The 70,356-nt window shown below is 42.7% G+C and overlaps 8 protein-coding genes across 9 annotated transcripts; 4 read left to right on the top strand and 4 right to left on the bottom strand.

Annotated features, from left to right (window-relative positions):
* Positions 1-929: 929 nt before the first annotated feature.
* Positions 930-2,160, bottom strand: LOC137890077 (trace amine-associated receptor 13c-like). Its single transcript, XM_068734173.1, has 2 exons — positions 1,949-2,160; positions 930-1,746 (listed from the first exon to the last, which is right to left on the bottom strand). Exons 1-2 carry the CDS (start codon positions 2,158-2,160, stop codon positions 930-932), a joined length of 1,029 nt encoding a protein of 342 aa, XP_068590274.1.
* A 2,528-nt stretch (positions 2,161-4,688) lies between these two features.
* On the top strand, positions 4,689-5,913 carry LOC137890092 (trace amine-associated receptor 13c-like). Its single transcript, XM_068734191.1, has 2 exons — positions 4,689-4,894; positions 5,097-5,913. The coding sequence occupies exons 1-2, from the start codon at positions 4,722-4,724 to the stop codon at positions 5,911-5,913; spliced, it is 990 nt and encodes a 329-aa protein (XP_068590292.1). The 5' UTR covers positions 4,689-4,721.
* Positions 5,914-17,018: 11,105 nt separating this feature from the next.
* On the top strand, positions 17,019-18,243 carry LOC137890087 (trace amine-associated receptor 13c-like). Its single transcript, XM_068734187.1, has 2 exons — positions 17,019-17,224; positions 17,427-18,243. The coding sequence occupies exons 1-2, from the start codon at positions 17,052-17,054 to the stop codon at positions 18,241-18,243; spliced, it is 990 nt and encodes a 329-aa protein (XP_068590288.1). The 5' UTR covers positions 17,019-17,051.
* Positions 18,244-28,185: 9,942 nt separating this feature from the next.
* Positions 28,186-29,408, top strand: LOC137890080 (trace amine-associated receptor 13c-like). The gene is made up of 2 exons (XM_068734176.1): positions 28,186-28,397; positions 28,592-29,408. The coding sequence occupies exons 1-2, from the start codon at positions 28,186-28,188 to the stop codon at positions 29,406-29,408; spliced, it is 1,029 nt and encodes a 342-aa protein (XP_068590277.1).
* Positions 29,409-35,273: 5,865 nt separating this feature from the next.
* Positions 35,274-36,506, bottom strand: LOC137890062 (trace amine-associated receptor 13c-like). The gene is made up of 2 exons (XM_068734158.1): positions 36,295-36,506; positions 35,274-36,090 (listed from the first exon to the last, which is right to left on the bottom strand). The coding sequence occupies exons 1-2, from the start codon at positions 36,504-36,506 to the stop codon at positions 35,274-35,276; spliced, it is 1,029 nt and encodes a 342-aa protein (XP_068590259.1).
* A 5,102-nt stretch (positions 36,507-41,608) lies between these two features.
* LOC137890059 (trace amine-associated receptor 13c-like) lies at positions 41,609-42,835 on the top strand. Its single transcript, XM_068734155.1, has 2 exons — positions 41,609-41,820; positions 42,019-42,835. The coding sequence occupies exons 1-2, from the start codon at positions 41,609-41,611 to the stop codon at positions 42,833-42,835; spliced, it is 1,029 nt and encodes a 342-aa protein (XP_068590256.1).
* An 11,990-nt stretch (positions 42,836-54,825) lies between these two features.
* Positions 54,826-57,659, bottom strand: si:ch211-67e16.3 (uncharacterized). 2 transcript variants are annotated; one of them, XM_068734144.1, is made up of 5 exons: positions 57,421-57,659; positions 56,868-56,988; positions 56,314-56,519; positions 55,796-55,947; positions 54,826-55,092 (listed from the first exon to the last, which is right to left on the bottom strand). In XM_068734144.1, the coding sequence occupies exons 1-5, from the start codon at positions 57,482-57,484 to the stop codon at positions 55,015-55,017; spliced, it is 621 nt and encodes a 206-aa protein (XP_068590245.1). In that variant the 5' UTR covers positions 57,485-57,659; the 3' UTR covers positions 54,826-55,014. The 2 variants fall into 2 exon arrangements, with proteins under 2 accessions (XP_068590245.1, XP_068590246.1); XM_068734145.1 differs by having other exon boundaries at positions 56,314-56,514.
* Positions 57,660-63,281: 5,622 nt separating this feature from the next.
* On the bottom strand, positions 63,282-67,587 carry cd28 (CD28 molecule). Its single transcript, XM_068734169.1, has 5 exons — positions 67,453-67,587; positions 65,740-65,990; positions 64,883-65,039; positions 64,545-64,708; positions 63,282-63,830 (listed from the first exon to the last, which is right to left on the bottom strand). The coding sequence occupies exons 1-5, from the start codon at positions 67,523-67,525 to the stop codon at positions 63,741-63,743; spliced, it is 735 nt and encodes a 244-aa protein (XP_068590270.1). The 5' UTR covers positions 67,526-67,587; the 3' UTR covers positions 63,282-63,740.
* Positions 67,588-70,356: the final 2,769 nt, after the last annotated feature.

Raw genomic sequence — 70,356 nt, 5'->3', positions numbered from 1 at the left:
AACACTGCAGACCACCATTTGACTGTATGTGACATCTTCTTGTGGCTAAAACTTGATACATTATTTTCATCCAGATTAATTGTTGTCCCTCTCTTGAAAAATGTGTCTTTCAAGGAGTAAAGCAGATTTCTCTACCTACCAATTGTACACTAACATTAAGACCTGTCATACCTGTCATACCAATTAACAGATTAACCAAACATATTACACTCATCCTTTTACACAACATATCTGCAAGTCATCCTGATAAAGGTAATCAATAATACATTTTTTTATAGGTCATTCCATGTGGTAATATCATCCTTCTGCACAGCGTTGACAAGTAGTCTCTGGTGGTGGCAGCACTTGAGATAATTTAATATACACTTTAGATTAGTAAAATCTGTGAAAGGCCCCTTGAAAAGATGCTGACAGGCTTCCTAAACAGGAAAAAGAGAGTTGCATTACCCCTTCAGGTCTTTAGCTACAGAGTCACACAGTGTAACTAAAGACCTGTTAGGATCCAAAAATGCCAACATCCATGTATTATCCGGACAACTCCACAGAGACAATTCATTTTCCATACAGAAATTTTGGACGGCCCGAGACTTAGACCTGGTCCCATCTTGCTGTGAGGAGATATGTTTGCCACCACAGCACCGTGCAGATATACGTCAACAGCATTTCTATATGTGTCAATGATACTTCAATTGATGTTGGCCTCAAAGGAGTCAGGCAACAGATTTGCAAGAATAGCTAAAGTAGTTGTAGTTTTCTAAGTTGCTTCAGTGTTGCATTGAAACAGTACACAATGTAAATACACATATATGATCTGCATGTAACAGTGATAAAACTCACTGTACCAATACTTTTACATCTGTTATTCAATTTGTCACCACTGTGACCAAGTACATATTTCTGTCTTATTTCAACCACCATGCAGTGGTTCTCTACAGTATGTTGGTCGCACATGAGCCAGGCTGCAGTATCTTAAGAGTAACAATAAGCTTAATTGATTTTCTAAACCAGGGGTAGAAAAAGGCATAGATCACAGGGTTAAGACAGGAGTTGAAATAGACCAGACATATTACAAAGGTAGCAGTTGAGGCATTGAGCAAGGTGTCCTGGCCTGTGAGTGCAACACAATAATATGGGCAGAGGCACACTAGAAAGACAACAATAACAACACCAAGAGTCCTGGCTGCTTTCAATTCAGATTTTTTAGCAGTTACACGTACTGAAGACTTGAGAGGAAAAGCTGCAGTATGAGACCGCATGGCACGAGCCTGAGACACAGCCACCACAAATACTCTCATATACAGAACTATGATGACAGTGACAGGACCGATAAAGGACAAAAAAACATCTACAAGTCCAGCAATGTAGTCAATGACAATGACACACTCTCCAAAGCAGGAATTATACCTACCTGGTTGTTCCAGGTTATCTTTCAGCATTAGAGTCTGAAGGAAAGCAGAACATATCCAAGACAGACAAACACAGATCTTAACTCTTTTTTGTGTGACTTTGTTGGAATAATGTAGAGGATCACAAATAGCCACATATCGGTCAACTGATATGAGCACCATGGTTCCTACTGAGGCAGCGGTAATGATGTATCCTAGATACTGATAAAGCATACACATGATGTCACCGAAGAACCAGCAGCCGTCTATGAGCACAATTTGAAAGCACATGAGGAGGCCAACAAAGAAATCTGATACAGCCAGAGAGAGGAGGAGGAGGTTGGTGGGTGTGTGGAGCTGCCTGAAGAAATAAAAGAAAAACATGCTTATCATTATTGGTAGTCAATTTATGATATATAAATATTATACTAAGAGATAAAAGAATTGACTGAAACACAAAACATATTTCCTTTACAGATCTGATATTTTGTGTTGTTCTGTTCCATCAACCGTTTATGTCTGTACAGCTACCAGTTTTGCAAATTGATAAAACATATGAATACTTGAAATGGGAGATGGAGATGATGACGAGCAGGTTGAGAGTCACAGTGAGCAGAGAGATGGAGGACAGTAAAATGTAAGTGAGCATAGATACAGAGTGAGGACGCATGGCCTTCCTGCAGGAGGAGTTGAAGTGTTCTGGAAAGCAAAGTTCGACTTCTTCAAGGCTTTTCATTCTCAGAAAGAGGAGACAAGATGCTGCTGTGCTCGTCATACAACTGATTAATCTCTCTTCTTCCTCCACATCCCTCCTTGCTCTTTTACTCTGGTGACAACTTTCTCTTAGTGGGAGTGACTAAACTTATCCCCTACTGTTTCATCTACCTTCATTGGGCTTTTCCATGTATTTCACCTCCCCCTCCTCTTTTTAACTTTTTTCCGAAACAATTAAAAGTTCCATCATGCTCTGCAACGGGGAACAGCAACAACGTAGCCAAAGTTTCCTTTTTAGGACAGTTATGACCAGGACAAGAAGAAGAGAGAGTACAGCTATTAGTTTCTATTATGCCATGAATCTGTACAAGATACAGATTTTTGGATTTGTTTAAGTTGTATAACTTTTTTCGGTAACAAGGACCACACCCCGAACATATCTCATTTACTCTGCACAAATTAAACACATCTGACCCACTGACTCAGCTTCAACATGATGTGCGACAGACAAGCAAAACCTAAACCGCTTACTCTGTACAAAGGCTCTTTCTCTACCCTTCAAATAACAAACTGTTTGAAGATGACCAGCTATATCCTGAAGTCCCGGACATCCATCCACCGAAGTCATCAGCGCACACAAACAGTCTCGGGGGGAGATTCCAACTTCGGCGTCCTGATGCCGCTCTCCCAGATCCAGGTGCTCGAACTACGGGCGCATATCCCACATTTCCATGTGGACCGTCTCTTGTCCGAAGAATGCAATCATTCAGCGCAACATTCCTTTCCAATTAAAAAGCAAAATTTTCTAAACTGTTCACGGACGCAGAGCACAACACACTCTTGCTCCAGCCGCAACGCCGACAAAATCAGAACGCAGGCATCCACATCAGCCCTTTTAGAGGGCCAGGTCGTATCCCACCCTCTTCAAGCTTCTTCTGTAGTAAAGACATCTCACCTTGAAATTAATTTTACCCAGACTTCACTATAAAGCCATGCACATTCATCCCTCCATCCCAGCATCCTTTCCTGTTTTCTTGCTTCTGCATTTCATGTCCCACCCACCTCTGCCAACTTTCTCCCCTCACCTCGACACCGGCTACCTCAGCTGCACAGACCTCTCAAACAATAGGGATCCACAGTGGATCATTGGCCAGCATTAACCATTCCACCTTAAATGCTCCCTTATTTTCCACAGCTCCACCAGCAACCAGTTCCAGTGTCATTCCGACTTAATTTTCTCCACCTTAGCCACAGCACTACCTCCAGCAAGCCCAGTCACACTCACCCAACCATCACCTGTGGCACATGCTCAGGCAACAGATTCTTACCGGTAACTACATCGACCTTGCTCAATAAACAAATCCATCCACATGCAGTTCCAATTGCCAATGATCAGAGCACAGCCTCAGATCCACAGGCAAGGCTCTGCTGGCTGTACCTAAGTCCCTAAGTGAGTTTTTGCAATCATTGCCCCTCAGCTATGCAAATCCCTCCCTGAAGATCTGAGACTTTCAGAATCAGTGAAATGTTTTAAAATAAATCCCAAAACTTATTCTTGGCACAATGTCAAACATGTTTTCAGTGGGTGTTGGGCTTCACCCGGGTTTTCTCTTGTTACCAATTCTGTTTGTGATCTTCAAGGATAGGATCTCAAGGTGCAGCTTGGGTTGAGAGAGTGTCCAGTTTGTTGACCTTGCTTTTCTTCTCTTTGCAGATGATGTGGTTCTGTTGGCTCACATAGGTGAAGCATCTCGGGACATAGACCAAGAGGCCAGGATCACAGAAGGCATCCCACAAGAAGACTGATGGCAGGCTTTAAGGTTAAACAGAGCCTCCAGACTCGGCTTTGAGAGGAGAGTCATTGGCAAAAACAAGTTACAGGAGAATCACACAAACGGGCAATGAGGGAGCAAACCTGTTCTCACTCAAAAATGTATCAAATACAGATGGTTGGTCAGTGTTCCTCAGCATCTGATACCAATGCACCCTTTAGCTTCTGTTTGAGACGCACCAGGCTTTTAACTAGCTCACACCACACAGCTTTAGCCCTGATTTTCTACTCAAGGACAGTTTTCGCCAATTCCCGACAAAAGACAGATTACCGGAAGGAAGATTCACTTAAATGTCGGAGCAATTGGGGGCCTGTTGGTGCTGGCTGGAGACCACAGCATGTGGCCAACCGTAAATATGTAGGGGTGTCCTGACTAGTGATCAGAGACAACTATTGAGGTGGGCCATTAGGGAATCAGTGACAACTGGAGGGGTTTGAGTTCAACGACACATGACAGAAATCTAGTTGAACCTCTTTACTGCAAGAAGTTTGAACAATCCAAAATTCTATATTTTATACAGATTCATGGCATAATAGTAACCTTTCTGTTACCCAATACAGAGCATGATGGAAATTGTAATTGTTTTGAAGAAAGGAAAAAAGAGGAGGGGGAGGTGAACTACAGGGAAAAGCCCAATGAAGAGAGATGAAACAGTAAGGGAGAAGTTCAGTCACTCCCACTGAAAGGAAGTTGTCAGCAGAGTAAAAGAGCAAGGAGGGATGTGGAGGAAGAAGAGAGATTAATCAGTTGTGTGACGAGCACAGCAGCATCTTGTCTTCTCTTTCTGACAATGAAAAGCCTTGATGAAGCCGAACTTTGCTTTCCAGAACTCCTCAACTCCTCCTGCAGGAAGGCCATGCGTCCTCACTCTGTGTCTATGCTCACTTACATTTTACTGTCCTCCATCTCTCTGCTCACTGTGACTCTCAACCTGCTCGTCATCATCTCCATCTCCCATTTCAAGTATTCATATGTTTTATCAATTTGCAAAACTGGTAGCTGTACAGAAATAAATGGTTGATGGAACAGAACAACACAAAATATCAGATCTGTAAAGGAAATATGTTTTGTGTTTCAGTCAATTCTTTTATCTCTTAGTATAATATTTATATATCATAAATTGACTACCAATAATGATAAGCATGTTGTTCTCTTATTTCTTCAGGCAGCTTCACACACCCACCAACCTCCTCCTCCTCTCTCTGGCTGTCTCAGATTTCTTTGTGGGCCTCCTCATGTGCTTTCAAATTGTGCACATAGACGGCTGCTGGTTGCTCGGTGACCTCATGTGTATTTTGTATATTGTTCTGGACTATATCATTACCTCTGCCTCAGTAGGAACCATGGCGTTCATATCAGTTGACCGATATGTGGCTATTTGTGATCCTCTACATTATCCCAACAAAGTCACACAAAAAAGAGTTAAGATCTGTGTTTGTCTGTGTTGGATATGTTCTGCTTTCCTTTACAGTCTGCTGATGAAGGACAACCTGGAACAACCAGGCAGGTATAATTCCTGCTTTGGAGAGTGTGTCTTTGTCATTAACTACTTTGCTGGACTTGCAGATCTTTTTTTGTGCTTTATCTGTCCTGTCACTGTCATCATAGTTCTGTATATGAGAGTATTTGTGGTGGCTGTGTCTCAGGCTCGTGCCATGCGGTCTCATACTGCAGCTTTTCCTCTCAAGTCTTCAGTACGTGTAACTGCTAAAAAATCTGAATTGAAAGCAGCCAGGACTCTTGGTGTTGTTATTGTCGTCTTTCTAGTGTGCCTCTGCCCATTTTATTGTGTTTCACTCACAGGCCAGGACACCTTGTTCAATGCATCATCTGCTACCTTTATAATATGTCTGTTCTATTTCAACTCCTGTCTTAACCCTGTGATCTATGCCTTTTTCTACCCCTGGTTTAGAAAATCTATTAAGCTCATCGTTACTCTTAAGATACTGCAGCCTGGCTCATGTGAGATGAACATACTGTAGAAAAGCGCTGCATGGTGGCTGAAATTAGAAAAAAAAATGTACTTGGTCATGGTGGTGAGAAATTGAATAACAGATGTAAAAGTCTTGGTACAGTGACTTTTTATGTAAACACTGTTACATGGAGATCATAGATGTATCTTTACATTGTGTACTGTTTCAATGCAACACTGAAACAACTTAGAAAACTACAACTACTTTAGCTACTCCTGGAAATCTGTTACTTGACTCCTTTGAGGCCAACATATAACAAATCAATTGAACGATCATTGACACATATAGAAATGCTGTTGACGTATATCTGCACGGTGCTGTGGTGGCCAACATATCTCCTCACAGCAAGATGGGACCAGGTCTAAGTCTCGGGCTGGCCAAAATTTCTGTATGGAAAATGAATTGTCTCTGTGGAGTTGTCCGGATAATACATGGATGTTGGCATTTTTGGATCCTAACAGGTCTTTAGTTACACTGTGTGACTCTGTAGCTAAAGACCTGAAGGGGTAATGCAACTCTCTTTTTCCTGTTTAGGAAGCCTGTCAGCATCTTTTCAAGGGGCCTTTCACAGATTTTACAAATCTAAAGTGTATATTAAATTATCTCAAGTGCTGCCACCACCAGAGACTACTTGTCAACGCTGTGCAGAAGGATGATATTACCACATGGAATGACCTATAAAAAAATGTATTATTGATTACCTTTATCAGGATGACTTGCAGGTATGTTGTGTAAAAGGATGAGTGTAATATGTTTGGTTAATCTGTTAATTGGTATGACAGGTATGACAGGTCTTAATGTTAGTGTACAATTGGTAGGTAGAGAAATCTGCTTTACTCCTTGAAAGAAACATTTTTCAAAAGAGGGACAATTAATCTGGATGAAAATAATGTATCAAGTTTTAGCCACCAGAAGATGGCACATACAGTCAAATGGTGGTCTGCAGTGTTTTCATGTGAGCAAACATTACATTTACTTTCAATGCAAGTTTGTAAATCTTGACAACTCCTGAAATCGGGAAAAGAAAAAAATGCTGATTTCTTTAAGGTCCTATTTATTCTAAGAATAAAGACTAGCATCCTGATAATAAAATGTAAATTTCCAATATAAATAATGTTATGCAACACTCTTTCTCCCCCTCCCTCACAGAAACACACAGATACATTAGCTCTGCCTCTCTTTCCCTGTCTGCACATCTCTTTATTCTAAGGGCAGTTTTGATCACGTTTCCTCTCTCCTTTGTGCTGCAGACCAGAAGACTATCAACTTCACCTTAGCTAACACAACTACTTTTAACAGTCCTCACTCTCCACAAATATCAGTCGCATTTGCAATTGAGAGTGAGTGTCTTCAAAATCGCATACTAATGTTCTGCGTACTGTATGCTCAGTCAGTATGTGCTGCATACTGCAAACTAAATTAACAATTATGTATGACATTACCAGCTGACAATTCACACATAAAGCTATGGTTGCAAATGTATTTTAGAAACCTTTCTTTGTCACATTTGTTGAAATTATCTTGACACTCCATCCTGAAAGCAATAAATAAACGCTTTGGAAAAAAAATCAAAAGCGGTGACAACACAGCCTAAAAAGTAAAATAAGGTTGGATCATCGGTGGAGCTGAAGAGTGCCCGGGTGACGCAGCAGAGCAGACAGTTAGCAGCTCACAACCTGAGACGGCACCCACTTGTCACTCAAAGCGGCCATGTCCTTTATTATGCCTTTAAGCTTTGATGTCATTTAAACGGGTGAGTTATGTAAAAATATACAGTTCAGTCAGAAACACTCTCGTCATAGATTTTTAACCATTTATTACAACAAATGTAAATACAATAAAACTTTGCGCTGGTGGCTCTGCTCTTAAAATGCTCCCTGGATCACCATACATAACCCCCCCAGGTATACAGGAATGAGCCCGAAGTAAACTTTGAATACTATTGCAAAAAGAACTCTGAACTAAAAAAGGGTGGAGGCTGGGGTGGAGGAAGTAAGCTTTGCCAGCTGTATGGTCTGTAACAGCATTGGTGTAGAAAGGATCAGTGAGGAGGGAGTCATATTTAAATGAACCTCCTTGAGGTGAGAGTGGGCTGTGATTGCTGTGTGGCTGATTGGAAGCTATGATTCAATTGGCTGGCTGTCAGCTGGTTACAGCTGGGGTCGTATGACTTTCGTGTCCTGCATGAACTAACGCAATGCTTCATTTGAGTCAGGAACACTCTCGTCATAGATTTTTAACCATTTATTGCAACAAATGGAAATACAGTTAAACTTGGCGCTGGTGGTTCCGCTCTTAAAATGCTCCCTGGATTTAGCCAAGTAGCTACTAAGCCGAAGCAGGGAGCACCAAGCAACAACCCCCAAAACAACGGAACCCAAATGCCAAGTCTGATCTAAAACCCACAAAGCATCAGCCAGACTATGAAAAATCTATGTGTAAAAAGCAAGCTTGCTGCAGACCTCAGCAAACATTATGTTAAGAATAAGGGCGCAAGCATGCATCCCAAAAGAGGTCAACTTACTGTTATATGTGTCAGGATCCCTGTTTGACCCTTTGTGTGTTGACCTCTGTTTTCCCCCCGATCTCCTCTGTGTGTGTCTGTGTGTCTGTAGAAAATAAAATCTATTGGTACCGTATTCTGTGTCCTGTGGTTGCTATTGGGTCCTGATCCTGAACTCCCGTGACAGAATGGACTGACCATAATGGATCCAGCTACCACAGGAGCAGCTACGCTGGCTGACCATAGCACGCAGCTTGAGGAACACCGGCAGATGCTCAAGGTCATGAAGGAAACACAGAGATCCATCGCAGCGGAGGTTTCCCAGCCTCCACCGGCTCCAGCACCGGCGCCATCCTCTCTGCTCCTCATCTTGCCAGTTCGGGAATCCCCTGTGCCGTCTCCGGAGCCTTATGACGGTACGCTGGAGAGGTGTCGGGGTTTCCTGTTCCAATGCCAGCAGGTATTTGACCGTCAGCCTCTGACTTTTGCCTCGGACAGGTCCAAGGTTTCCTACGTGGTCGGATTACTGCGGGGAAGGGCTTTGGACTGGGCCACGAATACATTGAGCATTGACCGGCCTAATTCCGAGTATTGCATGGACTTTGTGGAGGATCTGCAGAGGGTTTTCGACCACCCGGTGGACTCCGAGGCAGACATCCTCTCCCAGCTTCCGCCCTCGTGCTCCTCCATCAGGCTATAGGGGCGCCGCACTCTTTCACCTCGGAGGTGGAGCCAATGCAGCTCTGCCGTGCTCATCTGTCGCCACAGGAGAGAGATAGGCGGATCAGAGCGGGCAAATGCCTGTACTGTGGCCGCCCGGGACATTCAGTTTCCTCCAGTCCAGCTCAGCCAAATGGGGGTGCTCGCCAGGAATGGTTGGGATACTGGCGAGCGGACCCAAGCACTCTCTCCAACCCCTACCAAGACTGTTGTTGCCTGCGTCTCTCTCTCTCTCTCTCTCTCTCTCTCTCTCTCAGCACTGGTAGATTCTGGAGCGGAACAAAATTTCAAGGACACAGAATTCATAGCCAGAGCTCAGTTTCCCTTAGAGACGCTAGTGGTCCATGCCCTAGATGGCAGCTTCCTGGCCAGAATCATTCACCGGACCCAGCCGCTCCAGCTCATCCTGTCCGGCAATCACAGAGAGAGACTCCAATTTTATGTTTTTCCTTCTCCTAAAACCCCTCTAGTGTTGGGCCACCCTTGGCTTGCGACTCATAACCCTCAGATTGACTGGGCGGCAGGGAGGATCGCCGCATGGCGCCCCTACTGTCATGCTAACTGCCTAAGGTCTGCGCTGCATCCTGGAGGTCACCCCCAGGGATTACCCGTTCCTTCACCAGATCTCGCCTCCATTCCCTACGCCTACCATGACATCGGGGAGGTGTTTAGCAAGGCTCGGGCTCTCTCCCTACCACCTCACTGCCCCTACGACTGCGCTATTGACCTCCACACTGGCGCTTCGTTCCCTTCCCGGCCTTATGACTCAGCTGGACACTCGGCATACTCATCCATTGTTGTCTAAGGGAAAAACAGGCACTTTTTCAGGCCACCCTAAATGGCACTTGCGGGGCCCCTAAAAATAGCAGACCCCCTCAATTTTATAGCCCAACTTGTCTCGTGTCAGGTGGGCAAGCGGCCCTCCGGTCTGCCCTACAGGGGAGGAGCTACGATTTTTAAGGTTAAAAAAATATATGTCCTTTTGGGCAGTTTACCGAAAGTGGCCACTAGGGGGTCACGGACTCTGGACGTCCAGGACATATTATGCCATTTGGGGATTGTCAGATGGGACTTTTCCTGACATTTGGGATTTACCAAAAAAAATGCTTCCCCAAAATGTCAGATTACATCCTTTCTCTCCCAGCAGTGGTAGAAATGGTCCCATATGTCCCGTGTCATACTGGATAATTTCTGACAAATGATAGTACAGGAGAGAAGCTTTCTGACAAACGGGGGGACAGGAGTCGTTTTTTGGTAACCGGGTGCTATGATTAATTAGGGCCAAACGGGATATTTTCTGTCATTTGGCCAAGGACATTTGGCACACATCGCCAGCCCATGAAAATAAGTTACAAATGTCAGTGTCCTTATGAATCAAAAACTGCCATTTCGAATTTATTTGTATGGGATGGTAATGCATTCCAAAAGTCCTAGGCCAAATGTCAGAATATGTCCCAAATGAGTGATTTCATTGGGGATGTATTCTGCCATTCGGGCCGGGGGACATGCAGTGACTGTCTCCCTTGGATTGAGGCTCGAAATTGGGTACAATACCAGCACGAGTTATGTTGCTAATTGGTTGTAGTAACGTTTTGGTACCGGGTGCTAATTGGTTTTAGTAACGTTTTGGTACCGGGTGTTATGATTAATTAGGGCCAAACGGGATATTTTCTGTCATTTGGCCTAGGACATTTGGCATACATCGCCAGCCCATACAGTTGAGGCGAAATGTCGGTACCCTTATAATGCAAAAATGGACATTTGGAATAAAATTATACGGGATGGTCATGCATTCCAAATGTCCCAGCCCATTTGTCAGAATAAATCTCAAATGACAAGGGGGTGTTCTGGAGGTCCTTTACCCTGGAAAGATGTCTCGTTTCTGTGCATGGATGAGTGGATAGTAGGGGGGTTTTCTGGAGGTCCTTTACCCAGTAAAAGTGTCTCGTTTGTGAGGTGGAGAGTGGGACATTTGGGACTTATCCTGCCATTTTGTATACATTCTGTTTAGGGTTAGCGTTTTCTGGAGGTTCTGTTCCCAGGAAAAGTGGCTTTTTTGTGGGGATGGATGAGTTGATAGTAGAGGGGTGTTCTGGAGGTCCTTTACCCAGGAAAGGTGGCTCGTTTGTGGGGATGGATGAGTTGATAGTAGGGGGTTGTTCTGGAGGTCCTTAACCGAGGAAAGAGGCCTCGTTCTTGGGTATAGGTGAGTTGGGATTAGGGGGGTTTAAGGTGATTAAGGTGCATCGTTTCTGGGGTTGAATGAATGAATTTTGGGACATTTGGGATGTATCCTGCCGTTACATATTTGGTTAGTAAGGTCATTTTCAAAATTGCCATATAATTTCAAATAGAGCGTGACTCCCTCCAGTGGATTTCCCTGTGTACTGCTGAATTCTTCCAAAATGGTTTCGGGATATAAACCACAAAATGGTTTATATCCCTAATGACATCCACAATGGCAGTTTAGGTCCCTCGGCATTGCATTGGCGTATGCCCAATGGTAAACTCATTTCAATTGAGGTTACTTTCTGCCAGTGTCCCGCACACCACCATTCAAAATCTGTCATAAACCCGACGTTCCCTTACAGTCGATTATATAACCTGTCCAGACCAGAGAAGGCGTCCATGGAGTACATCTCACAGTCTCTAAAAGCTGGAATCGTTTGGCCGCCCTCGTCACCACTCGGAGCCGGATTCTTCTTTGTCACCAAGATAAATAAGAGCTTCTGGCCCTGCATCGACTATCGGGGTCTGAACAACATCACCACCCAAAACAAGTACCCTCTGCCACTGATTAACTCTGCATTTGAACCTCTCTCTGGAGCCACGATCTTCACCAAGCTTGACCTTTGCAACGCATACCACCTGTTGCGGATTCAAGCAGGGGATGAATGGAAGACAGGTTTCAACACCCCGCTCGGTCTCTTTGAGTCCTTAGTCATGCCTTTTGGACTAACCAATGCCCCCACAGTATTCCAGGCATTGGTAAATAACGTACTCTGGGATTTCCTGAACCGTTTTGTATTTGTTTACTTAGGTGACATCCTCGAATATTCAGCAGACCCTCAGGAGCATCAGCGCCATGTCAGGCTGGTCCTCCAGCGCCTACTGGAGAATAAACTGTTCTGGAAGCGGAGAAATGCGAGTTCCATGTGACCTCAGTTCAGTTCCTGGGATTCATCATAGAGAGGGGTCAAGTGAGGATGGACCCGGAAAAGATTAAGGCTGTGACTGGATGGCCGACCCCCTCCTCTCGGAAACAGCTCCAACACTTTCTGGAGTTTGCCAACTTCTACCGCCAATTAGTCAGGAACTACAGTAAGGTAGCAGCCCCCCTCACTAGACTCACCTCCTCCAAGACCATGTTTGCATGGATGCCGGAGGCCGGTCAGGCGTTCCAACTCTTCAAGGAGCGGTTCTCCTCGGCCCCCATCCTGATTCAGCCCGACGACACCCGTCAGTTCTTTGTTGAGGTAGATGCCTCTGACACAGGCGTGGGGGCCATCCTGTCACAACGCTCGGACTCTGACTCTAAGCTCCGTCCCTGCACGTACTATTCCCGCCGGTTGAACCCGGCAGAGAGAAACTACGACATTGGAAATCGAGAATTCAAGAATCAAGCTGGCTCTCGAAGAATGGAGACACTGGCTAGAGGGGGCTGCCCATCCGATCATGGTCTGGACGGACCATAAGAACCTGTAGTGCATTCGGACCAGCAAGAGGTTAAACTCTCGCCAGGCTCGGTGGTCGCTGTTCTTCGGGCGTTTTGACTTTTCTATCTCCCACCGCCCAGGCCACAAGAATACCAAACCCAACGCTCTTTCTCGCCAGTTCTCTCCGGAGGGTCACTCCTCCAGTCCTGGAAACATCCTCCCTGCAACTTGTGTAGCAGCCTCTCTCACCTGGGAGATCGAATCAGTGGTGCAGGATGCTCTCCGGACCCAGCCAGATCCCAGAGGCGGGCCTCCCGGCCGCCTCTTTGTTCCCCTGTCCGCATGCTTCCAAGTACTCCAGTAGGCGCACACCTCCCAGTTCTCCTGTCACCCTGGCATCAGACACACCATTGACCTGCTTCGGAGAACCTTTTGGTGGACATCGCTGGAAGCGGACACAAGAGTGTTTGTCCTTGCCTGCTCAACCTGTGCCCGCAGTAAGACGTCACACCAACCTCCCGCCGGCTTGCTGCAACCCCTTCCGGTGCCATGTCGCCCCTGGTCCCATATCGCCCTGGACTTCGTCACAGGTCTGCCACCATCGCAAGGGAACACGGTCATCGTTACGGTGGTTGACCGCTTCTCCAAGGCAGCTCACTTCCTCGCTCTGCCCAAGCTTCCCTCAGCTCAGGAGACAGCTGACAATATGGTCAGCCAGGTGTTCCGACTATATTGGGATTCCAGTGGACATTGTTTCTGACCGCGGCCCGCAGTTCATATCCCAGGTCTGGAGAGCTTTCGGCCGGGCCCTCGGCGCGACCATCAGTCTGTCCTCCGGGCTCCACCCCCAATCTAATGGGCAGACAGAGACTAAATCAGGAGCTTGAGGCATCCCTCCACTGTGTGGCAGCATCAAACCCTTCCAGCTGGAGTACTCACCTGTCCTGGGTGGAATATGCCCACAACTCCCATACCTCATCGGCTACTGGTCACACTCCAGCCACCTCTGTTCCATGCCCAGGAGGTGGAGATAGCTGTTCCCTCAGTTCAGCTCCACCTCCGTTGCTGTAGGAGAGTGTGGAGGGAGACCCGGGCCGCTCTTCTCTGAACGGCAGAGTAAAACAAACACTTGGCGGATCTCTGCCGCATCCCTGCCCCACAATACAAAGTCGGTCAAAGGGTGTGGCTCTCAGCCAAGGACACACTGGATCATGATCCCACTAATCACCGCCTGGCAGTATATCAACCCTGGTCTTGCAGGCCTGGGTTGTCAGTCTGTACCGTCTTCTGCCTCGAGTAATGGACAATCTGCCAGCCTCCGGTGTCGAGCCACGGGACATCACACCGTGGATTTGCCAGCCCTCCGGTGTCGATCCACGGGAATCACACCGTCGATTTGCTTGCTCTCTGGTGTCGGACCACGGGTACCAAATCGTCGATCCGACCTGCATCCTGTGTCTGACCACGGGCTCCACACAGGCATTCCTGTCTTCGTCGGTAGAAAATAAAATCTATTGGTACCGTATTCTGTGTCTTGTGGTTGCTATTGAGTCCTGATCCTGAACTCCCGTAACAATATTAAATATTTGTGTGTAGCAGCAAGCATGCTGCATACCTCAGCAAACATTATGTTAAGAATAAAGGTGCAAGCATGCATCCCAAAAGAGGTCAACCTACCGTTATATGAAATATCTGTGTGTAGCACCAAGCATGCTGCAGACCTCAGCTGTTAGGTGCTGCTTTCTGGGAAAGATGCAAGCATGCATCCCAAGAGAGGTCACACGACTTAAATCAAGCAGTGAACCCCAGCCAACCGCTTGCAAATGCAGCATTTATAACTATCTATTTTTATTTATTTAATTCATTGATGCATGGAGGTACTAAAGCAATCTACAAGGTAATGCTCATAGCCTTTTGAGCTGTGATTATCTCGACAACTCCCGGGTTAACTTAACGTTCATTGGCTGCTGAGAACCAGCGGTCTATAGATTTCAGTGTAGATGCTGGGATCAATGCAGCTGCGGAGGTAGTTGTACAGAGTGCAAAGTCTATTGCTGAGGAAGGACTCCACATCATTTGCAGAGGAGATGGAGTCGGGTTGTGAACCAAGACCTTGACGTGGCTTTTCTTTGTCAGTTAGAAACAAGGGTTCGTCTCGCACCAGGACGTTGTTGCAGGTACCAGGTTATGGAAGATTTAGGACAGAATGTAGTGTTGGTTAGTGAGATAACAATGGTCAAACTTTTACCTTCCCCATAAGTTTTTAAATGTTTAAGGTAGATGGAGTACATGCGAGCATCTATGGTGATATCAGAAATTGTAAGATCATGCAAAGGATCGAAAGGGTCTGAGCTGGTTGTGTTTCACCACACCGGAGGAACCGATAAAAGCAGCGAAGAACACAGCCTCTAGTAAAGAATCCACATATGGCCCAAAACACCCAGGCCTTAAGTGAGGCACTAGAGTGTGCGCTATAACGGTAATGAGAAAGGAAGACACTTTCCTGGATTTTTTAGGCCGTTGAACAGTAAGCGAATGGAGGAGTTCCCGAGCAGGCTACATACTGAGGGGTCTGCACATCTTGAATAAAACTGAATACCTGCTACAAATGCTGTGATGGAAGACGGTGATTAATGCTCTAATTGTAAACTGTTTTAAATCAGTGCACATTTAGAGCATTAATCATGGAGGTGTTTACAAGCATGACAGGAACAGGAAAGCTGCAGAGAATGCAGTGAAATAGACCATGCAGAGTCATACATTTTTATTGCAGAGTTCTTCTAGGACTGGACAGTGCCTTCTAGTCTAGGACGTTTGGAAGAAGGCTGGGTAATGCAGGCTTTGAAGAGCAGAGGAGTATATTTGAAGGGAGAGGGATCGATTATTTTGGCCAGGTGTCCATGAACAATTGATTGTTGAAGATTCCCCCAAAACCAATAGAAGGATCCACATAAGTAAAGAATGTGAGAGCGACTCAAGTTTCTGTATTATTGCTGTAGAAAAACGATTGCCATTCCAATTATCACAAAGCAATGACCAAATCTTAGATCAGATCTACTTTATCTAACGCGACCTCATATCCTGCATAATTGTCTAATGTTCCCTCATACAGTACATCCCGAAGCCTTTCTCAAACCACTCCCTACACCCTCTCCCTACCCACTGCCACTCCGCTTGCATGTTCACATGGAAGGTCCGTCACATTAATTGTCATCCCAAACCAATTAGTGGGGAGAGGAAGTGTGTTAAATGACCCCCCCACCAGCGATATATATATATATATATATATATATATATATATATATATATATATATATATATATATGACTTTTTAGAACAAAGAATTGCTTTTCTTCTCCTTGCAGATGGTCCTGTTGGTTCAGATAGGTGGAACAGCTCAGGACAGATAACAATAGGCCAGAAGCACAGAAAGCACCACACAGGAAGACTGCCGGCAGGCTTTAAGGACAAACAGAACCTTCATACTCAGCTTGTTGGGCATAGTCATTGGCAAAACCGAGTTACAGGTGAGTCACAGAAGCAGGCAATGAGGGAGCAAACCTGTTCTCACTCAAAAATGTGTCAAATACAGATGGTTGGTCAGTGTTCCTCAGCATCTGATACCAATGCACCCTTTAGCTTCTGTTTGAAACGTACCAGGCTTTTAACTAGCTCACACCACACAGCTTTAGCCCTGATTTTCTACTCAAAGACAGTTTTCGCCAATTCCCGACAAAAGACAGATGACCGGAAGGAAGATTCACTTAAATGTCGAAGCAATTGGGGGCCTGTTGGTGCTGGCTGGAGACCACAGCATGTGGCCAACAATAAATATGTAGGGGTGTCCTGACTAGTGATCAGAGACAACTATTGAGATGGGCCATTAGGGAATCAGTGACAACTGGAGGGGCTTGAGTTCAACGACACATGACAGAAATCTAGTTGAACCTCTTTACTGCAAGAAGTTTGAACAATCCAAAATTCTATATTTTATACAGATTCATGGCATAATAGTAACCTTTCTGTTACCCAATACAGAGCATGATGGAAATTGTAATTGTTTTGAAGAAAGGAAAAAAGAGGAGGGGGAGGTGAACTACAGGGAAAAGCCCAATGAAGAGAGATGAAACAGTAAGGGAGAAGTTCAGTCACTCCCACTGAAAGGAAGTTGTCAGCAGAGTAAAAGAGCAAGGAGGGATGTGGAGGAAGAAGAGAGATTAATCAGTTGTGTGACGAGCACAGCAGCATCTTGTCTTCTCTTTCTGACAATGAAAAGCCTTGATGAAGCCGAACTTTGCTTTCCAGAACTCCTCAACTCCTCCTGCAGGAAGGCCATGCGTCCTCACTCTGTGTCTATGCTCACTTACATTTTACTGTCCTCCATCTCTCTGCTCACTGTGACTCTCAACCTGCTCGTCATCATCTCCATCTCCCATTTCAAGTATTCATATGTTTTATCAATTTGCAAAACTGGTAGCTGTACAGAAATAAATGGTTGATGGAACAGAACAACACAAAATATCAGATCTGTAAAGGAAATATGTTTTGTGTTTCAGTCAATTCTTTTATCTCTTAGTATAATATTTATATATCATAAATTGACTACCAATAATGATAAGCATGTTGTTCTCTTATTTCTTCAGGCAGCTTCACACACCCACCAACCTCCTCCTCCTCTCTCTGGCTGTCTCAGATTTCTTTGTGGGCCTCCTCATGTGCTTTCAAATTGTGCACATAGACGGCTGCTGGTTGCTCGGTGACCTCATGTGTATTTTGTATATTGTTCTGGACTATATCATTACCTCTGCCTCAGTAGGAACCATGGCGTTCATATCAGTTGACCGATATGTGGCTATTTGTGATCCTCTACATTATCCCAACAAAGTCACACAAAAAAGAGTTAAGATCTGTGTTTGTCTGTGTTGGATATGTTCTGCTTTCCTTTACAGTCTGCTGATGAAGGACAACCTGGAACAACCAGGCAGGTATAATTCCTGCTTTGGAGAGTGTGTCTTTGTCATTAACTACTTTGCTGGACTTGCAGATCTTTTTTTGTGCTTTATCTGTCCTGTCACTGTCATCATAGTTCTGTATATGAGAGTATTTGTGGTGGCTGTGTCTCAGGCTCGTGCCATGCGGTCTCATACTGCAGCTTTTCCTCTCAAGTCTTCAGTACGTGTAACTGCTAAAAAATCTGAATTGAAAGCAGCCAGGACTCTTGGTGTTGTTATTGTCGTCTTTCTAGTGTGCCTCTGCCCATTTTATTGTGTTTCACTCACAGGCCAGGACACCTTGTTCAATGCATCATCTGCTACCTTTATAATATGTCTGTTCTATTTCAACTCCTGTCTTAACCCTGTGATCTATGCCTTTTTCTACCCCTGGTTTAGAAAATCTATTAAGCTCATCGTTACTCTTAAGATACTGCAGCCTGGCTCATGTGAGATGAACATACTGTAGAAAAGCGCTGCATGGTGGCTGAAATTAGAAAAAAAAATGTACTTGGTCATGGTGGTGAGAAATTGAATAACAGATGTAAAAGTCTTGGTACAGTGACTTTTTATGTAAACACTGTTACATGGAGATCATAGATGTATCTTTAAATTGTGTACTGTTTCAATGCAACACTGAAACAACTTAGAAAACTACAACTACTTTAGCTACTCTTGGAAATCTGTTACTTGACTCCTTTGAGGCCAACATATAACAAATCAATTGAACGATCATTGACACATATAGAAATGCTGTTGACGTATATCTGCACGGTGCTGTGGTGGCCAACATATCTCCTCACAGCAAGATGGGACCAGGTCTAAGTCTCGTGCTGGCCAAAATTTCTGTATGGAAAATGAATTGTCTCTGTGGAGTTGTCCGGATAATACATGGATGTTGGCATTTTTGGATCCTAACAGGTCTTTAGTTACACTGTGTGACTCTGTAGCTAAAGACCTGAAGGGGTAATGCAACTCTCTTTTTCCTGTTTAGGAAGCCTGTCAGCATCTTTTCAAGGGGCCTTTCACAGATTTTACAAATCTAAAGTGTATATTAAATTATCTCAAGTGCTGCCACCACCAGAGACTACTTGTCAACGCTGTGCAGAAGGATGATATTACCACATGGAATGACCTATAAAAAAATGTATTATTGATTACCTTTATCAGGATGACTTGCAGGTATGTTGTGTAAAAGGATGAGTGTAATATGTTTGGTTAATCTGTTAATTGGTATGACAGGTATGACAGGTCTTAATGTTAGTGTACAATTGGTAGGTAGAGAAATCTGCTTTACTCCTTGAAAGAAACATTTTTCAAAAGAGGGACAATTAATCTGGATGAAAATAATGTATCAAGTTTTAGCCACCAGAAGATGGCACATACAGTCAAATGGTGGTCTGCAGTGTTTTCATGTGAGCAAACATTACATTTACTTTCAATGCAAGTTTGTAAATCTTGACAACTCCTGAAATCGGGAAAAGAAAAAAATGCTGATTTCTTTAAGGTCCTATTTATTCTAAGAATAAAGACTAGCATCCTGATAATAAAATGTAAATTTCCAATATAAATAATGTTATGCAACACTCTTTCTCCCCCTCCCTCACAGAAACACACAGATACATTAGCTCTGCCTCTCTTTCCCTGTCTGCACATCTCTTTATTCTAAGGGCAGTTTTGATCACGTTTCCTCTCTCCTTTGTGCTGCAGACCAGAAGGCTATCAACTTCACCTTAGCTAACACAACTACTTTCAACAGTCCTCACTCTCCACAAATAACAGTCGCATTTGCAATTGAGAGTGAGTGTCTTCAAAATCGCATACTAATGTTCTGCGTACTGTATGCTCAGTCAGTATGTGCTGCATACTGCAAACTAAATTAACAATTATGTATGACATTACCAGCTGACAATTCATACATAAAGCTATGGTTGCAAATGTATTTTAGAAACCTTTCTTTGTCACATTTGTTGAAATTATCTTGACACTCCATCCTGAAAGCAATAAATAAACGCTTTGGAAAAAAAATCAAAAGCGGTGACAACACAGCCTAAAAAGTAAAATAAGGTTGGATCATCGGTGGAGCTGAAGAGTGCCCGGGTGACGCAACAGAGCAGACAGTTAGCAGCTCACAACCTGAGACGGCACCCACTTGTCACTCAAAGCGGCCATGTCCTTTATTATGCCTTTAAGCTTTGATGTCATTTAAACGGGTGAGTTATGTAAAAATATACAGTTCAGTCAGAAACACTCTCGTCATAGATTTTTAACCATTTATTACAACAAATGTAAATACAATAAAACTTTGCGCTGGTGGCTCTGCTCTTAAAATGCTCCCTGGATCACCATACATAACCCCCCCAGGTATACAGGAATGAGCCCGAAGTAAACTTTGAATACTATTGCAAAAAGAACTCTGAACTAAAAAAGGGTGGAGGCTGGGGTGGAGGAAGTAAGCTTTGCCAGCTGTATGGTCTGTAACAGCATTGGTGTAGAAAGGATCAGTGAGGAGGGAGTCATATTTAAATGAACCTCCTTGAGGTGAAAGTGGGCTGTGATTGCTGTGTGGCTGATTGGAAGCTATGATTCAATTGGCTGGCTGTCAGCTGGTTACAGCTGGGGTCTTATGACTTCCGTGTCCTTCATGAACTAACGCTATGCTTCATTTGAGTCAGGAACACTCTCGTCATAGATTTTTAACCATTTATTGCAACAAATGGAAATACAGTTAAACTTGGCGCTGGTGGTTCCGCTCTTAAAATGCTCCCTGGATTTAGCCAAGTAGCTACTAAGCCGAAGCAGGGAGCACCAAGCAACAACCCCCAAAACAACGGAACCCAAATGCCAAGTCTGATCTAAAACCCGCAAAGCATCAGCCAGACTATGAAAAATCTATGTGTAAAAAGCAAGCTTGCTGCAGACCTCAGCAAACATTATGTTAAGAATAAGGATGCAAGCATGCATCCCTAAAGAGGTCAACTTACTGTTATATGTGTCAGGATCCCTGTTTGACCCTTTGTGTGTTGACCTCTGTTTTCCCCCCGATCTCCTCTCCGCATGTGTCTGTAGAAAATAAAATCTATTGGTACCGTATTCTGTGTCCTGTGGTTGCTATTGGGTCCTGATCCTGAACTCCCGTGACAGAATGGACTGACCATAATGGATCCAGCTACCACAGGAGCAGCTACGCTGGCTGACCATAGCACGCAGCTTGAGGAACACCGGCAGATGCTCAAGGTCATGAGGGAAACACAGAGATCCATCGCAGCGGAGGTTTCCCAGATTGGCTGCATCGTGCAAGAACCAACTCGGACATCCCAGCCTCCACCAGCTCCAGCACCGGCACCATCCTCTCTGCTCCTCATCCCGCCAGTTCGGGAATCCCCTGTGCCATCTCCGGAGCCTTATGACGGTACGCTGGAGAGATGTTGGGGTTTCCTGTTCCAATGCCAGCAGGTATTTGACCGTCAGCCTCTGACTTTTGCCTTGGACAGGTCCAAGGTTTCCTACGTGGTCGGATTACTGCGGGGAAGGGCTTTGGACTGGGCCACGAATACATTGAGTATTGACCGGCCTAATTCCGTGTTTTACATGGACTTTGTGGAGGATTTGCGGAGGGTTTTCGACCACCTGGTGGACTCCGAGGCAGACATTCTCTCCCAGCTTCCACCCTCGTGCTCCTGCATCAGCCTATCGGGGCGAGTGGACAAATCCTCGGGCTCCAAGTCCGCCACACTCTTTCACCTCGGAGGTGGAACCAATGCAGCTCTGCCGTGCTCATCTGTCCCCACAGGAGAGAGATAGGCGGATCAGAGCGGGCAAGTGCCTGTACTGTGGCCGCCCGGGACATTCAGTTTCCTCCAGTCCAGCTCGGCCAAATGGGGGTGCTCGCCAGGAATGGTTGGGATACTGGCGAGCGGACCCAAGCACTCTCTCCAACTCCTACCAAGACTGTTGTTACCTGTGTCTCTCTCTCTCTCTCTCTCTCTCTCTCTCTCTCTCTCTCTCTCTCTCTCTCTCTCTCTCTCTCTCTCTCTCTCTCTCTCAGCACTGGTAGACTCTGGAGTGGAACAAAATTCATGGACACAGAATTGATAGCCAGAGCTCAGTTTCCCTTAGAGACGCTAGAGTGTCCGCTAGTGGTCCATGCCCTAGATGGCAGCTTCCTGGCCAGAATCACTCACCGGACGCAGCCGCTCCGGCTCATCCTGTCCGGCAATCACAGAGAGTGACTCCAATTTTATGTTTTTCCTTCTCCTAAAACCCCTTTAGTGTTGGGCCACCCTTGGCTTGCCACTCATAACCCTCAGATTGACTGGGCGGCAGGGAGGATCGCCGCATGGAGCCCCTACTGTCATGCTCACTGCCTAAGGTCTGCGCTGCCCCCTGGAGGTCACCCCCAGGGATTACCCGTTCCTTCGCCAGATCTCGCCTCCATTCCTTACGCCTACCATGACATCAGGGAGGTGTTTAGCAAGGCTCGGGCTCTCTCCCTACCACCTCACCGCCCCTACGACTGCGCTATTGACCTCCACCCTGGCGCTTCTTCCCTTCCCGGCCTTATGACTCATATACCCATCCATTGTTGTCTAAGGGAAAAACAGGCACTTTTTCAGGCCACCCTAAATGGCACTTGCAGGGCCCCTAAAAATAGCAGACCCCCTCAGTTTTATAGCCCAACTTGACTAGTGTCAGGTGGGCAAGCGGCACTCCGGTCTGCCCTACAGGGGAGGAGCTATGATTTTTAAGGCTAAAAAAAATGTCCTTTTGGGCAGTTTACCGAAAGTGGCCACTAGGGGGTCACAGACTCTGGACGTCCAGGACATATTATGCCATTTGGGGAATGTCAGATGGGACTTTTCCTGACATTTGGGATTTACCAAAAAAAACGCTTCCCCGAAATTTCAGATTACATCCTTTCTCTCCCAGCAGTGGTAGAAATGGTCCCATATGTCTCGTGTCATACGGGATAATTTCTGACAAACGATAGTACAGGAGAGAAGCTTTCTGACAAACGGGGGGACAGGAGTCCTTTTTTGGTAACTGGGTGCTATGATTAATTAGGGCCAAACGGGATATTTTCTGTCATTTGGCCAAGGACATTTGGCACACGAGATGAAAATAAGTTACAATTGTCAGTGTCCTTATGAATCAAAAACTGCCATTTCGAATTTATTTGTATGGGATGGTAATGCATTCCAAAAGTCCTCGGCCAAATGTCAGAATATGTCCCAAATGAGTGAGTTCATTGGGGATGTATTCTGCCATTAGGGCTGGGGGACATGCAGTGACTGTCTCCCTTGGATCGAGGCTCGAAATTGGGTACAATACCAGCACGAGTTATGTTGCTAATTGGTTGTAGTAACTTTTTGGTACCAGGTGCTAATTGGTTTTAGTAACGTTTTGGTACCGGGTGCTATGATTAATTAGGGCCAAACGGGATATTTTCTGTCATTTGGCCTAGGACATTTGGCATACATCGCCAGCCCATACAGTTGAGGTGAAATGTCAGTACCCTTATAATGCAAAAATGGACATTTGGAATAAAATTATACGGGATGGTCATGCATTCCAAATGTCCCAGCCCATTTGTTAGAATAAATCCCAAATGACAAGGGGGTGTTCTGGAGGTCCTTTACCCTGGAAAGATGTCTTGTTTCTGTGCATGGATGAGTGGATAGTAGGGGGGTTTTCTGGAGGTCCTTTACACAGTAAAAGTGCCTCGTTTGTGAGGTGGAGAGTGGGACATTTGGGATGTATCCTGCCATTTTGTATACATTCCGTTTAGGGTTAGCGTTTTCTGGAGGTTCTGTTACCAAGAAAAGTGGCTTTTTTGTGGGGATGGATGAGTTGATAGTAGGGGGTTGTTCTGGAGGTCCTTAACCCAGGAAAGGGGCCTCGTTCTTGGGTATAGGTGAGTTGGGATTAGGGGGGTGTTCTGGAGGTCATGTGCCCAGGAAAGGTGCCTCATTTGTGGGGTTGAATGAGTGCATATGGGGACATTCGGGATGTATCCTGCCATTTTGTATACATTCCGGTTAGAGTTAGGGTTAGCGTTTTCTGGAGGTTCTGTACACAGGAAAGGTGGCTTTTTTGTGGGGATGGATGAGGTGATAGTAGGGGTGTGTTCTGGAGGTCCTGTACCCAGGAAAGGTGGCTTTTTTCTGGGGATGGTTGAGTTGGGATTAGGGGAGTGTTCTGGAGGTACCCAGAAAAGGTGCATCGTTTCTGGGGTTGAATGAATGAATTTTGGGACATTTGGGATGTATCCTGCCGTTACATATTCGGTTAGTAAGGTCATTTTCAAAATTGCCATATAATTTCAAATAGAGCGTGACTCCCTCCAGTGGATTTCCCTGTGTACTGCTGAATTCTTCCAAAATGGTTTCGGGATATAAACCACAAAATGGTTTATATCCCTAATGACATCCACAATGGCAGTTTAGGTCCCTTGGCATTGCATTGGCGTATGACCAATGGTAAACTCATTTCAATTGAGGTTACTTTCTGCCAGTGTCCCGCACACCACCATTCAAAATCTGTCATAAACCCGACGTTCCCTTACAGTCGGTTATATAACCTGTCCAGGCCAGAGAAGGCGTCCATGGAGGAGTACATCTCACAGTCTCTAAAAGCTGGAATCGTTCGGCCGTCCTCGTCACCACTCTGAGCCGGATTCTTCTTTGTCAGCAAGATAAATAAGAGCCTCCGGCCCTGCATCGACTATCGGGGTCTGAACAACATCACCACCCAAAACAAGTACCCTCTGCCACTGATTAACTCTGTATTTGACGAACTTCACCAAGCTTGACCTTTGAAACGCATACCACCTGGTGCGGATCCGAGCAGGGGATGAATGGAAGACAGGTTTCAACACCCCGCTCGGTCACTTTGAGTCCTTAGTCATGCCTTTTGGACTAACCAATGCCCCCACAGTATTCCAGGCATTGGTAAATAACGTACTCCGGGATTTCCTGAACCGTTTTGTATTTGTTTACTTAGGTGACATCCTCCACTATTCCGCAGACCCTCAGGAGCATCAGCGCCATGTCAGGATGGTCCTCCAGCGCCTACTGGAGAATAAACTGTTCTGGAAGCGGAGAAATGCGAGTTCCATGTGACCTCAGTTCAGTTCCTGGGATTTATCATAGAGAGGGGTCAAGTGAGGACGGACCCGGAAAAGATTAAGGCTGTGACTGGATGGCCAACCCCCTCCTCTCGGAAACAGCTCCAACAGTTTCTGGGGTTTGCCAACTTCTACTGCCAATTAGTCAGGAACTGCAGCAAGGTAGCAGCCCCCCTCACTAGACACACCTCCTCCAAGACCTCCTCCAAGACCATGTTCGCATGGACGCCGGAGGCCTAGATGGGGCTGCCCATCCGATCGTGGTCTGGACGGACCATAAGAACCTGGAGTGCATTCGGACCGCCAAGAGGTTAAACTCTCGCCAGGCTCGGTGGTCACTGTTCTTCGGGCGTTTTGACTTTTCTATCTCCTACCGCCCAGGCCACAACAATACCAAACCCGACGCTCTTTCTCGCCAGTTCTCTCCGGAGGGTCACTCCTCCAGTCCTGGAACCATCCTCCCTGCAACTTGTGTAGCAGCCTCTCTCACCTGGGAGATCGAATCAGTGGTGCAGGATGCTGTCCGGACCCAGCCAGACCCCGGAGGCGGGCCTCCCGGCCGCCTCTTTGTTCCCCTGTCCGCATGCTCCCAAGTACTCCAGTAGGCGCACACCTCCCAGTTCTCCTGTCACCCTGGCATCAGACACACCATTGACCTGCTTCGGAGGACCTTTTGGTGGAAGCGGACACAAGAGTGTTTGTCCTTGCCTGCTCAACCTGTGCCCGCAGTAAGACGTCACACCAACCTCCCGCCGGCTTGTTGCAACCCCTTCCGGTGCCACATCGCCCCTGGACCCATATTGCCCTGGACTTCGTCACAGGTCTGCCACCATCGCAAGGGAACACGGTCATCGTTACGGTGGTTGACCGCTTCTCCAAGGCGGCTCACTTCCTCGCTCTGCCCAAGCTTCCCTCAGCTCAGGAGACGGCTGACAATATGGTCAGCCAGGTGTTCCGACTACATGGGATTCCAGTGGACATTGTTTCTGACCGCGGCCTGCAGTTCATATCCCAGGTCTGGAGAGCTTTCGGCCGGGCCCTCGGCGCGACCATCAGTCTGTCCTCCGGGTTCCACCCCCAATTTAACGGGCAGACAGAGAGACTAAATCAGGAGCTTGAGGCCTCCCTCCGCTGTGTGGCAGCATCAAACCCTTCCAGCTGGAGTACTCACCTGTCCTGGGTGGAATATGCCCACAACTCCCATACCTCATCGGCTACTGGTCACACTCCAGCCACCTCTGTTCCCCGCCCAGGAGGTGGAGATAGCTGTTCCCTCAGTTCAGCTCCACCTCCGTCACTGTAGGAGGGTGTGGAGGGAGACCCGGGCTGCTCTTCTCTGAACGGCAGAGCAAAACAAACGCTTGGCAGATCTCTGCCGCATCCCTGCCCCACAGTACAAAGTCGGTCAAAGGGTGTGGCTCTCAGCCAAGGACACACTGGATCATGATCCCACACGTGTTTGTTTTCTCGGGCCTGCCTCCAGACACCTCCCATGGCCACACCCCCGGATCGGTGCACAGCTGCGGACAATCTGGCTTGTTACCACCTGCAGTTGGACACACTGGATCATGATCCCACTAATCACCGCCTGGCAGTATATCAACCCTGGTCTTGCAGTCCTGGGTTGTCAGTCTGTACCGTCTTCTGCCTCGAGTAATGGACAATCTGCCAGCCTCCGGTGTTGAGCCACGGGACATCACACCGTCGATTTGCCAGCCCTCCGGTGTCGATCCACGGGAATCACACCGTCGATTTGCTTGCTCTCCGGTGTCGGACCACGGGTACCAAATCGTCGATCCGAAGTGTATTGCTGAGGAAGGACTCCACATAATTTGCAGAGGAGATGGAGTCGGATTGTGAACCAAGGCCTTAAGTGAGGCACTGAAGTGTGCGCTAAAGGTAATGAGAAAAGAAGACACTTATAATTTTTCCTGAAGAAGGCTGTGCAATGCAGGCTTTGAAGAGCAGAGGAGTATATTTGAAGGGAGAGGGATCGATTATTTTGGCCAGGTGTCCACGAACAATTGATTGTTGAAGATTCCTCCAAAACCAATAGAAGGATCCACATCAGTAAAGGATTTGAGAGCGACTAAAGTTTCTGTATTATTGCTGTAGAAAAACGATTGTCGTCCTAGTTATCACAAAGCAATGACCAAATCTTAGATCAGATCTACTTCATCTAACGCGACCTCATATCCTGCATAATCGTCTAACGTTACCTCATACAGTACATCCCGAAGCCTTTCTCAAACCACCCCCTACACCCTCTCCCTACCCACTGCCACTCCACTTGCATGTTCACATGGAAGGTCCGTCACATTACCAACCAATTAGTGGGGAGAGGAAGTGTGTTACATGACCCCCCCACCAGCGACTTTTTAGAACAAAGAATTGCTTTTCTTCCCCTTGCAGATGGTCCTGTTGGTTCAGATAGGTGGAACAGCTCAGGACAGATAACAATAGGCCAGAAGCACAGAAAGCACCACACAGGAAGACTGCCGGCAGGCTTTAAGGACAAACAGAACCTTCATACTCAGCTTGTTGGGCATAGTCATTGGCAAAACCGAGTTACAGGTGAGTCACAGAAGTAGGCAATGAGGGAGCAAACCTGTTCTCACTCAAAAATGTGTCAAATACAGATGGTTGGTCAGTGTTCCTCAGCATCTGATACCAATGCACCCTTTAGCTTCTGTTTGAGACACACCAGGCTTTTAACTAGTTCACACCACACAGCTTTAGCCCTGATTTTCTACTCAAGGACAGTTTTCGCCAATTCCCGACAAAAGACAGATGACCGGAAGGAAGATTCACTTAAATGTTGGAGCAATTGGGGGCCTGTTGGTGCTGGCTGGAGACCACAGCATGTGGCCAACCGTAAATATGTAGGGGTTTCCTGACTAGTGATCAGAGACAACTATTGAGATGGGCCATTAGGGAATCAGTGACAACTGGAGGGGCTTGAGTTCAACGACACATGACAGCAATCTAGTTGAACCTCTTTACTGCAAGAAGTTTGAACAATCCAAAATTCTATATTTTATACAGATTCATGGCATAATAGTAACCAGAAGCTGCTTTCTGTTACCCAATACAGAGCATGATGGAAATTGTAATTGTCTTGAAGAGAGGAAAAAAGAGGAGGGTAAGGTGAACTACAGGGAAAAGCCCAATGAAGCGAGATGAAACAGTAAGGGAGAAGTTCAGTCACTCCCACTGAAAGAAAGTTGTCACCAGAGTAAAAGAGCAAGGAGGGATGTGGAGGAAGAAAAGAGATTAATCAGTTGTATGACGAGCACAGCAGCATCTTGTCTCCTCTTTCTGACAATGAAAAGCCTTGATGAAGCCGAACTTTGCTTTCCAGAACTCCTCAACTCCTCCTGCAGGAAGGCCATGCGTCCTCACTTTGTATCTATGCTCACTTACATTTTACTGTCCTCCATCTCTCTGCTTACTGTGACTCTCAACCTGCTCGTCATCATCTCCATCTCCCACTTCAAGTATTTATATGTGTTAAATCAGATATCAAATATCAGATCTCAGACTGCAAAGGAATTATGTTTTTGTCTTTCAGTAACTGCTTTTATCTCTTTGTATAATATATATATATATATATATATATATATATATATATCATATATCATATAAATTGACTACCAATAATGATAAGCATGTTGTTCTCTGATTTTTTCAGGCAGCTCCACACACCCACCAACCTCCTCCTCCTCTCTCTGGCTGTCTCAGATTTCTTTGTGGGCCTCCTCATGTGCTTTCAAATTTTGCTCATAGACGGCTGCTGGTTCTTCGGTGACATCATGTGTGTTCTGTATACTGTTCTGTCTTTTATTATTACCTCTGCCTCAGTAGGAACCATGGTGCTCATATCAGTTGACCGATATGTGGCTATTTGTGATCCTCTACATTATCCCAACAAAGTCACACAAAACATAGTTAAGATCTGTGTTTGTCTGTCTTGGATATGTTCTGCTTCCCTTCAGACTCTGCTGCTAAAGGATAACATGGAACAACCAGGCAGGTATAATTCCTGCTTTGGAGAGTGTGTCGTTGTCATTGACTATAGTGCTGGACGTGCAAATCTTTTTTGGACTTTTTTTGGTCCTGTCACTGTCATCATAGTTCTGTATATGAGAGTATTTGTGGTGGCTGTGTTTCAGGCTCGTGCCATGCGGTCTCATACTGCAGCTTTTCCTCTCAAGTCTTCAGTCAATGTAACTGCTAAAAAATCTGAATTGAAAGCAGCCAGGACTCTTGGTGTTGTTATTGTTGTGTTTCTAGTGTGCCTCTGCCCATATTATTGTATTTCACTCACAGGCCAGGACACCTTGATCAATCCATCATCTGCTACCTTTATAATATGTCTGTTCTATTTCAACTCCTGTCTTAACCCTGTGATCTATGCCTTTTTCTACCCCTGGTTTAGAAAATCGATTAAGCTCATTGTTACTCTTAAGATACTGCAGCCTGGCTCATGTGAGATGAACATACTGTAGAGAACCACTGCATGGTGGTTGAAATAACTTGGTCATGGTGGTGAGTATTTAGTAACAGATGTAAAAGTCTTGTTACAATGACCTTTGTATGAACACTATTACATGCAGATCATATATGTGTCTCTACATTGTGTACTGTTTCAATGCAACACTGAAATCTGCTACTACTCTACTCTAGAAAATGTGTTGCCTTATTTGTTATATGTTTCCTGTAAGTCACACATATAACAAATAAGTTGAAGGATCTTTGGACTAATATAATACACTAAATAGTGTTTTCTTTAGTTATACTGCGTAACTTTAATGCATCTGTCTCTTTCTTGTTTAGAAAAAGGAGCCTGCCAGCATCCTGTCAAGGGGCCTTTCACAGGTTTTACAAATGGTCTGCAAAAATGTTTTAATTAATTGACCTTTATATTGATTATCTCTTTCAGGTAGTTGTGAAACTGTTCAGCACCTGTACTTACTTTTCCTCAGTTTGGTTTGCCCATACAGTGAGAGGTGGAATAAAACTTGTTCTCTCTTACGCAAGTTTACAAAATCACTCCAATGTACCTTGACTCTGAAAATAACACACTAAATATTTATAATTTTTGATCTGCTGCTTTTAAAGGACAACCAAAATGTAGAAATTGAGCCATAACCACTCTGTATTCTTTTGTGGATCCCAATCACAGAAATGAACTATATATAGAACCCAGACATCTGAATGGACAGAGATAGTATAGTATAGTATAGTAGTACTAGTATAGTTTAATATTAAAGTTAGCAAGATGACTCAGCCAAACTTGTAAAGATTGAAGTGGCTGACTTGCAGGTATGTAATGTAAAGGAACAAGTGTAATTGTGTTTGTTTGGTTTCACTGTTAAGTATGACAGGTAGTAATGTGAATATATAATTGGCAGATAAAAAGAAAACTGCTTTAAAAGCTTGAAAGACACATTTTTCAATGAGGGACACCTCAACAGTTAATCCTGAAGAAAATAAGCTTAAGAAGTTTTGGCCACCGGATGATGGCACATGCAATCAAATGGTGGCCTGCAGTGTTTTCTTCTGAACAAACAATAGTAATGTTTACTTAGTCAGGAGAGAACAAAAAAATACTGATTGCTTGATTACTGACTCTGTCTCTCTTTCCCTGGCACACTTTTATCTGCACGTCTCTTTATTCTAAGTGTACTTTTGATCATGTTTCATCTCTCCTTTGTCCTGCAGACCAGAAGGCAACCAACATTACTCACTCTCCACAAATATCAGTTGCATTTGTAATTTTGTAGTTCTGGCAGAGAAGCTCTTCAACTATTTTATTGTATTGGTTACACAATAAACCCTAGCTCAAAGATCTTCAACACCATGTCTACACAGGCATATTGTTAGTGTGACGCCCACCAATGTTTTCACATGTATTAATGTATTTTGATTTATGTACAGCCAATATGGTTTGCAGTGAGCATTGTATATTCTAGAAATATAACTTTATAAAGGACTGACATGCTTTATTTTTGTATGAAATTCACATTCCACCCTGTGGCCAACAGGAGACAGGGTGGTGCTTTGGGGCAGGCTTTACAACAGTAGATTTACGGCCATAACATTGCGATGCTGTTTCCTCATTCTGCAGAGCAGGCGAGATGAACAGACGTGAAATTGTCCTGTGTCATTTCTGCATAGATTATCGTCTGTTAAACCAAAAGACTGTTCATGATCGACATCTACTACCCAGGATCCAAGACCTGACTGACACCCTTGGTGGTTATTCCTGGTTCTGTTTCGGAGTGTGGTGGAGGACTCAAATGGAGACATAAGGGGACGCAGTGAGAAAACAGGTTTTTAATGACAATTGAACACAATAGGAATCATTACCGGAATACAAACAGGGAATCCACAACAAGACAAGACACAAGGGGGGAAAATCCAGCAGGGCAGGCAGACGGGGAAACCGGGAACAAGACGAGCCAAACGGGCAGGTAGATATGACAATGACCTGGCAGAGAGCGACTGAGAGGCAGGGGTTTATATCGTAAGTGCAGCAGAGTGAGCAGGTAAGAGTGATAGAGCTGATGAGGTGGGTGCACTGAATGAGCTGATTAGGAGGAAGGTGAGGGGAGTTGTGCTGATGACTAGAGTGAGGAGAGTGTGGAGTGATGGTAGAGAATGGGCAGAGCTGTGACAGGTTCAAAATCTTGGACAAGGGAAAAGCCTACCATCAGGGTTTTATCGACCAGAAATCCAGATATCTCACAGCCTTTATCACCCCCTGGGGCCTCTACGAATGGGTGCATATTCCCTTTGGCCTTGCTAATGTTCCTGCAGCCTTTCAGAGGAGTATGGAGGAGATGCTTGGCTCCCTTAGGGACAAGTACTGCATTCCATATCTCAATGACGTCCTATGTTATGCAAGGTCTTTTGAAGAGCATGTTGAGTGCGCAAGGTCCTACAGGCCCTCCAGCGTCATGGAGTAAAACTAAGGCCCGAGAAATGTGAACTATTTCAGCGTGAGGTCCATTACGTGAGATGACTGGTATCTGCGGAAGGAGTGAAAATTTACCCAAAAGACCTGGAGGTGGTACTGTTGCTCAAAACCAAGACACCACAGACAGTAGGTGATATCAGAAGGATCCTTGGTTTCCTAAGCTACTACCGATCCTACATTCAGGATTTCTCGCGGATTGCAAAGCCTCTTTACGAGTTGCTGCAGGTGAAACATGGAATGTCAGTGACTCCAACACACAGAGGGAAATCCAAGGGACCCCAACTGTCCTCTAGGGGAATGGTCAAAAGAACATCAAGCAACACTAGAGCGACTCGTGGACATGCTCACAGGCCCACCTGTGTTGGCATACCCAGACTTTAACTTACCATTCATACTGCATACTGACGCATCAGAGCAGGGCCTCGGGGCCATCCTTTAACAGCAGCAGGAAGGGAAGTTGAGGGCCATTGGTTATGGATCGAGAACTTTGACACCTTCTGAGAAAAATTACAATCTACACAGTGGGAAGCTGGATTTTCTTGCCTTGAAATGGGCAGTGTGCGAGAAGTTCAGGGATTACCTGTACTATGCCGCACATTTCACGATCTATACAAACAGCAACCCCTTCACCTACATCATGAGCACAGCAAAGCTAAATGCTGTTGGACATCGTTGGGTAGGAGAACTCAGTGATTTCTGATTTGAGGTGAAGTACCAGCCTGGGAAGGTTAACATAGATGCAGATACATTGTCTCGCATCCCGCTGGATATTGAGAAATGCATCACAGCCTTTACGACAGTAGATTTACGGCCATAACGTCGCGATGACGTTTCCTCATTCTGCGGAGCAGGTGAGATGAACAGACGTGAAATTGCCCTGTGTCATTTCTGTGTCCTGTTTGCAGGTGGGTGAGAAGGTATTGAGTAATGAATGAGTCTGTTTAGATGGGCATGCTGTTTTGGTAAGCTAGGTAGCTAGAAGATCAATCTTCTTGATCTTGATCAGCTTCATTGACTTCATGGTAAAACTCAATACTGTCACAAATTCCCCTTCATATTAGTTGTTTTCATCCTCCATGCCTGTTTACTTAACTGTCATTTCAGATCCTTCCATTCATACCCGATCATCTCTCATTCCCCTCACCTGGTCCTTCACGCTCTTCTCACCTGCAGCTCATTCCCACATTAGTCCCTCACTATTTAGGTCCCCTCACTTGCACTTGTTCCCTGCCAGATTGTCTTGCGTGTCTCAGCCAAGGTCTCCAGTGTTAAATTGTATATGTTGTATTGTTCTGCCTGTTCCGACCCTGCCTGCCTGTTCTCTCAACCTTGGATTTTTACCTATCCCTTATTGGATTTGTTTGCCTTTTTGACTGACCCTGTCTTTACCAATTAAAGAAATCTATGCCTGATTTCTGTCTTTGAGTTGTGCTCTTGGGTTCCCGTAGCTGTAATCCTTACAAATATGGAACGGCTGTCTCAGTAACGGTTATCTATCTGACTCGTGGTGAGACACCACAGCATCTCCCTATTAGGAAATCAGTAACAAACACCCACAGAACACAAGAGAGATTGGATTTTCTTCAGTTCACGCTGATTTATTTGCATCACAAAGTATACAAAGAAACCGAGTTGTCCGGAGTCAACTAACATCACAACAGCATTGTACATTATTTTATACCTCCATTCTACCCTAAGTCAGGGTCACCATTTACTGTGTTTCCACCATCATATGATTTGCAAACAGATAGAAATTATTACCCGACAATCGATCATAAACAAGCAACGATGTTATACAACAAAGGGTTAAACTATTGCCGTATGTATATAGGCAACAGGTCCCTGTGGCGTAATGCTAATGCTTGCGCTGTATACGTGCTCATCTTCTCTGTTGCCCATTTGTCTTAGTATTTCCTAGTCAAGTGTTCCAGAGTTTTTTCTTGTCTATTTCACATTGGTATTAGACCTTACTTTTATATTTCTTGACTCTGCCTTAGCCTTGTGATTTTGGATTACTTTGCCTCAATTTGTACTGAATAAAAAACTTTTTGATTCAACCCATGTCTTTAATAATTTTTTGTGTTTCTGTGACAGAGGGAGGGGGAGAAGGAGGCAGGCTGTTTGTGAGAAATAGTGTTGTATAACATTCTCTCCAGTGGACATTTAAATCACACTATCAGGATGCTAGTCTTCATTCATAGAATATGCATAAGACTTCAAAGCAATCAGCATTTTTTTGTTCTCTCCTGATTTCTGAAGTTGTCAGGATTTAAAAACTTGCATTTTAAGTAAACATTACTATTGTTTGTTCACAAGAAAACACTGCAGGCCACCATCTGAATCCAAATCTTCTTCAGCTTATTTTCTTCAGGATTAACTGAGGTGTCCTTCATTGAAAAATGTGTCTTTAAAGCAGTTTTCTTATTACCTGCAGATTATATACTCACATTACGATCTGTCATAGTTAACAGTGAAACCAACCAAACACAATTACACTTGTACCTTTACATTACATGCCTGCAAGTCAGCCACTTCAATCTTTACATTGTTCTAAGTTTGGCTGAGTCATCTTGTTAACTTTAATATTGAACTGATGTGTCTGCTGCATACTGTCTCTGTCCATTCACATGTCCGGGTTCTATATTTAGTTAATTTCTGTGTTTGTGATGCCCAAAAGAATACAGAGTGGTTATGGCTCAATTTCTACATTTTGGTTGTCCTCAAAAAGCGGCGGATCAAAAATGATAAATTATTGTAAGTTATATTGTATAGAGTTATACAAGTTATTTTCAGAGTCAAGGTACATTGGAGTGATTTTGTAAACTTGCATAAGAGAGAACAGATTTTATTCCACCTCTCACTGTATGGGCTAACCAAACTGAGGGAAAGTAAGTACAGGTGCTGAACACAGTTTCACAACTACCTGAAAGAGATAATCAATATAAAAGTCGACCAATTAAAACATTTTTGCAGACCATTTGTAAAACCTGTGAAAGGACCCTTGACAGGACGCTGACAGGCTCCTTTTTCTAAACAGGAAAGAGAGAGACGCATTAAAGTTACGCAGTATAACTAAAGACCTGTTGGATCCAAGAAAAGAAAACAATATTTAGTATATTATATTAGTCCAAAGATCCTTCAACTTATTTGTTATTTGTGTGCCTTACAGGAAACATATAACAAATAAGGCAACACATTTTCTAGAGGAGAGTGTTAGTAGATTTGAGTGTTGCATTGAAACAGTACACAATGTAGAAACACATATATGATCTGCATGTAATAGTGTTCATACAAAGGTCATTGTAACAAGACTTTTACATCTGTTACTAAATACTCACCACCATGACCAAGTACATTTTTCTGTCTATTTCAGCCACCATGCAGTGTTTCTCTAGAGTATGTTTGTCGCATATGACCCAGGCTGCAGTATCTTAAGAGTAACAATGAGCCTGATGGATTTTCTAAACCAGGGGTAGAAAAAGGCATAGATCACAGGGTTAAGACAGGAGTTGAAATAAAACAGACATATTACAAAGGCAGCAGTTGAGGCATTGATCAAGGTGTCCTGGCCTGTGAGTGAAACACAATAAAATGGGCAGAGGCACATTAGAAAGACAACAATAACAACACCAAGAGTCCTGGCTGCTTTCATTTCAGATTTTTTAGCAGTTACACGTACTGAACACTTGACAGAGAAAGCTGCAGTATGAGACCGCATGACACGAGCCTGAGACACAGCCACCACAAATACTCTCATATACAGAACTATGATGACAGTGACAGGACCAATAAAAGTCAAAAAAAGATCTGCAAGTCCAGAAATGTAGTCAATGACAATGACACACTCTCCAAAGCAGGAATTATAGCTGCCTGGTTGTTCCAGGTTATCCTTCAGCAGCAGAGTCTGAAGGGAAGCAGAACATATCCAACATAGACAAACACAGATCTTAACTCTTTTTTGTGTGACTTTGTTGAGATAATGTAGAGGATCACAAATAGCCACATATCGGTCAACTGATATGAGCACCATGGTTCCTACTGAGGCAGAGGTAATAATAAAGTCCACAACAGAATACAGAATACACATGAGGTCACTGAGCAACCAGCAGCCTTCTATGAGCACAATTTGAAAGCACATGAGGAGACCAACGAAGAAATCTGAGACAGCCAGAGAGAGGAGGAGGAGGTTGGTGGGTGTGTGAAGCTGCCTGAAGAGATAAGAGAACAACATGCTTATCATTATTGGTAGCGTCAATTGTCTTATTGACAATTGACAATTGAGATAAAATCAATGACTGAAACACAAAAATATTTTTTTTTTCTTTCCAGATCTGATATTTTTTGTTAATTTCCATTAACCATTCATTTCTGTACAGCTACCAGTTTTATAAATTGATTAAACATATGAATACTTGAAGTGGGAGATGGAGATGATGACGAGCAGGTTGAGAGTCACAGTGAGCAGAGAGATGGAGGACAGTAAAATGTAAGTTAGCATAGATACAGAGTGAGGACGCATGGCCTTCCTGCAGGAGGAGTTGAGGAGTTCTGGAAAGCAAAGTTCGGCTTCTTCAAGGCTTTTCATTGTCAGAAAGAGGAGACAAGATGCTGCTGTGCTCGTCATACAACTGATTAATCTCTTTTCTTCCTTCACATCCCTCTTTGCTCATTTACTTTGGCGTGAACTTTCTCTTAGTGGGAGTGACTTATTGTTTCATCTATCTTCATTGGTCTTTTCCCTGTATTTCACCTCCCCCTTCTCTTGTGACCAGGACAAGATGAAGGGAGATTACAGCTTCTGGTTACTATTATGCCATGAACCTGGATAAGATAAAGAAGTTGTTGTAGTTTTCACACTACACAAATTAATAGAACAACGTGACATGGCCGTAGTCATGCTTGAACACATGTTTACTTATTAGCCTATTTTAAACAGATCTTGACATTGTGGATCAGTCAAGGTGTTATGTGTTATGTTTATTCACTAAGACATCCAACACCCGAGGTTCACGACAACTTTTGTTGTAGCTAACTGACAGGTCCAGATATTTAGAATGCTAGATATGTGGAATAAGCCTGCAATGCAAAAAAGCTGGAACTTCCAGAGCTGAGGGGAAATTAATGCAGAAGCCTGGTCACCTTTCATTTTCGGCCTACTTTGGGGAAGGAAGACATGAAACAAGGGCAACAAGATGAGGAGACTGAGAGAAAAAGAAAGAGAGAAGGTGATGGAGATGTAATGGGAAGAGCAGGTACTGCTTATTATAATTATGCTGTTCAACACAAATAAAAACCCATCTGATCACATTCAAAGTGTTATTACTACATAAATGTATGATGACGGGCACACCAAACAACGGCAGCAGACACCTTGAATACAGTTTAAACAAATGTTTTAAATGACAAATGACTGCGTTGCCTCGCCTCTACCCCTACCTCCCACGAGTTGTTGCCCCGCGGCCTGTTCCGAGAACTGACGGACCTGACGACGGGGTGCACTCGCGGCGGGGGTGGCTGGGGCCGCGCGTCCGCCGCCAACGGAAAGCAACCGCCATTCGGAACCTGAAAACCTAGTGCGGTGCGGCGGCCTCGTCCTGGCTGTCTCTCCCTTACTCTCCTATGACAATAAATATTCTCATTTTAAAATTGACATTAATGTAAGCGTTTTTGATTAAAAAAGAACAGCAACTAAAATATTTAGACGGAGCTCCATGGTGACTAGTGCTATTTTCAGAACATGCCTTGCGGGCGACTCATATGGTCCCTGCGGGCGACCAGGTGCCCATGGGCACCGTGTTGGCTACCTCTGGTATAGAAGAACACCCACAACATTTGTTTTTATATGCTAATTGAGCAAAATGCAAGTATGACACCAATTACATGAGATATGGATTTTCTTACATTGAGGACAAAAGAGGGCAAAAACATCAGTCTGTTTTGTGCAGCGAGGTTCTGGAACAAGAAAGCATGAAGCCGTCAAAACTGAAGCGGCATTTGGAAACAAAACACCCTTCTGTCAAAGATAAACCTGTTGAGTATTTTCGAAGACGACTTCAAGGCCTGAGGACATCACAAAAGTGTCTTACTGACCTGCAGCCGTGGACATGGACGTGTTGGATCAATCCGCAGCGGATGAACTTTAAACTATACCTCTGTCAAATGACACTATGAGTAGGCGAATTGAAGACATGTTGGATGACATCAAACAACAGACCACAGCTCGAATTTAGGCAAGTGGTCATTTTGCATTACAAATGGACGAATCTACAGACATAACAAACAAAGCAGTTTTACTTATTTGCGTGAAACATGTGGGACGGGACTGACAGGAACAATTTCTCTGCACAAGAAAGCTCCCTACTACTACGATTGCAGAGGACATTTTCAGCTCAGGTTCAAACTGCACTATCTTTTCATTAAATACATTTGAGAAGTTGAAAATTTGGGTCGCGTCTTGTCATTAGGGGTGATGGTGGGTCCCGCAGCCAGACCAGTAGAGAACCACTGGCTTAATCAAATAACCACCGAGTAGAGTAAAGATAAGCACAAGATCATCAACTTCACTATGTCAACACCCACATACACACAAATACACAATCAAGCAATAACAACAAACAAATAAGCACGGTAATCTTGGCATTGTACAATATGTTTGCCGTACCAAATTCAAGTTATTTTAGTGAAAAATACAGAGGTCTGGACCCCGGTGACCTAAATGGTGGGAACCAAACTCCTAGAGAGGGGACTTATGTGGAAGGACACTTTACTTCTGCTGGGGGTCTTCAACACATGGGCAATGATAGAGGAACCTGAAGAGAGGTAAACTGATCCCCACCTGGTGGTAAGTTAAATGAGTCTTTCATAAAGACTTCACTGAAATCCAAATGTGTCTACAGATGAATATCTAAATAACGTCAACTATATAATCAGAGTTGTACTTGATTCCATAGCACCTGCAAAAATCAAAATCGCAGCACGCCTTGGCTAAATAATAATACCAGAGAATTAAGTCAGTACCTCCAAGTCTGACGACGGTTCTCTGCAGGAAAACTGTGGATTACAGTGGTTCATTGCCCCAAGCGAGGGAGTTCAAATATTTTGAGGTCTTGTTCCTGATTGAGGGTAAAATGGAGCATGAGATGGAAAGGCGGTTTGATGTTGTGTACCAAATCGTTGCAGCTAAGAGGGAGCTGAGTCAGAAGGCAGATCTCTCGATTTACCAGTCTGTCTATTTTTCTCACGTAATTTCATGAGCTTTGGGAGGTGGCTAAAAGAATGAGCTTGCGGATACATGGCGCCAAGTTGAGCTTCCTTTGTAAGGTGGCAAGGCTCAACTTTGGAGATAAGATGAGGAGCTCAGACATCCAGAGTGAGCTCGGAGTAGAGCTGCTGCTCCTTCACGTCGAAAGGAGCCATCTGAGATGGTTTGGGCATCTGGTCAGGATTCTTCCTGCCTTTTCCTGGTGTGTTGGTCACACTATTATATTAAGTTTTATAACTTGTTTCGGTAACAAGGACCACACCCCGAGCATATCTCATTTACTCTGCACAAATTAAATACATCTGACCCACTGACTTCCTCTTTGACTCAGCTTCAACATGATGTGCGACGGACAAGCAAAACCTAAACCGCTTACTCTGTACAAAGGCTCTTTCTCTACCCTTCCAATAACAAACAGTTTGAAGATGACCAGCTATATCCTGAAGTCCCGGACATCCATCCACCGAAGTCATCAGCGCACACAAACAGTCTCGGGGGGAGATTCCGAATTTCGCTCTCCCAGATCCAGGTGATCGAACTACGCGCGCATATCCCACATTTCCAAGTGGACCGTCTCTCGTCCGAAGAACGCAATCGTTCAGCGCAACATCCCTTTCCAATTAAAAAGCAAAACTTTTGAAACTGTTCACGGACTCCGAGCCTCCAGAGCACTTCCAGGTTCTCCGCACCACATCAGCCACAATGCCGATGAAATCATGACGCAGGCATCCACATCAGCCCTTTTAGAGGGCCAGGTTGTGTCCCACCCTCTTCAAGCTTCTTCTGTAGCAAAGACATCTCACCTTGAAATTTATTTTTCCCAGACTTCACTATAAACCCATGCACATTCATCTCTCCATCCCAGCATCCTTTCCTGTTCTCTTGCTTCTGCATTTCATGTTCCACCCACCTCTGCCAACTTTCTCCCCTCACCTCGACACCGGCTACCTCAGCTGCACAGACCACTCTAACAATAGGGATCCACAGTGGATCATTGGCCAGCATTAACCATTCCACCTTAAATGCTCCCTTATTTTCCACAGCTCCACCAGCAACCAGTTCCAGTGTCATTCCGACTTAATTTTCTCCACCTTAGCCACAGCACTACCTCCAGCAAGCCCAGTCACACTCACCCAACCATCACCTGTGGCACATGCTCAGGCAACAGATTCTCACCGGTAACTACATCGACCTTGCTCAATAAACAAATCCATCCACATGCAGTCCCAATTCCCAATGAGCAGAGCACAGCCTCAGATCCACAGGCAAGGCTCTGCTGGCTGTACCTAAGTCCCTAAGTGAGTTTTTGCAATCATTGCCCCTCAGCTATGCAAATCCCTCCCTGAAGATCTGAAACTTTCAGAATCAGTGAAATGTTTTAAAATAAATCCCAAAACTTATTCTTGGCACAATGTCAAACATGTTTTCAGTGGGTGTTGGGCTTCACCCGGGTTTTCTCTTGTTACCAATTCTGTTTGTGATCTTCATGGATAGGATCTCAACGTGCAGCTTGGGTTGAGAGAGTGTCCAGTTTGTTGACCTTGCTTTTCTTCTCTTTGCAGATGATGTGGTTCTGTTGGCTCACATAGGTGAAGCATCTCGGGACATAGACCAAGAGGCCAGGATCACAGAAGGCACCACACAAGAAGACTGATGGCAGGCTTTAAGGTTAAACAGAGCCTTCAGACTCGGCTTTGAGAGGAGAGTCATTGGCAAAAACAAGTTACAGGAGAATCACACAAACGGGCAATGAGGGAGCAAACTTGTTCTCACTCCCAATTTGTCAAACACAGACACTTGGTCAGTGTTCCTCAGCATCTGATACCAATTCACACTTTAGCATCATGTGACACCTGGTTTTCAATTAATGCCTAGGTCACACACACTACATCACTTCAGTTTTTGGAGCTCCCCGAGGAAACCCCCAATGTAAGAGGTTTGTTGGCTCAGCACTTGCACACGGTGCTTCATTGCAATGTGTGAACTGTTCAAAGATGTCAGCCGGGAGGCTCGCCAGGGCATTGCGGACTCATTTCACATATCTAGCATGCTAAGTGTTTAAAACTAATATTTGAACATGCGTTAAGCATGATTACGGCCATGTCATGTCGTTTTGGTGAGTCATGTAGTGTGAAAACCAAAACAACTTCATTATCTTATCCAGGTTCATGGCATAATGGTAACCAAGCTGTACATTCCCTTCTTCTTGTCCTGGACACAACTGTCCTTAAAAGGAAACTTTGGTGTGTTGTGATGTGCCTTGCTGTTCCCCATTGCAGAGCATGATGGAAATTGTAATTGTTTAGAAAAAACGAGGAGGGGGAGGTGAAATACAGGGGAAAGCCCAATGAAGGTGAAGATGAAACAGTAAGGGAGAAGTTCAGTCACTCCCACTGAAACAAAGTTGTCACCAGAGTAAAAGAGCAAGGAGGGATGTGGAGGAAGAAAAGAGATTAATCAGTTGTATGACGAGCACAGCAGCATCTTGTCTCCTCTTTCTGACAATGAAAAGCCTTGATGAAGCCGAACTTTGCTTTCCAGAACTCCTCAACTCCTCTTGCAGGAAGGCCATCCGTCCTCACTCTGTATCTATGCTCACTTACATTTTACTGTCCTCCATCTCTCTGCTCACTGTGACTCTCAACCTGCTCGTCATCATCTCTATCTCCCATTTCAAGTATTCATATGTTTAATCTAATCAATTTATAAAACTGGTAGCTGTACAGAAATGAATGGTTAATGGAAATTAACAAAAAATATCAGATCTGGAACGAAAAAAAAATGTATTTTTGTGATTCAGTCATTGATTGTATCTCTCAATAAGACAATTGACGCTACCAATAATGATGAGCATGTTGTTCTCTGATTTCTTCAGGCAGCTCCACACACCCACCAACCTCCTTCTCCTCTCTCTGGCTGTATCAGATTTCTTCGTGGGCTTCCTCATGTTCTTTCAAACTGTGCTCATAGACGGCTGCTGGTTCTTCGGTGACATCATGTGTATGCTTTATCAGTATCTAGGATACATCATTACCGCTGCCTCAGTAGGAACCATGGTGCTCATATCAGTTGACCGATATGTGGCTATTTGTGATCCTCTACATTATTCCAACAAAGTCACACAAAAAAGAATTCAGATCTGTGTTTGTCTGTGTTGGATATGTTCTGCTTTCCTTCAGACTCTGATGATGAAGGATAACCTGGAACAACCAGGCAGGTATAAATCCTGCTTTGGAGAGTGTGTCGTTGTCATTGACTACATTGCTGGACTTGCAGATCTTTTTTTGACTTTTATCGGTCCTGTCACTGTCATCATAGTTCTGTATATGAGAGTATTTGTGGTGGCTGTGTCTCAGGCTCGTGCCATGCGGTCTCATACTGCAGCTTTCTCTGTCAAGTGTTCAGTACGTGTAACTGCTAAAAAATCTGAATTGAAAGCAGCCAGGACTCTTGGTGTTGTTATTGTCGTCTTTCTAGTGTGCCTCTGCCCATATTATTGTGTTTCACTCACAGGCCAGGACACCTTGATCAATACATCATCTGCTACCTTTGTAATATGTCTGTTCTATTTCAACTCCTGTCTTAACCCTGTGATCTATGCCTTTTTCTACCCCTGGTTTAGAAAATCTATTAAGCTCATCGTTACTCTTAAGATACTGCAGCCTGGCTCATGTGAGATGAACATACTGTAGAAAAGAGCTGCATGGTGGTTGAAATAAGAAAGAAAAATGTACTTGGTCATGGTAGTGAGAAATTGAATAACAGATATAAAAGTCTTGGTACAGTGACTTTTTATGTAAACACTGTTACATGCAGATCATAGATGTATCTTTACATTGTGTACTGTTTCAATGCAACACTGAAACAACTTAGAAAACTACAACTACTTTAGCTATTCTTGGAAATCTGTTACTTGACTCCTTTGAGGTCAACATATAACAAATCAATTGAAGTATCATTGACACATATAGAAATGCTGTTGACGTATATCTGCACGGTGCTGTGGTGGCCAACATATCTCCTCACAGCAAGAGGGGACCAAGTCTGAGTCTAGCCAGAATTTCTGTATGGAAAATGAATTACAATACATGGATGTTGGCATTTTTGGATCCTAACAGGTCTTTAGTTACACTGTGTGACTCTGTAGCTAAAGACCTGAAGGGGTAATGAAACTCTCTTTTTTCTGTTTAGAAAAAGGAACCTGCCAGCATCTTTTCAAGTGTATATTAAATTATCTCAAGTGCTGCCGCCACCAGAGACTACTTGTCAACGCTGTGCAGAAGGATGATATTACCACATGGAATGACCTAAAAATTTGAATTGGTCAACCTTATTATCTATTACCTTTACCAAGATGACTTGCTGGTATGTTATGTAAAAGGTTGAGTATCATACTGTTTGGTTAATCTATTAATTGGTATGACAGGTATGACAGGTCTTAATGTTAGTGTACAATTGGTAGGAAGAGAAATCTGCTTTACTCCTTGAAAGACACATTTTTCAAAAGAGGGACAACAATTAATCTGGATGAAAATAATTTATCAAGTTTTAGCCACCAGAAGATGGCACATACAGTCAAATGGTGGTCTGCAGTGTTTTCGTGTGAGCAAACAACATTACATTTACTTTCAATGCAAGTTTGTAAATCCTGACAACTCCTGAAATCGGGAGAGAATGAAAAAAATGCTGATTTCTTTAAGGTCCTATTTATTCTAAGAATATAGACTAGCATCCTGATAATAAGGTTTAAATGTCCAATTGAAGTAATGTTATGCAACACTCTTTCTCCCCCTCCCTCTGTCACAGAAACACACAGATACATTAGTTCTGTCTCTCTTTCCCTGTCACACTCTTATCTGCACATCTCTTTATTCTAAGTTCAGTTTTGATCACGTTTCCTCTCTCCTTTGTGCTGCAGACCAGAAGGCTATCAACTTCACCTTAGCTAACACAACTACGTTCAACAGTCCTCACTCTCCACAAATATCAGTCGCATTTTCAATTGAGTGCAATTCGAAAGTATGTGCTGCATACTGCAAACTAAATTAACAATTAAGTATTATATTATCAGCTGACTATTCACACTCAAAGCTGTGGTTGCAAATGTATTTAAGAAACCTTTTTTTGTTATATTTGTTGACAGCCTGGCCCCCTCGTTTCAAATGGTCTAGAACACTGTTCCTGTTTAGACACACTGTAAGTCTACCTGCTGCTCTCCTTACAGTTTATAATGTGATATGACAGGCAAACCGATGATGCAGTTATTTTGTTTACAGTTCTGAAAAGACCTAACATATTAATGTGAATATTACTGCCACTATATGAATTACAGAAGCATTTTGGGGTCATAGACTGTTGGAAATATGGATGTAACCCTAACCCGTACCCACCTGTCATTCAAAGTGGCCACGTCCTTTATTATGCCTTCCAACCCTTTCACTGGGTGAGTTATGTAAAAATGCTACATATTTTGTACAATTGTCATTGACTGGGATATTAGCAAAATAAACCAAAACTGTTTTTTTTACCTTGGACTTCCATGTTGTCTTCATTTCTCAGCACTGAAAGTTGCCGCTTGTTTGAGGTACAAGAAAAGTTTAAGCTGAAGTAATGACAATTGACACATTTGATTGTCTATTAGAGAACATGATTCACAAAGGTTTAAAATGAAATAAGATAATATAGACCTTTATTCATCCCAAGGGAAATTGTGGATCAGCAGTTCCGAAGTGTGATTATATGGAATACAGATAGAAATATAAATTGTCAAGAAGGTGCAATTTGAGAATAAAATGAAATAAAAAATATTTCCATATAAGAACAACACTGTGTTCCCAGCCATTACATCTTTAGACTGTACTTCAGTGTATTCAGCTATACAACAGAAAATACATTTCTATCTTCATAGAAGGATTGAGTGATGGTACTGACTAGTTTGTCTCTAAAGTAGCTTCATACCACAATAGTCAGGCTAAATAATCTTTCATGTTGCAATGACTTTCATTGATTTTCTAAACCAGGGCTAAAACAAAAGGCATAAATCACTAGGATTAGACAAGAGTTAAAATAGAACAGCCAGGTTTCAAATGTTAAAGATATGCTCTTGCCTGAAAAAGAGGGAAAGTATAATGGACAAAAAACATATCAGGAACACAAACTCAACAACACCAAGAGTCCTGGCTGCTTTCATCTCAGCTGTTTTAGCAGTTATACCTACTGCACATTCTTGTCTTGCCCTTATCTTTTGGTTTTACACCCAGATTGCACCAACAGGAACAAATGACAGCCACGGCACATGGCTTTTCAGTTTCAATAGCAGCGAGTCTGGGGGACAGTGTCATATTGAGTTAGCTATCCATTCAAACCGTATCTTGTGAGTTTTTTTGAGCTAACTGTCCAGCTGGAGACTAACGTACACATAATACATACATTGCTTCAAGGTGTAACACAACCCTATATATGGATCTATCTTTATTAGTAGTTTATAGATTATATAAGTTGTGAGCTGGCATCTTTGTTCATTGTCTAAAAATTATGTATATATATATATATATATATATATATATATATATATATATATATATATATATATATATATATGCTGAATTCCTTGCATTAGACCAGGGGTATTCAATTAAAATTCAACGAGGTCCAGTTAGAGAGAATTTCCTTATGCAAAGGTCCGGAACATCACAATAATGTCTAACTTGCGCTATGATTTAGTCCCATATATATTGAAGTAGCCAAGTAGTTGTATTAACGTCTGTATGTAGTCAACAACCAATTCGGATGTATACCCAGTAAGGGGGCAGCAGGCAGACCAACACTTGAAGAGACTGCGGCAGGGTAAGCTAAGTGTGCGGGAGTATGTAGGCAGATTTCGGAGTTTGGCAGTAGAGTATAGCTGGAATGGTAATGCCCTCATCATTGCATTCCAGAATGGGCTTAACAGGGAGATTGGAAGGGGTTGGCTCTCAGAGACGAACTAGGGTCTTTGAATGAATTTGTCAAGTTAACTATTAAAATAACTGACCAGGTTACTCAGTTGCGTGCCGAGACAGATTTTTCCAGAGCAGTTGCCCACCCCTCAGGGGGAGGTGGGGGTGCCAGTGCTAACATGCCGCCATAACCAGAGCCTATGCCGATAGGTAGTTGTGAGATGGATCATTTTACTGCTGTCGCTAGATCCCAGTCCTCCTTGAGAAAGATCCAATTAGTGGCAAGGATGTCATGGCAATTCCAGAGTGTTAATGTCACAGCACCCAAAGACTCCGGAACAGATGGGAACTTCATAGACAAAGCGCTTGTTAACCAATTACATATACCCATTAAGTCCCTTACTAATGCTATTAAGACCAATGCCCTAGATGATTGTCATCTAGTCTGGGTAGACTCCCGCACTGTTACCCTCTCTGTTCTGGTGTCAGGCAATCACTTTTCAGTTTGCATGTTTTTAACTCTCCCAGAGTCCCTTTAGTGTTGGGCTCCCTGGCTTGAGGCTCATAATCCGCAGATTGACTGGAGAACATTATTCAGTGGAGCTCTCAATGCTTGTTACAGTGTCTTCAATCCGCGTCCCCACCTGTTAGCTCAAATACACCCAGTTTTATTGAAGAGCCAGAATTATCAGCAGTTCCTCAGGCCTATCACAATTTAGGGTAGGTGCTAAGGAGAGAGCCCTATCCTTACCACCCCATCACCCCTATGACTGTGCTATCGAGTTAAAGTCATGTGCCACCTTCCCCTCCAGTCGGCTGTAAAACCTCTCCCAGCCTGAGAGACAAGCCATGGAGAGTTACATCCATGAGTCCCTGGCGGCTGGAATCATATCGCCATCATTGTCCTCCTTGGGTATCGGGCTTCTTCTTCGTGGGCAAACAAGATGGGACTCTGCAGTCGTGCATTGACTATCGTGGAGTCAATGACATAACTGTAAGGCACAAGTATCCCCTCCCACTTATTGAATCTGCCTTTGTTTCCATCCAAGGGGCTCTAAGTTAGACCTGCGGAATGCCTACCACCTGGTGAGGATCAGAAAGGGTGAGGAGTGGAGGACGGTGTTTAACACTCCCCTGGGCCATTTTGATTATCTTGTCATGCCTTTTGGTCTTAAAAACGCCCCTGCTGTATTTTAAGCTCTGATTAATGATGTGCTTTGTGACATGCTCAATCACTTTATATTTGCCTACCTGGATGACATCCTTATCTTTTCCAGTACCCCGGAGGAGCATTAGCATGTCGGTCAAGTCCTCCAATGCCTCCTGGAGAACCGGCTGTTTGTGAAGGCAGAGAAGTGCAAAATCCACGCCTACTTTTGTGTGCTTCTGGTGGCCGTCTATGGAGCAGGACACCAGAGAGTTTCTTGCAGCCTCTCCAGTCTGCGGGCAAAACAAGAGATCCAACAAACCAAGCCCCGGCCTCCTACGCCCCTTGCCGGTGCCCCGACGGCCATGGTCTCACATTGCCCTAGATGCTTTCACCGGCTTGCCAGAGTCAGACAGTAACACAGTCATTCTTACAGTGATTGACAGGTTCTCCAAGTTTGCTCACTTTGTTTCTCTCCCCAAGCTCCCTTCAGCTAAAGACAAGGCCAATGTCCTCGTTATCGAGGTGTTCCAGCTCAATGGTCTACCTTCTGACATATTGTCGGACTGTGGGTCGCTGTTTACCTCTTTGGTGTGGAGGGCCTTCTGCTCCGCCATTGGTTCCTCCACATGCCTCACCTCTGGTTTCCAGCCATAGACTAATGGCCAGACTGAGAGGACAAACCAGGAACTGGAGATAACTTTAAGGTGTCTCATCTCCCAGAACCCTTTTACGTGGTCCTCACAACTGCCATGGATGGAGTATGCCCACAATACTCTGCTCAGCTTTGCATCAGGTATGTCGCCATTCCAGTGTCTCAATGGTTATCAGCCATCCCTGTTCCCTTCCCAGAAGCAGGAATTGGAGGATAGATAAGATGGACTTTTCATATTGTCATACAGATGACAATAACGTAAAGGTTACATTGTATTTAGGATCAAATATACCCTTGTCCAGACATGAAAACAGTAGAGGTGTTTATTTGATTGTTAAGTGTTGTGTATTTACAGAGACTGTTGCAAGAACCAAGCAATTCATAAACATTAGAGAAAAAAATTATGTTTACACACACACACACACACACACAGACACACAAGAAAATGTTATTTTCTATATTTTCTCTGTACATATTGCATATTCTTTTTATTCTTAATACTGTGAAAATTTGCACATTCTTGCCAAGCTCATTTTAAACAGATAAATTGGACATATTTTTTTAAATAGTAGGCCTTTTTAAAATGTTTTTATTGTACTTTTTTTCTGTTCCATATTAACTTTTCTTGTTCATGCCCTAAAACACTAAAGCACATTCCTTGTATGTGAAAACCTTTTTGTCAATTACATTCTGATACTGATTTTCCTCCATAGGCTTAAATTTTTATATCACGAAAAAGTTTCAAAGGAAATATCAGTTTCATGGCATTCTTCGACTACTAACAAGAATATTTTGAATAGGCATATAGGTATTGAACTGAAACATTTTGTATAGTCATCAACTATTTCCTTTTACTTTGTTCAAGTCTTCTATAGTGGCGATTTGCATAAAAATAAACAATTCAAATGTTTAGGAAATAAAAGATAGCATAGATATATATTTTACTGAATGGACCTTGAACACACCACAAATGTCACTAAATGGAACCTCCATACCAGAGTCGTACAGCTCTGATCTGAACTTTATAACAACAGCTGTTGCAGTCAACTTTTTGTTCACAATGTATCATTATCAGACTAGCGACTAGAAAGTATCAATGCCATATCAAAGCTTCTTTTTAATCTATGATGGTTATACTGTGTAATTAATCTGCGATTCATTTTATATATTCCAACACTGCCAATTTAAGGTACTTTTTGGCTGTTATAAGGCTGGAGTGTTTGTTCCCTCTGAATTGATTAAAACTACAGCAACACTTCAGATGAGTGGCAAGAGTCTCAAAGACACAAAACAAACCGGCGCACACACACGTGTTACGTCACTTACTCTTAGGAGATTTCCCCACACACACAAACAAGGTGTGTCAATGCAGGAATCAGGACACCAAAGATATAGTAGCTTCTTCAATTCTTTTGGTTATGAAATAGTGACTTATATAACCGCAGTTATGGCCAAATTGGTTATTTCTGAAACTATTTATATAAAATATAAATAGTTTATATAATATAAGATACATAATTGTTGTTTGTTTATAAATGCAATATTTAAATATCATGATGCTGGGTCTAATCGCCAAAGATGAAGATTTATTGTGCACTATGTATTAAATTAATTTGTTCACTCTGAATGCAGTCTCTCCTGATTGAAGTCATCAGATGTAAAACAACTCAATCCTCATAGACACACAAGTCAATTTAACATATTTTGTTACCTCTAGAGCTACACTAAAATGAACATCCCATACGACAATTGCTATATAGTTCAAAAGCACAATCTAAAACTAAACTAAACTGCACAGGGACAACAGACGAAAATTAGCTCTCTCTCAGCCTACTCTGGCACATTTAAAGTGAGGGGGAAACTGAAATGTTAATTAATGTTGATTAACCTGTTCAAGGTCTTGATCAAGTTTAACTTGATTATCTATAAATGCACTTAAAAGTAATTTAAATTTTTAAAATATGAGATAAACTAGTGGAAAAACAAGCTGTGCCCACGTGTGTGCACCTGTTCTTATAGTTTTTTTTACATTGAGTAATTACTGATGACAGCTGGAATGTTTCCATTCAAAACAAATGACATGAGATGCTGCTGTTTTGCTTCAGGCAGCTCCACACCCTCACTAACATGTTTGCAATGTCACCAGCTCACAGGCCTTCAGACACTGATTATAGGCTGCCCTTGTTGTTCTTTGTCATCGCCCCTGTTGAACATAATCACCGTGAGAAGAGTTATGTGTGTTTGTCTATATTGGGACTAATGCTGCGGACAGTGTATGATTGTCAGTACAGCTGAGGATCACATTCCTCTGATCACTACTGTCACTTTTTCTATATTTGTGTATTTCAGTATTTGTGGTTGTTTTTTTCAGTATTATCCTTTTATTATTTTTTTTGTTTTGTTTTCCCTCACTAGTATTCTTCTCTCGCAGCTCAGAAAGCATTTGTTTTGTTTTGTTTTGTTTTGTAGAATACATGATCTAAATGCTGGACTCTCTCTGGATCCTAGGATATATAATTTTTCTATCCCTAGTTTAAAAAGTCTGTTAAGCGTATTGTTATTCTTTAAAGACTACCACCTCCCTCTGTTGTTCATTGTCTGCGTTGCATCTACAATGCAACTTGCTGCTGTCCAGGTCTACAGTATGCTACATGATGCTCTTACACAAACCTGCATTTTGAAAGAAACAGGTCCTGGAAATGTGGTTGTACCTGCATACATTTTCTGTTCTAGTCCTAAAAGTTGACAAGATTGCGACACACATACATTTACATTATATATATATATATATATATATATACATATATATATATGTTTCTATTATTGCACTACATGTTTGTGATTGCACTATATGTTTGAACCATGTCCTGTATCTTGTTCTGTACCTGTTGTGTATCTTTTTGTTTGAACTTTAAGTTCATTCGTTGATTCTTTTTTTTTTTTACAATGTGACCAGGGAAACATAATTTTGCTCCTCTGCACTGTATATAGATGAATGACAATAAAGTCTCTCCTATCTTATTTTTTCTCAAATCCTCCTCTTTGTCATTTCAGTTATATGGCTGCCATGTCATGTGTACATATTTAAAATGTTTAGCTTTGAGTTTGGAAAGATAGTTTGGATCAGGTTTTGCTTTATCGTTTTATCGATAAAATTAAAACAAATTAAATAACAAATAAAAGGTGATACAAAAGTTACACTTAAATGGGATGAAAGGAGACAAAAATAGATAATGCATGTAATGGAGAACACAATTACTACCCTGGTTAACAGCAGCAGAGAGGAAGGGGGCTCAGTCAGAGCCACCCACTACTGGAACACTCTTCCTATTGAGTCAAGAGAAAGCACTAATGACCTAAATGTTAAACAAATACTAAAGAGAAGGCTTAAACCTCCAATCACAATTTATCATTTATTGTATCATGTTGTATAGTATTGTGTTGTATTATGCTCTACAGTGTTGTACTATAGTGTTGGATGTTGCATTCTACTGATATTAGGCCACTAAATTGTAATTAACAGCTCAGGGACTACGGACGAAAACGAGCTCTCTCTCAGTTTACTCTGACACATTTAAATTGAGGTGGAAACTGAAATAGGGATTAATGTGCAGTGTCTGTGGTAGATAAATCCAAAAATAAATTATTACAAGTCGACATATTTCTGTTCAGGCTAAGGGTCTAATTTTAGACCCCATGCAGCGTCTAAAGCATGTTGGTCAAACTTTGAAAGATTACAGAACATATCCAACATAAACAAACACAGATCTTAACTCGTTTTTGATTGATTTTGGTGGAGTAATGCAGAGGCTCACAAATAGCCACATGTCAACTGATTATGAGCACCATGGTTCCTACTGAGGCAGAGGTGATGATGTATGTTAGATACAGCCACACAGTACACATGAGGTCACCGAGTAACCAGCGGCCGTCTATGAGCACAATTTGAAAGAACATGAGGAGGCCAACGAAGAAATCTGAGACAGACAGCGAGAGGAGGAGGGAGTTGGTGGGGGTGTGGAGCTGCCTGGAGGGGGAAAAAAACAGCAATGGTTGTATCAATATTTACAGTATCAATCATTCAGATATACTCAGCAATACACGGTTATTATTATATACCAGTTTCACAAATAAATAAATGATTTGGCTACTTGAAGTGGGAGATAGAGATGATGACCAGCAGGTTAAGAGCTGCAGTGAGCAGAGAGATGGAGGACAACACAATGTAAATCAAACGTTTCTTCAATGTGAGGATGAATTGGCTTTCTGCAGGAGGAGTTGATGAGTTGTGGAACGCAAAGTTCAGTTCCCTCAATGGTCTCCATCACCAGTGAGGAGAAGCTGCTGCACTCTCTTCAAAGTTCTTTTTAACTTTCCCATAAGGTACTTGTTGACTATCGGTCTCGTGCCGGTATTTAGCCGTGGATGGAGTTTACCACCCACTTTGGGCCGCATTCCCAAACAACCCGACTCCGAGAAGACCGGATTCCGGCACAACGGGAGCCGTTACCGGCCTCACACCGTCCACGGGCTGAGCCTCGATCAGAAGGACTCAAGTCCCCGAGCGACACCATTGATGTGACCTTATAGGGCTTAGGGAGCTTCAGTTTCTCTCAACATCAGATAACATCGCTCAGGTGACCCAGCCGGGATTCATCAGGCCTAGACTAGCGTCCGTGTTTATTTCCATCTAGTTGGTAATCCAGGCCTTGACCGATCCGGAATGGATCGCCACCCTGACCCCTTCCACCCTCTGTCACAGAGCACAGGGGCCATACATGTTTTGGTGGTGGGAGGAACATAGGGAGGAAACCCACGACAACTACTTAAATTACATACATAACTCTAAACATATTTATATACAAACATAGCAATTATCCTTTCAGAAGTGACGAGTTGGACGTTAAATGATCTGTGAAAGCTATAAAATGCACAGATACGCAAAATGTCCTGAAAAGTGGTGTGCTATCTATTCTCCTTCCCATGAGATCAGTGTGGTTGACTACACCAAGAACACAGAACATACAACTTAAAAAAAGTACATAGCCAAGAGTTCATGTCTTTTCTGTCAGCAACTAACAGCTGCTCCTGTTTGAAAGACAATCAGTCTTGGCCTGTTCATGATCATCTCTGACAAACACCTGAGCTATCCAGATTCGACTTTGGGGACTGTTAAGCCACAGAAGGGTCTTTGATTTTTTTTTTAAAAAGGTAGCAATTCTGGGTTTCGTGGAGAGAGCACTGACCAGATTAAACTTTTTTTTTGCCAGACAAAGAGATAGAGGTAGAAGACTTCATGATACTATAGTTGTGTTATGCCCTCTCTCATTCACACACACACACACACACACACACACACACACACACACATTCACCCTCTAGCTGACTGACTGAAGCCCATGAGACTGGATTTGTGTGTTAACACAACAAACATCCACGTACATGCAATCATTGCTCCCTCGTGAGTTGCTCTCGTTAAGGATTCACACCTTCTTGCGTTGACGTCAGATGATTGCAAACTCTTTAACCTCAGAGGGCTCATTCCAAGCAGGTGTTAAGAAAATCATCTTCCAAAGTAAACAGATGATGTGAAATAAACACATGATGCAAACTCTGTGAGGAGACGAAGAATTTAACCAATCAACACATGACGCAACCTCGTCTGACAAGACCAACAATTACACACAGTACTCATTAAATGTTGTTTTTTACAATATTATCCTTTTATTCTTTTTCTTGCCCTAGTATTCTTCTCTCGCAGCTCAGAAAGCATTTTGAATTTTTTAATTTATTTTTTAAATACATGATGTAGACTCTCTCTAGATCTTGGTTTAGAAAGTCTGTTAAACGTATTGTTATTCTTTAAAGACTACAACCTCCCTCTGTTGTCCATTGTCTGCGTTGCATCTACAATGCAACTTGCTGCTGTCCAGGTCTACAGTATGCTACAAGATGCTCTTACACAAACCTGCATTTTGAAAGAAACAGAGCCTGGAAATGTGGTTGTACCTGCATACATTTTCTGTTCTAGTCCTCAAAGTTGACACGATTGCGGCACACATACATTTACATTATACATATATATGTATATATATATATATATATATATATATACATATATATATATATATATATATATGTTTCTATTATTGCACTACATGTTTGTTATTGCACTATATGTTTGAACCATGTCCTGTATCTTGTTCTATACCGTGTATCTTTTTGTTTGAACTTTATGTTCATTCGTTGATTCGTTTGTTCTTACAATGTGACCAGGGAAACATCATTTTGCTCCTCTGCACTGTATATAGATGAATGACAATAAAGTCTGTTATTGTTCTCAAATCCTCCTCTTTGTCATTTCAGTTATATGGCTGTCATGTCTGACATATTTAACATTTTCAGTTTGGAAAAGACAGTTTCGGAGAAGGTTTTCCTTTGTCCTTTCGTTAAAAAGCATTTAAAAAAATAAAAGTTGAGAGAAAAGATACATTTCAAACAATGGGATAAAACAGACAAAATAGATAATACATGTAATAGAAGAGTAGTAGGCTGGCCCATTGCAGGTCTCAACATTTTCCAGACCTTGAAGCACCTCCAATTCAGGAGGAGGCCCGTCCAGCATTCATTTGTCCGTGAATTGCCTTTTTTTGAGTGGATCCAGGCCTCTCCCACCATGCCCTTCATACAGATCTAAAGTGCTGCTACAGACTGGACAGGGGCTCACCAAATGTCTCCTCGGACAACCAAGCCAGAAAAAATGTATAAAGAGAACATTAATAATAGGGACAACATTTGGAGTGTGGCAGGGTGGAGCATTGAAGAGGATTGTCATTTGATGATAAAGTGCCGTTTTCCATTCAGTTCATTTTCTGGTCCCTTCCCTGCCACTCTATTGTCGTGTTCTCCTTCTCCCATGGCGTGACCCTTTGATTATCAGAATCAGAATCGGAATTGTTTATTTGCCAGAGTATGTTGCACATACAAGGAATTTGACATGGTGGATAGTGCATAACATTAAACAATCAACACAGTGCACAAAATGGTATGTATAGCTGCATGAAAAAAAGCAGTGTTCTCTCTCTCTCTCTTGTTACATTGAGCATGAGGCCAGTGGTGAGGAAAGATGAGTCAGAGCGGTGGATTCCTTGGCCGAGGAGCTTTCCTCATTTCCACATAGGTGGAGTTCCTGGCTTCTCTGTTGCTGCACTGAAACACAGAAACAGAACAGTAACAGGTTCCTTAAGGTTTTCTTTTCTTAATCAGCAGCTCAATGAAAGCATCACACAGTGCTGGAGACTTGTAGTTGCAATAGCTAAAGATTTACTTTGTTCTAAGCAAAGTGGGGTAAACAGAGATAGTAGAAGTCAGAGCGTAAGCATAAGTTTATGAATGACGTAGTTTCCTTTTGGCGCCCATATCATTTACCCTTTCTTTAAAAATAAAATGCCCTAAAACTTGGCTCTGGTGACGTTTTGTTTGCCAAATTGTGGTAAACTACGTGGTAAAATATGTTGATATATGGCAGTAAACAAAACAAAAAAACGACTTGGTTAGGTTTAGGAAAAGATTGTAAAAAGTTTCGGCAACAAAACTACTTAGTTAGGATGAAAAGAGGTTGTTGTTTTGGTTCAAATAACTACGGAAGTGTCGTTACTGAAGTACCCAAGTTACCAAATAAATCAGCATTGACTTCCACACGGGGAACGAACACCAGTCTCCTGGGTGCAAGATCACCGTTTGTTGGATATAGTTATATACATAACTGGGTTCACAGTATTTAGATTTGTTGTGTTTTTGGAGTGCCACTATCCTAGTGCATACGATAAATAATTGCCCTGAAATGATTTCAGTGATTCAGTGACCCTTGGTGTTCTCCAGAGTAGTGGTGATTGTCAGACACATTATTCACCCTCAGTCTGATGTAGAAGGAGGTGATGACACAGCTGTACAGGAACATCAGAGCCAGCAGACCAATCACAATCCAGAAGAGTTGAGGAGGCTGAGGAAACTGAGGACAAGGAGAAGGTGAAGTCTGAAGAAAGCAGGCTGCTTCCTTTTGACCTAAAAAAAACAAAAACATGTACTTTTCTGATTTATAACACAAACACAGTTTAGATGTATTTGACCAATAGCACAAACCCAAACACAAGTTTCCAAATTTCAAATCATCAACAATTGAACAGAAAAGTATTTGGAAAGTGAACATTTAAAACACAAGCCCCTTACAGCTTCATTTAATATTTTATGTCACAAAAATATTTCATTCAGTTATTAATAACAAAAAGGTAATAACTGTCATTTAAGTTTGTTTTTCATTTAATCAAGACAGTACCTGTACAGAATACGAAAGTGGATACATGTGTGTTGCAATATTTCTTCATTGGCTTGTAATAACATTGGCATTACAAATCAAAGGGTTGAACATACCTGGCAGTAGTTCGGTTGGCGTTCCTCGGCCGGTGGAATCTAGATTATATGTTGTCACTGTGAACTCACACTGGTATTTCTTGGTCATGGCCTCTGGCCCGACGTTGAGCATGATGAACAGCCATTTTTTGGGATTCTCTTCGTACATGGCAATGTTCTTACAGTTTTTCTTCCCCTTCTGACACAGCATTCTAGGTTTGTCTGTTCTGAGGGTGGACAAAGATAATCTCAACACAGTATGTCTCCCACCATAGACCAAGTCTTAGAGATACGCTCGTTCACTATCTTGCAAAGAGCTGGAGACTCGAAGACCGCGAGCACACCAGGCCAAGAAATAGTCCCCGACATAACCGCCATAAAACGGCAAAACTGCAATCCAGAGAGTGTTGAATGATGTATAGTGGTTTAACGCTCACAGTTTTATGTTTTCCTTGCACCTGTTTGGTTATTCAGTGGTTTCAAATGTGCACCGTGTTGGGTGACGTGTTCATGCAGAGGAGGTGATGCATTCCAAATATGGATAAAAAAAAAAAATTATGAATTAGGATACATACAGCGATATGACGTTGAGTCGAACATCTTGGAGTGAGCTGTTGTTTTCCGTGTGTTCGCAACTGATGGAGGCTGACCCGTCTGGGTTTACGGTCCGATTCTGAGGCTGAGTCACCTTAAAACCTGATGAGTGAAAAGGAGTCGGCCACTCTTTAAAACAACATCAAGTCTCAAGTTTGTTCATTTTCAACTAAAAAAGAATTGCTTCAGATTTCTTTTGAGAAGTGAATGTTTTCAGTCTGTACTTCTTTTTCTTGTAATAGACTGAAAAGTGCCCAAATGTATGCTTTATTCAGTGTGTTAATGCACTGACTGTGGCTGCTGTGTGTCAACAAATCATTTTACTACAACACATGTGGAAACAGCTCAGCTTGTACAAACAGCAGCATATGCAAAGCAATGGTCGACGTTTCATTGGATCATTAGGTGAATTATTAGGCTATTATTGGTCATATTGGGGTTTTTTTTATTATAATACAACACATAAGTATAAGAATTAAAGGTAAAACTATGAAAATTGCTTTAGACAGCATTTGGTGAAATGAAGAGTCCTACCATGGCTTCGGTGGAAGATGAAGCTCAGATAAATTGTGAAGATGATGAAGATGTTAGCTGTCATCTCAGCGTTTCTGCTCCTTCTCACACTGCGGTGAAAATTGCAGAGAACCCAACAATCCGCCACAGTGCAAAAACACCAGTGTTAACCAACATCACAGTCGCAAGCAGCTCATTCTGACACTGAGCTATTTATTAAACAGGAAAAAGGACATTTTGAGGTTGGGTGACGAGCTAACCTAAATCTGCTTCTGTGGGGCCGTCATTGCTTTGATGACACTCAACTGTCACTCTGCTGTTTGCATAGTTTCTGTGGTTGGCACTCTTTCCTGTAGGGAGCACTTGTCATGCTGTGGCCATTAGAAGTCATTGTTTTTTACAGAACAACACAAGCTGTAGATCATACCACTTCCTGCACTGCAGGAAATGTTATTTGTTCCATTCAGAGAAAAAAAAGTTGTTTTATGCTGAGGTTTTTTTTTTTTTTTTGTTGAACAATCTCATCCGCCTGCTCAACTGTTCCCTCTCTCCATCTGCGCTGCAGTATGTAACCGGCCCATCTCCACTCATACTATGCCAGACTGTCAAAGTTGGGTCATGCCTTGCTTTACGGCAACCTGACCGTGGACCTGCTCCTCAACCCCTGTCTCCACCTGCCAGCCTGCCAGCCTCTGTCTCTTCACTTCTTCAATACATCACTGAACTGTTCCTGTTCTGCCTGTTTTTGCTTTGCACTCACTTGCCAATCAGATACTGAACATATCAGCGAAGTGTTCACTACATACAGTTGTGGTCAAAAATTTACATACACTTGTAAAGAATATAATGTCATGGCTCTCTTGAGTTTCCCCGTTATTTCTACAACTCTGATTTTTCTCTGATAGAGTGATTGGAACAGATACTTCTTTGTCACAAAAAACATTCATGAAGTTTGGTTCTTTCATGACTTCATTATGGGTTAACAGAAAAAGTGATCAAATCTGCTGGGTCAAAAATATACATACAGCAGTGCTAATATTTGGTTACATGTCCCTTGGCCATTTTCACTTCAATTAGGCGCTTTTGGTAGCCATCCACAAGCTTCTGGCAAGCTTCTCGTTGAATCTTTGACCACTCCTCTTGACAGAATTGGTGCAGTTCAGTTAAGTTTGATGGCTTTCTGACATGGACTTGTTTCTTCAGCATTGTCCACATGTTCTCAATGGGATTTAAGTCAGGACTTTGGGAAGGCCATTCTAAAACCCTAATTCTAGCCTGATTTAGCCATTCCATTACCACTTTTGATGTGTGTTTGGGGTCATTGTCCTGTTGGAACACCCAACTGCGCCCAAGACCCAACCTTCGGGCTGATGATTTTCGGTTATCTTGAAGAATTTGAAGGTAATCCTCCTTCTTCATTATCCCATTTACTCTCTGTAAAGCACCAGTTCCATTGGCAGCAAAACAGCCCCACAGCATAATACTACCACCACCGTGCTTGACGGTAGGCATGGTGCTCTTGGGGTTAAAGGTCTCACCTTTTCTCCTCCAAACATATTGCTGGTGCATTGTGGCCAAACAGCTCGATTTTTGTTTCGTCTGACCACAGAACTTTCCTCCAGAAGGTCTTATCTTTGTCCATGTGATCAGCAGCAAACTTCAGTCGAGCCTTAAGGTGCCACTTTTGGAGCAAGGGCTTCCTTCTTGCACGGCAGCCTCTCAGTCCATGGAGATGCAAAACACGCTTGACTGTGGACACTGACACCTGTGTTCCAGCAGCTTCTAATTCTTGGCAGATCTGCTTTTTGGTGGTTCTCGGTTGACTCTTCACCCTCCTGACCAATTTTCTCTCAGCAGCAGGTGATAGCTTGCGTTTTCTTCCTGATCGTGGCAGTGACAAAACAGTGCCATGGACTTTATACTTACAAACAATTGTTTGCACTGTTGCTCTTGGGACCTGCAGCTGCTTTGAAATGGCTCCAAGTGACTTTCCTGACTTGTTCAAGTCAATGATTCGCTTTTTCAGATCCATGCTGAGCTCCTTTGACTTTCCCATTGTAGCGTTTGTGGGCGTTTGTATCCAATGAGCCCTATTTAAATGGCCTCAGAGAAGTCACCAGCTGTAGTCACTCATAATCACTCACAAGAAGTTAAGAGGCCATGCTATGAAGCTCATTTCATTGACACAACTTTCTAAGTCACCAAAATTGCTATTTCATGTTGCTGTATGTATATTTTTGACACAGCAGATTTTGTCACTTTTTCTGTTAACCCATAATAAAGTCATGAAAGAACCAAACTTCATGAATGTTTTTTGTGACAAAGAAGTATCTGTTCCAATCACTCTATCAGAGAAAAATCAGAGTTGTAGAAATAACTGGAAACTCAAGAGAGCCATGACATTATGTTCTTTAGAAGTGTATGTAAACTTTTGACCACAACTGTATATACACTTAAAGCAATACAATGTAAGCTCGTAGCAGCTAAAGCATGAATCCACTGTTTTATTGTATATACAATGTTAGTTAACTGAGTTAAACATGGATTCGATACAGCACCTAGAACAATACTTATCCCCCTTTGGAGTTTTTCGTGTTCTTTTTTTTACAAGATTACAATTTTTAACACAATGGATATAATGAGATTGCTTTAGAATCTGCTTTTTAACCTGTTTTCACTGCTGAATCAGTTTGAGTGCTTCTCTCCGAAATGTTTTTTTTTTTTTTTTTTTCCCATATTTAGATTAAATATATAGGAAGTGCAGTTAGTGACAGTGTGGGCAGCTCTGACAGCCTGGCGAAGTAGCAGAGGGGGGGCTTAGCAAAAGGTCAATTTAACTGGGTTTATGGTGGTAAAAAGTGCTGGAAAATGGACATTTGAGAAGCCCAACAGCAATATCCAACAACAAATGTCCTGGTTGGTAAAGATCAATGGTAGAAGAAGTATCTATATCCTGTAACTTAAGTAAAAGTGTGTAACATCTGGTTAGAATTTTTGTTCAAAACATAAAAAAATAAGCTTAACATTATCAAAAGAATATGAAGAGGGTACAGTGTTGACAGTATGTCAAAGACTTCTGTATTGTGTTGCAGAGATATAATGAGCATGCTAACTGACTAGCCCCAGCCCGTCCTGCATTGTAATACCACCTCGAGAGGCCATAGTTAGTCAATCCAGTCTGCCCTCAGTCCAACATGAGAGGATGATAAAGAAGAGCTGCCCCGAGGGCTTGTCAATCACGTTGAAGGTACACGGTCTGTTTTGATTGATTTTTGATTTGTTTGTTTATTGGAATAAAGCCAAATTTGCAGAAATGAGAAATTGACTCTTCTTTTTGTTCCATGCTCCTCACCGCCGGGAGACTGAGCCAGAGGAGAGCAGGCAGAGCTCCGTCAGAGAGTGACTTTCATTTAGCAGTTAGCTCTAATTCAGCCGGTGCAAACCCCAGAGCCGAGGATACTTTTTGCCTCTGAACTAAGATGGAGTACAAGTATGTGATTATAGAATAAAATGGAAATACTCAAGTAAAGGACAAGAAACTGCATGAGTACATGTAACAATAGTAGTTATCTCCGACCTCAGGTGACTGTTGTGAGTGCATCCGTCCATTATCTTCAAGAAAATTTATCATTTGATTTGATCTGGCGTAATATAGTCCACATCCTGTTTTTCAGAGATTGTGTTTCTGTGAAATTTGTGTGCGTGTCTGTGTGAGACAAATAGAAACCACAGACACATTAGAATTAGAAGGCTTGTACTGTGTTTGCTGACTTTCCGCCTTTGGTCTGATCCTTCTTTGAGAGAGAGATACAAAATTTGGTCTTGTTCTTCTTTTCCTTTTGTTTTAGGCCTGACAGCTAAACTATTTTGATTGTAATCTTGTTTGTTTCCTTAAGACTTTGTATTAGTCAGTATTAGAAAACCCAACGCTTTGGTCTGGACTGACTATGCAGTCAGGTTATATCTCAACAACTGCAGGAATGATTTCCATAACATTTTGTACAGTCATTCATGGCCTCCAGAGGACGAAGCTTACCGACTTTTTCTCTATCACTGAAATAAGTTTATGTACTTAAATAATACATGAGCTTCTGTTTCTATCCTTAATCTATGAGGTGTTCCACAAGGGTCAATCCTGGGAACATTTGTTTTTCATTAAAACATGCTTTTTTTTGGCAGCATTATAAGGAAATTTGATTAATGTGTGTATGATCTCTCCTCTGATGATCTCAGTTCTAGAAGTAGGTTGAATAGCTTTGGAGACCCTTTCCTCCCACAAGTTTCCAACGTCAGATTTCGGGAGCTGCCTCCATCCATTTCTGTAAGTATCGTAACCACCTCACACCCACTTCACGGATATGATTGGCCAGCCGTACAGAGGTGATAGAGGAGCCAGGGTTTGAACTTTTTTCTGTCACTTTTCATGTAAACAACTGACACTATGATTGTCTTCCAGGAGAGACCATCTCAAAGTGCTTAAGGCACTCCTTGTAATGGCCAGCAGGGCGTGACGTTAATTTAGTGAATTGTGGTCCCATTTACAGTAGAATAGACCATAAAGCAGCGTATGCTTTGGGCATGGCTACCTTATGATTGACAGGTTGCTGCCTCGCGTCACTTCTGGTTGCAAAAGTAAAACAAGATGGCGACAGACAAAAAAAGACGGCTTCAAACCGGCAGTCCACAAACCACTGGGTGACGTCATGGTGACTATGTCCACTTGTTGTATACGGTCTATAAGTTATCTTCATATTTAAACAATATCCTTTCCTCCCCTGTCTATGACAGCTGGTTATTTACTAAGACTGACATACGTGTGCACTGTAGGTACTGAAAAACAGACAACAGACAGACCTACAGACATTGGTTGAAAAAACACATCAGATATTCAATGTTTTATAGCTCAAGCTGAATCCGAGGAAGTGGTTCATACTTATGTCTCAATGATTAGTTCCTGTGTATGTTTGTCTGTACGTGTCTTCGAGGTTTTATGTTTGTGGAGCAGATATTGTGCTTCCACCACCTGTGAACTGTCTGTCAACTGCAGGCAACATGTTTCTGAAGAGCCGTTCTGAAGCTCAAAGTGGACCCCAGGAAGATTAAGGCGTCTGCTCATGGGGATCCAGTATCCAAAGTATGCGAAAATGTCGAAAGAAGTGGTTCGTCGATGCACCTGAGTCGGCCCCCACCTGTCACTCAAAGCTCAATCATGCCCAACTTTAAGCCTTAATATATTTTAAACGGGTGAGTGGGCTAAAAGTCCACAGCCTGTATAGTTGTCACGAACGGGAAAACTACATGGAGACCAATTCTGTTTTTTTGTACCAGGCTGTAACATTGTTTTGTTTTAACAATGGGATCTGTGGGGATTGACTTACTTTTGGAGTCAGCCTCAAGTGGTCATTTGAAGAACTGCAGTTATTGGCACTTCTGCGTTGGCTTCATTACTCAGTACCTGAGGTTGTTGTGTTTTATTTACAGATGGAAAAATCATCAAATTGCCAGCTTTTCAATCAATTAGAACTAACAGAACGGTTTTAACAGAATATGAATAACTTGAATATATTTGTTGTTTGCTGCTTGGCTGTGTTTAGTGTTAGAAAAAACACTTTTGTTCTGCCCTTGTAACATTGGTACTTGACTACTTTGCACACATGAAAGAAATGGACTCATATGGCCCACTCTGTTATTTTTGTTCTTCAGGTTCCACCGTCACATTTGACCCACTTTGCATATCTTCAACTTGTAACTTTGTTCAAATGTGTGTTTGGTTCTTGGAAAAATGAAATAAAACATTCCACAAAACTACAATTTAAAGTAAAGAAACTTTATTCTAAGGAAATATCCAACATGAATATTTAGTGAACATTGCAATGGCAACAAAATAGACTGACATAAGGTAACAACAAATGCAGATTACTCAGCCACAATGCACCCTAAGCATTCAAAGCATTGCATTTTCAGCTGGAGTGTTAAGCCAAGTTTAACTTTGTTAAACAAGTTTTTTAAATTTGTACACAGTGTTAGCCATGCAAGCCATCTAGCTGGTTAGAGTGAGAGTTCAGATTCAACTCAATCGAGCTACAGCTTATAATACAATTTGTGTTTACAACAATGTAAACATTATTCTATACTTAATAAGTAAGATATCCACAGACACCAAATACGTAATTTTCTATAGCTGTGGTAAAAAAATAAAAATAAAAACCTCAATCAAAACAGAGGTGATATTTAATAAACGGTCAATACTGACCCTGTAATCCTCTAACCCTCCATTCAAAATCAATGGTACTCATGATGAGCCCACCGTGATTTTTCAGTGGGTGTTTCATGCAAAGTTTTTAACATGAAAATGCAGCAGCATCCACCTTGTGAAGCACACCAGTCACCGGTCTGACAATCTCCCTCCTCCCTCGTTCACACTGTAGGGCCTGCAAATGTAAAAAAAAAAAAAAAACATAGATTTGAATGCAGTGAACAATATAGGTGATAATAACCTTTTTTTATATATATATATATATTGTATACCAGGGAGAGAAAACAGCAAAGAGGGCAGAGAAGATGAAGATGCTCATGGAGGAATTTAGCCTGCATCATTAAGACATTACTGTTGTGCCCTATTAACCCCCTGTGTGCTAATCTGATTAAACACCAACGCATTTTGAGATTTGTACCATTGAAGCGTTGCATTAGCTGAAATGATTTTCCGACGCTGAAACAAGACCAGGCCTCAGTGAAGCGGTTTAAGGCCCGTATCGTGCCAATCACACTAATCTCAAACTAATAGTCATTACCAATGGCCATATGTGTCTGCAACAAACAAATTAAACATGTACTGTATGTGTATTTAAATTGTCATATTTTTTTACTTTAGACACTTATATTACTTTAGCCACTTTTTAAAAATCCTTTAAAAGTTTATTTGCACACATAAAAATAATAACCTGCACAGTGCTAATTTGTTGTCAAGTGTGATTATTTTGACCGTGTACAATATGATATTTAGGTTAAAGTCCAGGTAGTGTGGGCTATTTATATATTTATACTTTTAAATATGCTGCATCCACCAGTGAGAACTACTACTAGTACTGAATAACTAACAACAGTTAAATGTGTAAATAAAACTACAAGTATAATGCTCTGACCTGGAAGTAGGTGATGATGATGAGGACAAACACGACAAGTATCACCAGCACAACCACAGGAATACTGACAGGCGCCATCCTCTCGTCACCTTCATCATCCTCCCCATCATCACCCGGGTGTGCAGTCTGTCTCTGAGGCCCCGGCACGGGACAGTCGGAGCTGCCTGTGGACAAAGGAAACGGACGGAGGGGAAGTGAGACTGAAAGTGGGACAGAAAGATGTGTGAACTGTCTTCAGGTTCTTGTGTGTGTGTGTGTGTGTGTGTGTGTGTGTGTGTGTGTGTGTGTGTGTGTGTGTGTGTGTGTGTGTGTTTGTGGGCAGGGGGGGGGGGTCTCACCTAAGACATGAATGAGCGTGCCGTTGCCAGTGAGCCGCAGGTATGGCGGTGGGTAGAAGACCTCTACCTTGCAGCGATACAAATCCGTGTCCGTGGCCTTCAGTCCGGACACCGTCACCTCCACGGCGCCCTCCCTCACCCGAGCAGAGCACTGCACCTAAAACACACATGACATCAGTGACAGCGTAGACTCTGGCGCCACCCTGAGGCCAAATTGTGAATTTGTAAACACAAAACATCTCAGAAGGACATGCACCATAGATGAAGGTGAAGTTGTGGTAGACATTTTAGCTTGACCTTTATTGGTTTGCCATTTTATCAGTTGATTTTTCTTCTTTTTTTTTAAAGAGACTTCTTAGAAATCTCTTTCTATTTCATCTGTTGGTCGATTGACCCCTGACCTGAGATGTTTAGGATCATGGTGGGGTCAGTTCATAATACATATCCAATTAAAATGTTGACGGCTGTAGATGATGGCGTTATTTGAACGCTCCTTTGCTGTGTTGTTGTTTTTTTTGCACTTTGTTTTGATGCTTTTGCCTCAAGTATTTGGTTTATTCATGACTACCTAAGAGAAAAGCAACTTTCAGCAGATTAAAATGTCACAAAATCCTAATTGACATCCAGTGACATCACCATCTTCCCAACTGAGCCCCGCCCACATCAAAAATACAGAAGTTCTCTCTCACGAAATTTGCAAAACTGCTTTAAATTTGTGAAAAAAATGTGTTTTGGTGTAGGATGCCCGTCTCTTATTAAGAAGCTGGTATAGAAAATGTGTTTTTTGAGGGTCTTTAAGATTTTATCATTTGAGTTAAAGTTGTAATAAGTTGACATCCATCCAGCCACAGACTTACATCTCCTTGTTTCTCCACACCTGGCTCTCTCCGCCCTGTGAAGTTGAGGATGGACGAGCAGAACTCCTGGGCGCCGTAGAGGCCTTTCAGCAGAGTCACACGGAGCTCCTTGGGGTCAGCGTAAGGGTAAGGCCGGGTTTGGTCGTAGGGGGGTTGGACCTGGTGGTAGGAGGGTCGGGGTTGGACAAAGCAATGGACCTGTGCCGTACCGTTGGTGCTCACCACTCTGTAGGGCTGGATTACCGTCACGGCTGGCAGAGAAAAGGGGAAGGTTGGGTGGAGACAGTTATGTTGTGTCCAGAGAGTTTTGACCTCATGATTATGTACTGAATCCAAACGACAAAGGAAGGACATTTTTCATTAATCAGCTCTGCCAGAGGCGACGTACAGAATCCTAAAGACTCTCCACAGCCACACGTCACTTCCTGTGTTTAACACATGGGGACACGAAACTCTGTGGTTTGACAGCATCACAGCAGCTCTGCGGGAGTTCTGGTTTTCGCAGTGAAGCTGCAGGGTTCACCCACGCTCTGAACGAAACCAGGTGATCCCTTAATGTAGGCCATACAGAAAAAAATATGAGCTAGTTCAATTTCTATCAAAATAACAACCCAACACTATAAACAGTTTAACGTTTGTCATTACAGTCGTTTATTGGCTCGCCCAATAAATTCAATACTTTTAAACTTTAATACAGCGCATTTCAAAATAAAAATTAAAAGACAGTTTGCAGAATCAAACCATTATATTATAGACATTTTGATTACGTTTTAGTACAAAACCGAGCAGTTTTTTGCTCCCCTCTCTATACAGAGTGGGGATTTTAGAACATTTTAGAAAAGTGTGAGCATCCACTTCAAATGTTATGATGTTATGTGTAAATCTGTCAGTAAATACATTTAAATTATAGCCTACTAAGATATTAAATACAGTGACAATAGATTAAGACCAATTTCACCATATTTGGTCAAAATCTAGTGTTTAAACCAAGATGTGCAATACAGTGCAATTTATTAAAAATATGCTTAAACCATATTGTAGTTTATTTTTGAAAATTTTGGAAAAGTTTCATTACCTTTTTTTTTAGCAAGATGTTAATAATTGAGTCGTGGAGGTGGTGAATGGTAGAGTTTGTTAGCTTTGGAACGAACCAGGCTATCTGTGCTAAGCTAATGAGATGCTAACACTAGCTACATATTTTCTGCAGCCTACAAATAGTGGTATCAATCTTTAAAACATATTTCCAAAACTGTTGTAGTATTATTTAAACAATGTACTGTATAAGTGCAGTTTACTATTTATTTTTAACATTTGCTTATTCAATACCAAATTAAAGCAGGTGGCTCCTATAGACAACATGTCTCCATGCCTTTTTACACCTAAAATCAGAGAAATAAAGGACAGAAGTGTCTTCTTACAACTGGTCTGCTCAACCAGAGCACAAGAGTGTAACATTAGTGTTTGTACAGTACTGTTTCTTTCTGAAAATATTGTAAAAAGTACTCCTGTTGTCACATATTAGTGACATTTTGTTAGAAATGAGCATGTAAAGTATCTTATAGTATCAAGTGTTCAGCTCAGCTCAGTTCATCTTGATCTGACTGTTTGGCTGAGGATTACACATGGAGTCCCCGTAGAGGTCAGGGTTTCTAGTTGCCACATGCACTGAACACTACTATATCGTCACATCGGTAAAAGGGTGTTTATACTCACCACTCCACGCAGGCCGGCAGAGGCTGAGGACTGTCAACACAATCCATGGCATCACACAGTGAGTCAGGAACATCCTATCTCACACCGTTTCACAGAAAGAGAGCGACACTAAACTGAAAGTCACTGAAAGCTAGTGAGCACACACACCTTCCCACTCAACAAATTTTATTAGAATACATGCAAAAACTGTGAAACTTGCCTTTATAGTTTTGCACTTTCTCTCAGCTGTCATGGAAACTGTGTGCCAGCACAGGAAATGATGATGGTGTTTTGCCAGTAAAAGGAGACGGCAAGATTACCAAGCTGTGGTTCTGCAGGAAAGCTGAGCAGAACTAAATTCAGTGATTGTGCTAAACCAAACTCATTATCACCCAAAAAAAATATGAAAGAAGCAGCAAAAAAAAGCTTTCAAAACTAACGATGTGTTATTGTCAGAATACAGTTTTTTTCAATTACCTCCCAGTGGGGAAAACATGCAGTGCCCTTTAGGGTGTCCTTCTAGTGGACAAAACACGATAAAGTGCCTTTTAGGGTGTCCTTCTAGTGGACAAAACACGATAAAGTGCCCTTTAGGGTGTCCTTCTAGTGGACAAAACACGATAAAGTGCCCTTTAGGGTGTCCTTCTAGTGGACAAAACACGATAAAGTGCCCTTTAGGGTGTCCTTCTAGTGGACAAAACACAATAAAGTGCACTTTAGGATTCATTTTCAGTGGAGAAAACATGATGAAGTCCCTATTAGGCCCTTCCAAAGGAAAACACGTGATGAAGGGTCCTCCATGGTGCCCTTTCAGTGGAGAAAAATGTAATGCAGTGCCTTCTAAACATGATGCCATATAGGCTGCCCTATGTGTGAGAATACTTTTTCAGTAAGCCACTGGATTCAATAATGTTCCTAAAACAGGTTGATATGCATCAGAAACAAACCTCTTCAATCTCTTTGTAGATAACTCGAGTGGAAGGTTTTGCAGCATTGATATTCAGTTTAAATCCTCGTGAATTTTGTTTAGAGTGCTATATCAAAGTCTGGAAAATGTCTATGACAGGTTTTTAGTCAAAGTGGTTTTGACTTCATCAGTTAGGTTCCTGCATTCTGTTCACACATTTACAAATAATTCCTTCATTTTGGAATCATCTCTTTATTACACCTTTCATTTGTAGACAAAAAATGACTCTTCTTGGGGATGTAAAGGAATCAGGACTCTTTCCCGCTGAAACTCTGGATAGCTGAAGATTTTTGGATTTGAGTTGTAATATTTTTAACTCCCATATTGTAAAAAGTGAGACTTCTTTGTCTTTTTGATCATTAAGCAGGTCTATACGCTATATAAAGACTGTGGGTTTCAAAACCCTCAATCCACGGAGAAATTAACACAGCCAGTCCATGAACCAAAGGGTGACATCATGACGACTACGTCCACTTGAAGAGAGCTGAAGAGCATGAAGAGCATGAAGAGCAGCTAAAGAGCATGAAGAGCATGAAGAGCAGCTGAAGAGCATGAAGAGCATGACGAGCATGAAGAGCAGCTGAAGAGAGCTGAAGAGAGCATGAAGAGCAGCTGAAGAGCATGAAGAGCAGCTGAAGAGAGCATGAAGAGAAGCTGAAGAGCAGCTGAAGAGCATGAAGAGCAGCTGAAGAGAGCTGAAGAGCAGCTGAAGAGCAGCTGAAGAGAGCATGAAGACAGCATGAAGAGCAGCTGAAGAGCAGCTGAAGAGAGCTGAAGAGCAGCTGAAGAGCATGAAGAGCAGCTGAAGAGAGCTGAAGAGCAGCTGAAGGGCATGAAGAGCAGCTGAAGAGCATGAAGAGCAGCTGAAGAGAGCTGAAGAGCATGAAGGGCAGCTGAAGAGCATGAAGAGCAGCTGAAGAGAGCTGAAGAGCATGAAGGGCAGCTGAAGAGCATGAAGAGCAGCTGAAGAGAGCTGAAGAGCAGCTGAAGGGCATGAAGAGCAGCTGAAGAGAGCTGAAGAGCATGAAGGGCAGCTGAAGAGCATGAAGAGCAGCTGAAGAGAGCTGAAGAGCATGAAGGGCATGAAGAGCAGCATTCACCACGTTTGCAATGGAGCAGAATGGGATGTTCTGTCAGCGAGAGCAGAGAGATGCTGTACAGGAGTGATTACACATTCACGTGTACACATACACATTCTGGCTGAAAGAATTTGAACTTAAAATCACATTCTCTTCTTAAAGATATATCTGTATTTACAAAAGCCTGTGTGGCACCTGATCACATGATGGTGACGGAGAGACCAGCTGCAAAGACGATGTGAGGCCTAAAGGTTTACATGGTGTTATGTTTGTTTTGCAAAGAACAACTTAACCTTTTAACTTTACGCCATTCTTATCTGTTCCTGTCTGTTAATGGAGCTGTACAAGGTAGAAATACAACTGCTAAAGGTGCAATGTGATAGATATGGCCATCATTGTTGTTTAAAACATTTAAAAAAAAACATTATGAACAGAATGTTAAGAAGCTACAGTGTTGATGTTTTCTCAGAGACGTCTACTGAAATGAGAATGCTAACCAGCTAGCCGCGGCCCGTCCTGTCTTGTAATACCACTTGTACCACTAGAAGGCGATAGTGAGTCACTGTAGCAATAATACATCCAGGTGTCCGCGTGCATTTTGACAGTTTATTTATTTGATTGATTCCAAAGTGACCCGGGGCGGTACCAGTCCGCTGGGAGTCCTGGACTTAGTTAAATGAAGAGGACGTGTCATAATGTCCTTTTTTTCCACAAATAACAATCTTTTTAAATATATTTCTATGTGGCAATAGCTTTTAAATATTCTATTCACATTAGCCTCTTCATTTACAGAATGTGGATTTTGTCAATAAAGACATTTACACGAGAAAAACTTCAATTCTTTGTCATTTATTGAACATAAAAAAATAAATCCTATAA

This window comes from Cebidichthys violaceus, unplaced genomic scaffold (genome assembly GCF_023349555.1).
Source record: "Cebidichthys violaceus isolate CVI_PGR_0920_01 unplaced genomic scaffold, fCebVio1.0.p SCAF_61, whole genome shotgun sequence".
NCBI classification, from domain to species: domain Eukaryota; kingdom Metazoa; phylum Chordata; class Actinopteri; order Perciformes; family Stichaeidae; genus Cebidichthys; species Cebidichthys violaceus.
Note: the sequence above shows the minus strand (reverse complement) of the source record. Positions and strands in the feature narration are given on the sequence as shown.

Coding starts and splice junctions, on each gene's coding strand:
- LOC137890092 (XM_068734191.1), top strand. CDS start 4,722: ATGAAAAGCCTTGATGAAGCCGAACTTTGCTTTCCAGAACTCCTCAAC. Junction 4,895..5,096: donor ATCTCCATCTCCCATTTCAA/GTATTCATATGT, acceptor TTATTTCTTCAG/GCAGCTTCACACACCCACCA.
- LOC137890059 (XM_068734155.1), top strand. CDS start 41,609: ATGACGAGCACAGCAGCATCTTGTCTCCTCTTTCTGACAATGAAAAGC. Junction 41,821..42,018: donor ATCTCTATCTCCCATTTCAA/GTATTCATATGT, acceptor TGATTTCTTCAG/GCAGCTCCACACACCCACCA.
- LOC137890087 (XM_068734187.1), top strand. CDS start 17,052: ATGAAAAGCCTTGATGAAGCCGAACTTTGCTTTCCAGAACTCCTCAAC. Junction 17,225..17,426: donor ATCTCCATCTCCCATTTCAA/GTATTCATATGT, acceptor TTATTTCTTCAG/GCAGCTTCACACACCCACCA.
- LOC137890077 (XM_068734173.1), bottom strand. CDS start 2,160: ATGACGAGCACAGCAGCATCTTGTCTCCTCTTTCTGAGAATGAAAAGC. Junction 1,747..1,948: donor ATCTCCATCTCCCATTTCAA/GTATTCATATGT, acceptor TTATTTCTTCAG/GCAGCTCCACACACCCACCA.
- LOC137890062 (XM_068734158.1), bottom strand. CDS start 36,506: ATGACGAGCACAGCAGCATCTTGTCTCCTCTTTCTGACAATGAAAAGC. Junction 36,091..36,294: donor ATCTCCATCTCCCACTTCAA/GTATTCATATGT, acceptor TTATCTCTTCAG/GCAGCTTCACACACCCACCA.
- cd28 (XM_068734169.1), bottom strand. CDS start 67,525: ATGTTCCTGACTCACTGTGTGATGCCATGGATTGTGTTGACAGTCCTC. Junction 65,991..67,452: donor CTGCCGGCCTGCGTGGAGTG/GTGAGTATAAAC, acceptor TTTCTCTGCCAG/CCGTGACGGTAATCCAGCCC. Junction 63,831..64,544: donor TCATCATCACCTACTTCCAG/GTCAGAGCATTA, acceptor TTACATTTGCAG/GCCCTACAGTGTGAACGAGG.
- LOC137890080 (XM_068734176.1), top strand. CDS start 28,186: ATGACGAGCACAGCAGCATCTTGTCTCCTCTTTCTGACAATGAAAAGC. Junction 28,398..28,591: donor ATCTCCATCTCCCACTTCAA/GTATTTATATGT, acceptor TGATTTTTTCAG/GCAGCTCCACACACCCACCA.
- si:ch211-67e16.3 (XM_068734144.1), bottom strand. CDS start 57,484: ATGACAGCTAACATCTTCATCATCTTCACAATTTATCTGAGCTTCATC. Junction 55,948..56,313: donor GCCAACCGAACTACTGCCAG/GTATGTTCAACC, acceptor TGTTTTTTTTAG/GTCAAAAGGAAGCAGCCTGC. Junction 55,093..55,795: donor CCTTCTACATCAGACTGAGG/GTGAATAATGTG, acceptor TCTGTGTTTCAG/TGCAGCAACAGAGAAGCCAG.